This window comes from Thalia democratica, chromosome 1 (assembly GCF_965202585.1).
Source record: "Thalia democratica chromosome 1, ktThaDemo2.hap1.1, whole genome shotgun sequence".
NCBI lineage: Eukaryota > Metazoa > Chordata > Thaliacea > Salpida > Salpidae > Thalia > Thalia democratica.
In genome coordinates, this window is record NC_139165.1 from 26,093,647 (window position 1) to 26,165,735 (window position 72,089).

The 72,089-nt window shown below is 25.8% G+C and overlaps 2 protein-coding genes across 2 annotated transcripts; one reads left to right on the forward strand and one right to left on the reverse strand.

The window, feature by feature from the left end:
* Positions 1–19,273: 19,273 nt before the first annotated feature.
* Positions 19,274–22,670, reverse strand: LOC145834833 (protein adenylyltransferase FICD-like). Its single transcript, XM_082942350.1, has 6 exons — positions 22,626–22,670; positions 21,962–22,250; positions 21,056–21,217; positions 20,508–20,827; positions 19,796–20,031; positions 19,274–19,418 (listed from the first exon to the last, which is right to left on the reverse strand). The coding sequence occupies exons 1-6, from the start codon at positions 22,668–22,670 to the stop codon at positions 19,274–19,276; spliced, it is 1,197 nt and encodes a 398-aa protein (XP_082798476.1).
* A 7,834-nt stretch (positions 22,671–30,504) lies between these two features.
* LOC145833422 (proteasomal ubiquitin receptor ADRM1-like) lies at positions 30,505–42,695 on the forward strand. The gene is made up of 10 exons (XM_082940624.1): positions 30,505–30,619; positions 33,300–33,432; positions 33,743–33,840; positions 35,623–35,769; positions 36,972–37,065; positions 37,538–37,646; positions 38,595–38,680; positions 38,946–39,007; positions 41,734–41,938; positions 42,416–42,695. Exons 1-10 carry the CDS (start codon positions 30,533–30,535, stop codon positions 42,496–42,498), a joined length of 1,104 nt encoding a protein of 367 aa, XP_082796750.1. The 5' UTR covers positions 30,505–30,532; the 3' UTR covers positions 42,499–42,695.
* The last annotated feature ends 29,394 nt before the right edge of the window (positions 42,696–72,089 follow it).

Genomic DNA, 72,089 nt, shown 5'->3' on the forward strand with positions numbered 1-72,089 from the left:
TGTATCCTTGTGGTTTTTGATTCATCTAATTTTTCGTTTTGTTTTATATATTATTTATATGTTACTACACCCTATTGCCTATTGCCCATAAGCAGCCTCTCTTTATTGACATGAACTATTATAAATAATGTCGTGTCTGAGCGTACATGTGTAAATTTGTGTCTGAGCGAATACCACGAGACTCTTATTTGGCTCCTTTGTTCTTTTTTGTATGGAAGCTGATCAATTCGAACCTGCGATCATTTCTAACCCGATCACTTCTAAAACCGTATCATCTCTAATCCGATCTTTTCTAACCCAATAATTTCTAACCCGATCATTTCTAACCCAATAATTTCTAGCCCGATCACTTCTAACCCGATTACTTTTAACCCGATCAATTTTAAACGTTTATATCTAACTCCATCAGTAGAAATTTGTTATTTTAGATTTTTAATCAGGATTTACGTTTAAAATAAAGTGAAATTTGCAAAATTGTACTAATATTTACATTTAAGCTAACTTTTGCTCAGACAAAATTTTGTGTTTATATAGTTCTACTTTAATTATATTTTTAAAACTTTTTTTGTTTCAACTAATTAAATTACTCAAGTTTTTTCTCTATTTTCACTTCTTCTTATACCAATCTGCTTAAATCAAACTATTTTTTTGGTAATAAAAGATTTACGAACGACACGAAGATTGTCTGAAGAACTTTGTGAGCTTCATTTTAAGATTTCTGAACAGTTTATGAACAACAAGTAAAAAGTTTTTTTTTTATTTTTATATAAATGTAGTAAATTTGTTTTCTTATGAAAAATTGATATCTTATATTTAAAATATAATAAGCAACAAATATAGTTTTTTTTTGTTAAAACAACAATGTTTTAAAGTTATACAAAAATTAAAACCGCATTAGTTTATACTAAACTATTCTACTAAAAATAAAAACATGAAAAATCAATTTATAATTTCTATAACCACCGAGAAAATTTAACTGAAATAAAAGAGAAAGTTAATACCTTTTGAAAACTTTTTTCAATACGGCATTCTCAATTAGTTAATGACGTAACATACAAAATACGAGTTAAAAAGTTTTATATTTATGGATATATTCAATAGTCTTTTACATTGTAATTGATTAACAAATGATTTTGGTTTTAATTTTTCTAAGTTGTTGCAAACACAACTGTTTATTGTTAAGAAATTTGTCAATAACAATTACAAATTTATTTTCTCAATATTTAAATAGAGTTTTACGGATTTAAATCTTTAATAAAACTTGTAAATCTTGAAACTACAAAACCGATTTTAATTCAAACAAAAAGTAAATGGGAGCTGATCATTTTTAACTTGCGATTATTTCTAAACCGATAATTTCTACTCTGATTCTTTCTAACCTGATCATTTCTAACTTGCAATCATCTCTTAACTGATCATTTTTAAGTCAGTCATATCTGACCCGATCATTTCTAACCAAATAGTTTCTAACCAGATCATGTTTAACCTGATCATTTCTAATTCGATCATTTAACCGATCACTTCTAACCTTATTTTTTCTAACCGAATGGTTTCTTACCCGATCTTTACTAACCCGTTGATTTCTAACCTGATCATTCCTAAACCGATCTTGTCTAACTTAATCGATAGAATTTTTTAAAGACTATATTAAGTAGTATTTATTTTAAAAATTTTATAAACTTTAAAAAACTTTTTTTAAATTAAGTTTTTTTTTTCTAGTACAAATTTTGATGTTTAAACAGTATACTTAAATTATACTTTTGATATTAATTCTAAGTCAATATATTATAGTTTTAATTTTTTTCTTTATAAAAACTTTTTTCTTCATATCAATCTGCTTAAATCAAACTTTTTAAATTATACAAAATTTACCAAATTACAATCAATCAAAAAAAAGGGAACTTGGGAAATTTTCCTTCATTCAAAAATTTTCATACACTACAAATTTTTCTTTTTGTCCTCAAAGTATATTTTTATAAAATTTACTAGCTAAATGATTGAGCTCAATTAAACTCAGGTTTATTGGGTCAGTGCTAAACCCAAAGTAAAAGTGGGACATTTTGAGTTTTTTAGCTTATCGTAAACGACATAGAATATGTCTAATATTTATTATTTCTTTTGATAATTTTTTAAAGTATTTTTTTCTGAACTAACTTTAATAGTCGGTATCTTCGTTTCTGAGTAGACTAGATTTGTTTTTTTAGGTGTTGGCATTTTTGATTATATCAATTTTAGTCTTTAATAAAATTATTCTTGTTAAAGTATTTTTTTAATCTGAACTTTCATTCAAGAAAAGTAATCGTTTTTTTAAATACTAAGATATATTATAAATATTTAATTTAAAATACTACGCAATTTAAGACCCTCAAAGAGGTCTAAAAAATTTTTTAATTTTGTCTAGCATTAGAAAAAGTAGAATTTTGTTTTTTATGAAAGATAATCGAAAAAGTTATTCATTAGTGAACTTAGGTTTTCTTATAAAAAACTCTTGATTATGTAAGACTAAAGCTAAAAAAAAAATCAAAAACGAACAATATCCCAAAAATGTTAAGCTTGTTTAGAAACAAAAACAATTGAAAAAAAATTAGTAACACGGCGACATTTAGCGGTAATTTAAAACAGCAAACTTAAAATAAGTTTATTATAGTTTTCTGATAAAATACCTTAAAAATTGAAGCTTTTGGTTGACTTATCTTTCTTAATAGTAATACTTTAAACATCTCAAGTATAGTTCATCGAGAGATAACTAACTTATTAAATTAATGAAATTTAGTAAAAGTAAAAAAAAACTATGTATAGTTATATAATAATCTATTTGAAAAACTAACACTATTTAAATCATATTTTCAATCAGAGTACAAAAATTCTAAAAGCAAAAACCCACGTACAATATTGTATAAAATTTCACAAGTACAACTTTTCATCTGAAAGAAAGTCAAGTCTATGTTAACTATATACTAGTAATTAGAATTGTTAGTTTTCATTACAAAACTTAAGTTTAATTCTAAAATGTCTAATTAAACCAACTTTTGTTACTAGTTCTAAAAGATGAGAAATTTCTTTAAATGTTTGTTTTGAGAAATTTAAATCTGCTTTAATAACTTACGTCATAATGAACTTCTAACACATACACGTCAAAAAAAAAATTAATTTGTTGTTACTTTACTTTTGGTCTAAAAGTCTCTAAATTATTACCCAGGCAAAAAATAATTGTTTGACTTTTGTTAGTAGGAAACTAACAGACCTTGAAAGGTAAAGAGTCATAAGTTTCTACTTTAAATTTGACTTATAAGTTGAAAAGAAATTTCTTTTAATAAATTCAAAATGTTTTAAAATTCTTTGAATGTCATTGAATGAGTCCGACACGCATCATAAAACGTGTCTTTTTGATGTGAATTTACAATTCGTGAAACCATTTCAACATTTGCAAACAACACATCTTTTTTGAAAAATTCTTTTTTCATTATTTTTTTTTGTAATTTTTTTTATTATTTCAAAATTTTGACTCCTAAACACTAAAAAACAAGTATTTTTTGTCAAATTACACGAAGTCTATTTCTAGCATGTCAGTACATATAACTTGAAACAACGTTTCTTACTTTCAGTCTACTAAATATTACTTAACTTTAGAACTGTCGCTAATTAAATATATTTATAACAAATTTGAGTTGTTGCATAAAACTCTTTCTAAAATGCATATTTTTTAATAAATTTGTCTATAAGTGTAAGTTCCTACAACTATCTATATAATTAAACAGTAGTGTCAGAGAAAAACCTTTATAAACGATAAATATGTAAAAAAATGAATACTCATGTAAATTGATAAAACTAATAAAAATAACAACTTTAACACGATAATTTCAGGTTTAATAGTTAACAATCAAACCACATTCGGAACTAATAAAATTTAGATAAGCAAAAAAGTTATAGAAAACTAACAAGTTTTATAAAGCGGTAGTCGTTTGAAATTGAAATTTAACATACTAGTCTAGTCAAACTCGAAAAACACTGTATGTAATGTAAATTGGAAGTATATCTAAAACAATTTCATAACGACACTAAAAGTTTAATCGTAGAAACTATAAAAGTTAATATTAGATTAAGGTATACAGTTTTGTACCTATGTATACAATAAATTAAGTTCTTGCTTGTTTACATATAACGTTTAAAAAATTTAAATAACATTATTTTATATATGTTAAGGTGTTATAAATTAGTTTATGAAAGATTGATCTATTCTTTTTGGGTTTAAAACACAAACAGTAGTAAAAACTTATTTTTGTTACAATGTAGCAGGTCAAGTTTTTAATATAGCTTATAGTTATCTAAACTAGGGTCGGCAGCATATATAATAGCGGGCCAGTTTCCAATGAAAAAGTTGTCGCGTGCTGCAGTTTTTCAAAATAACTTAAGTACCTACAAAAAACACATATCAGTTAACAATGTGACAAAATAAGCAACAATAAGATACAACAATAAGTAAATTAAGATACTAACTGTAAGTTTTTGCAACAAGTTCTTTGCTTTAAAAAACATAAACCTTTAATTGTATTACTTTAATACTATCATAAAGAACTAGATAGTTTATAGAAAAGCGTATTATATTTCGTAATTTGTATGTCGTTTGTTTTATGTCTATTAAGTGTCAGAGTTTTAAAAGAATATGTTTATTTTTTACGCTTAAATCAATCACTTTAAGTATATATTGGCTAATAAACTATGTTTAAGTGTTTTGATTTTTTTTAGTTAACGAAATCAGCACTAATAAATTAAATTCACCATAAGTTTCTTAGTAAGAAACAAAAATATTTTAATGATTTTATGCTATGTATTGTGTTTATAAAGATATTGTTTATACTAATTCATATTTATTGTATATATGAAACGTAGTATTTGGTTTTTGATCAGTATATTTTAGAAAAACATTTATCTCTTTTATTTGAAAAGACAAAACAAAATATTAACAACTGTGATTTGAGAAAAACACGTTTTAATTTATTTTAATATAATGTAATTCCTACAAACTAATTTTTTAATATTAAGTAAGACTTCTAGTGTTAATAACTTACAAAGACCTTAAAAGCCTGAAAGTGTTTTAATTCACATAAATATACATATGTTATCTATTTCAAGGTATATAAAGCTCATTTAAAGTATTTGGAAATTGTTGTTAAATGTTTATGAAAGCCGACAAAATTTGTTTGTATGTTGTTTTGTAGAAATATGTCAGAAGCTGACAAGTACAAACAAGAATTAAATATTTCCGTTCTCAAAAAATTGGCTCTGACGATAACATCTGATCACATTAGTAATTGTAATATTTGTAAAAATGAAATAATAACTGTTAACAACTTTGGTATTTTTAAAGATCGTAAAAATAAACTCGTGACCCGGATCATCGAAACTATTTTAGTTAAAAGTTATACTCTAGTTTTAAACAAACAGTTAACTAAACCAGGTATTAGCCACACACTAAGAAACTTTGATTAATTATATATATTCCTATTTTTTTTAACAATTATAAATATTTATGTAACCTGTAATTTTACTGTATATTATAGGTTTAATATATCTACTTAATATTTCTTGTGTATTTAGTTGTTTAACACTAATTTTTAGTTATTTCGCTCAGACTTTTTTATTGACAATGACTGATGAAAAGTCGAAACGGCGTCTAATAAACTATAGATTTGCAATGTCTATTTCTTTAAAATATTATTTGAAAAAATATATGGTTGAATTCTTTTAAAGCCTAAAAACTGATGTGAAAATATTTCTAATGTGCGTCATAGGAAATTTAAATTCCGTTGCTTTTCTTTGAACTCGCCACCATCGAATATTTCTATTTGTTGTGAATCTACTTTTTGTCTGAACTATTGCCTAGACAAGAAAATGAGTTGACTAATTTGTTAGTTAAAATTTACTAGCTCTTGATATGTTAAGAGTAGTGAGTATCCGGCTTGTTTTTGACTAACAAACTTCAAAAGAAATTCTTTCAACAAATATAAAACTGAAAAGTTTTGGGTTGAAATTCTTTCAACACGTGCCAACTCGTGAGAAAACATTTTGACTGTCTGGTTTGACGGGAGCTTAAATATATTTAATTCTTTTTCGAGTCCCACACACATCAAAAGCCGTGTTTGAGAAAAATTTTCTTAAGTCTTTCAAAAGGAAGTTTAAATTACTTTACTTCTGGTTTGAACCCTAAACACGGCAAAAGTTTTATTTGTTGTGATTTTACACATAGACCGTTACCGTCTGAACTTTTATCAAGGCAAACAAACTTTACTAGACCTTAAAAAGCAAAAAATCACAAGTTTCCGCTTAAAAAAATGAATTTGCCAAAGAAAATTTAAGAGAAAATCTCTCAACACATACAAACTGGTGAGAAAATTCTTCGACTGTCTGGTTCGAAGAAAGTTGAAATTCCTTTGTCTTTCACTCGAATCCCACACACGCACATATAGAAACGTGTTTTATTTGTTGTCACTTCACACTTGGTCAGTCACCCTCAAAAGTGTTGACTCGGTGGAATGTCGGATCAACTTTGTGTCAACATCAAGGCAACATCACTCAAGCGTAAACAGGAAGTTCAAGCGCATATAAATAAGCGAGTTGTGGACTTTCGTTCACAATATTTTATCTAATCGTTTGTAACAACTACATGGTTGTGTTTTAGGGGAGCTAGTAAAAAGTTTAATAACAACATGACTTAAGGGGTTCAATGTTTTATATTTAGATAATTAAAATGATTCTGAAATAAAGAGTTGAATGTGTCTTTATGTGTCAACTGTTCTATATAGTCACTTTTATAAAAAGTTTCTTATAAAAAAAATATTGACCACAACTTTTTTTATCCTCAACTTTAAAGGGTTTTTTTTTTGTTTGAGGCCTCAATGCTTTAGAAAAAACAACGAGTTTAATTAAAGACTGTTTATTAGAAAAAAAGTAAATATATAATAAAGAAAAACTTCATGAGTAAATGCAGTTTTTTTTTTTTTTTGTAATCACAAAACTTTTAAATGAATAAAAAGTTATTATGTGGAAATTGTTTTTGATTTCATATAATCTATACTAATAAAGTCATGACGAAAACAACGGTAAACGATTCTTATTAATTAACCGTTTAATTAGAGCCCATTAGATCCTTTAAACTTTGAAAATTTTGTTAATATATAATTTATTAATGATAAACAACACCTAAAATCTTGTTTGAGTTATTAGTGTCAAACACAAGTTAAATATATATATATATATATATATATATATATATATATATATATATATACCTGCTCGTATGACTTTATTGAGTTGTTGTACCGCTGCTGTTACTAAAACCTACCAATTCATAGTTGTTTCAGACTATAAAAATCAATAACGCTAACAACTAATAAATATAATTGAAAATTATTTTAGACAGTAAATACAAACAATGAAGATATTTGTTGTTTTCTTGTTGGCCGCAGCAGCATCAAGTTTCAAACTTCATGCAGATTTGAACCCGATTGATTTTTGGTGCAGACAGGAGTGCACCTTTCTCATCCAGGTTTACCCAAAAGACGCTTGCACAAATGTGGCGTGCGCTATCGGTTAGTTATTATTAAAAACTGTTTTTTAGACTACGAATAGAACATAAGATGAGTTAAGTAAAAAAGATATCATTATAAAAATCTTTATGCCAAAAGACGGTCGCAAACAGTGATTTCAAGTTACCAAGTTTGTTCGCATAATGCTGAGTGAATAATGTGTAGTTTAGACAAGTGACTGTTCTAGTTAATACAAGTTTACTTGGCGAACATTTATTAGTTGCTTTTCGGAGTTGACTTTAAAAAAAAAGATTTTATAAGTATCTATCGAGGTGATAATTTGAAAAAATGTTTAAAAAAACCTTTCAGTACACAGACTTTTACATTAAGTAGATGTCAGATGAGTAATTAAAATACTTTTTTTTTTACTTTTCTATTGATACCTAACAACCGCTTGCAAAAATTCAAATGCTTGCAATTTAGTTAGTTTGCTGACTACTGGTTAAAAAACTGCTTTAAAAACAAACCAATCAATCTTTACATAAAAAAAATTTAAACATTTTTTCCAGACACTTCTGACATTAGTTTTGTAAGCGAGGAAGTTAATAAATTAAAATTGAAATTTTAAAGAAAGACAAAATCTTAAACAGATTTCAATTAAAACTTTATACATAAGTATGTTTAAATATAAAAGCTCAAAACAATGTATATTTCAACTTCGAAACTAAAATAAAAATTGTAAAAATAATAGTAGTATAGAACTTAAAAATGTATCTACTAAAATTTGAAGTACATAAACTACTATTTTAAGTTTTTTTTTTATCAAAATTTCAGAACACATAGTTAAGATAAGCAACTTTATGACTTTTTTTCTCGTAAATAACGAGGCATAAATAACTAAAATAAAGTACTTAACAACAATATACACTATTTTTAAAAGTTTTTATATGTATAAACCTCCATATAAATGAATATATAACTATTTAAAATAATGTACTTATCAATTTTTTTTTTCATATTATAACTCATTCTACAAAATTCCAGTCAGCTTTAGAACATTAAAATTATTTATTTACTTTATTTATTTACAATTACACAAATATTTTTATTTTTTATTTTTTTCAGAACACCAAGCCAAGCAGAGCGACTGCCAAAGCATGTGCGAGATATGTCAGGAGTACTGCACCGACGAACTGAAGACAAATACAAACATGAAGAACTGCATGATAGATAGAAAAGTGCAATACTGTGACGTGCAAGTACCTATTAAAACGTATGATACCTGTTATAACTGTATAAGTAAACAAGAAAAATCTTTGAGAAAATTTTTAGAAGACAATGTGTTTACCACCACAAAAATGGAGACAGTTTTTATGAGAAAGTTTAAACTCGTTAATAACAAAAATTAAACTGTTAAACTTAAAATAGAATATTTTTAAACTGTTATTTATTCTCCTTAAAAGACTCTTTTTTTAGTTGGAAGAACTTATAAAACTTTTAGAAAATCTTTGTGAACAACTTTTTAAGATTAAAAGTGGTTGATATTGTTATTTTAAAATTTATACCAAGGTAGGCAACTTTTTAGTCGGAAGTCATTTAACGGATATATTTATAAGATATCTCGTTATTTTTTTTTTTTAATTACAAAGTATAATGAGATACATTGAGTCAGCTCCAATTTGTTTTTATTAATAAAATTATGAAAAAAAATAAGTCTATTTTGAAAAATTTTTTACTTAAATAGTTTTACAAAGTTTTAACAATAAAGATTGAGCAGCGGTTCTTAATTATTTGGGTGTGCCAAAAGTTACTCAACATTTAAAGAGTTAGAGTGGTGTTTTTTACAAGTTTTAATAATGTTGTTATATAGAAAATTTGTTTTTATTTATTTCTTTAATTTGTATTTTTTCGCTTTTAAAAATTTTCTTTTAACAGTGTACTTTAGTTTTGTAACATTTTTATATGCTTTACAAAATGTTGAAACATTCGGCTGAGCAAAACATTTCAGTTAAGACGTTTGTTGATTAATTTTTCTTTTAATATTCTGTTAAAATTTTTTGCGAAATTTAGGATGATTTTTTTAAATGGCATACTTTAAAAAGTTTTAACTAAAACAAATTTAGTTAAATTTTCTAAGAAAAGTTTTAGATTACTGAATTTTATAATTTTTAAAACCCATAAGCTATTAAAATTTAAATATTTTTTTTATAAATAGTATCGTGGTTTTTTTAATAACTTGTAAACAACAAAATAAAAATAAATAAATTAATTAAAATTCTAATAATAATAATAAATAAAATTGTTTTCTACTTTATTGCTTTCTACTTTCTACGTTATTTGTTTTATCTTGTGTTTAAAAGTATTTTGACTTTGTGACTGATTTGTTTCGTTCATGTGACTACACTATTAAAATGATTAAAAAGCTTAATAAAAATTTATAAAGTTTTTACGTTTTGCCTTACTAAGATGAAAAGTTTAAACTGTTTAACGCAACAACTATTAGTTTATATAATTAACAAAAATATATCTAGTTGGTTAATAGTTTGGCTATAACTTGTTAAATGTTATATATGCATACAAAAATAGAATGTATGATTTACAACAAATAATTGTTTTTTTTTTTTAATTCAGAAAGTCTCGTACTTATTGATACATTATTTTGTAATATTATAAAGCTAAAAATAAGTTAAATTTTATTTTATCTCAATAGTTAATTATTGTATTAAATTTAGATTTGTACTTTATGTTTTTAAAAGAAAATAGTTTAAATACTTAAATTTGAAAACAAATAGTTTAGATATGGTTCAGACAATCAAAAGATGGATGTATTTAGAAGCCTATTAAATCTTTAAAAGCTTTAAACTAAATTTTTTAGTGCTTCTGTGCTTTATTTTTTTGATGTTTTTTAAACTGCTACTACAACTAAAAGGTTAAAACCATATATACTATTTAGTAGTATTCAGTTAAAAAAGTAATTATATTTCTGTTGAAAAAAGACTTACTTTATACCTTATTGTTTTACAGCACTTTATATTTAATCTCAATTAGTTATGAAGTAATCTAATGGCTTAAGAATATTAGTTTAGATTTTTACTGCACTAATTTATAAGTTATGTTTCTCAGTTATATAAATATCAGATTAAAAAGTTAAGCTATACGTTTTATTTAAAGAGTATGTACTAATATTTCCACCGCGATTAAAAATAAAATAAATAGCAAAAATTTTCAAATTTCAAAATAATCTTGTTTCCGTAGTTTTTTTTAGGAAAAACTACTTGTTAAATTAAAAATATAATATTTTTATAATTAACCATTATTTATTACGAAATTTATCAGCCGCTTGAGTTCGATTCTTAAAATGTACTAAAAACCGCTTTTAAAACTATTAAAATATAAGCATATTCTAACTTCTATAATCTTTAACTAGTTAATTTTGATTAAACATTGTTATTAATTTTGTATTAGTTATGAAACATTTCATAAATAAGAGTTTCTTTTATATTTCTAACAATAAGAATTTAAACCAGGGTTTCCCAAAGTGGGCGATATCGCCCCCCTGGGGGCGATTTTAGTAATTTGGGGGGCGATAATTAGTAAGGGGGCGAAAGGGTGGGCGATTACTAGTATGGGGGCGAAAAGGGGGCGATTTTAAAATTTTGGGCTGTCATAAGATTTTTACTTTTTTTCTTGCTATTTTACTAATTTTAGCTTGGTATTAAATTTTTGACCCTGAGGTAAAACTTAAACAATAAAGTTTATTTTATTTATATAAAAAATTAAAAAAAAAAACAAGTGCTTATGACTCCTACTTTTAAGTAAATACTATATTTTCATTCATATATTTCCTTATTTAAGAATTACATAGGTCATAGACGATTGGAATCCCTCTCACTATTTTATAACCTGACATATATGTTATTTGGGATCATAAATGGTTTGTAAAAATCTATGTTATTTATTATTAACTATGACCACATGATATTTCCAGTTGTTTTTTGAAAAGTCACTAAGTTAGACTAAGAAATAAAACTATACAGGGTTGCTAATTTATCAAGAAACCTGGAAAAACCTGGAATTTGACAATTCAGGCAAAAAAAACCTGTAAAAAATCTGGATTTTTTAACAATTTAAACATATTAAGTAATAAAATTTATATTTGACACAAAAAAGCTACCCTATAGATAAAAATATGGATTCCTTCGAGGCAGATACTTTTGAAGTAAACGACTTCCAGGAAACCTTCTCAGACTTACAAACTGACCTTGAACTTAAAGTAAATTCTTCCAAAGAACGATATGAAAGCTTTTGGACTCAACAAAAACAAAGGCAAAAATATCCAATCATTTGAGAGGAATTTAGATTTTTGTTTCTAGCTTTTCCTTCTAGCTATGTTGTTGAAAAAGCTTTCAGTTCAGTTATCAACATCTTGAGCAAAAGATCTAATCTAGATATTTATAAAGAAGGTCATTTAAGGCTCTATTTTACTGATTAAGAATCAGATTAGAAAAACTTGCAAGCAGTCATGAACCTCATCCTTCACATTATATTAGACTTCAGTCCCAGACCTTATTTTATGAAAGTTTTTTAATTTTATTTGATCTTTTGAAATATTTCTTTTTCAACCTGGTTTGTATTGTACTTGAGTAGTCTTTTTAAAATAACAACTTTATTAAGCTATTTATTCTACAAGAGGTTTGCATAATGCCTAATAAATATTAATTACGGTAGACTTCCTCTTGAGTTCGCACTTTTTACCCAAAAAATGTGCAAATTTATATTTTCCTAAATTTAACTAAAGTAAAGTCTATTACTAACTAAATATTAATAAACCAAAATATATATAATATTTAATTGCTTATATAGATCTAGTTTTCTAATGAAAGCTAGTTTTTTGTTTTAGTGGATTTCTTGTTTATTCATAACATTATTGCATATAACATATTGAAATTTGTCATTTTGTAAAAAAAATATGGTAATAATTTTTTGAGTTTGCACTTTTTGATTTTTTTCAATTCAAGCGGAAGTCTACTGTATTTATTAAATGGTTTATGTTTTAAAGTTTTTAATACTTATATTTTGACCTGATTAATTTTGTAATTCATATTCGTCGTTTTACATTAGACTAAAAAATTTTAAAGCATAGTGATTAAAATATTTGTTTGAAAGACCTTTATTTGACAGGTTTTTGTTATTACTTGTTTAATCTGTATATAACTTATATCACTATATAACTATTATTTGATTGTAAAATTTTGATAATCATTGAAGTTTTTATTTTTAAAAAGAATTTTTTGGTTTTAAAAGAGTATAAATTTGAGATCTCTATTTAAAATGACTTCTACTTTTTCATTTAAAAGTTTCTTAAACCCAATTTTATTTTCTAACTTGATTTATTATTGTTAAAAAATTTATTATTATATAAGGAGTTTAAAACTATTATACAACTGTTTTTTGTTTTATCTTAATTCAATATATATAAGCAATTAGAATACACTTAATTTATTTTAATACTTCAACACTAGCTTTTGTTTTTTCACTTTTTTCCTCTGATAAATTATTATAGGCTAATAGCTAGAAAAAAAAAACTTTTTAAACAGAATTAAGTAAGCCATCAAGAAGACTGCTACAATTATAAAACAAAATTTTAACCTAGTTAAAAGTTTTTTTTGATTGATTACTTTCTGTTCACAGAATTAACTGTAAAACATTTTTTTTTTGAATTTAAATGAAGAAAAAAAATTGTTAGAATTCAGGTTTAGTTTTCTAAAGATTATTCCAAGTCGAATACTATTTCATGGTATTCTACTACGAAACAAATAATTTAAACTGTTTAAAGTTAAATTTTTAACTTTACAACTAACTTGCTTACAATATATCTTTGCATTGAAATTAATAAATTTACTACATTTACTGAAGCTGTTGATAAAACCAATTTTCATGTGAGATAATCAACCAGTCGGTCAAACTTACTTAAACTAGATCAGAAATTTTATTTTGATTTTTATTTTATTTTTTTGTAAAATAAACTGTTCATTTTTTATAGTTTTTTAATCTCTGGTATAGTTATTTTAGAATATGCCTATTTATAAAATAATTTAAGTATTTTGTTCGGTTTAAATAAGTTAATTAGTATTAACTTCTAAATGTCCAAATTTGTTATATGAGATATTATTATTATGTCAGGTTTCAGTTAAGATTTCAGATGGGTAATGTACAGCTAAGATCAAGTCGCAGATCCAGTCGAATTTCGACCCGCTAAGTAAATCGAAAACTACTTTTGCAGAATAAATAAAATTTAGTTTTTTGATACTTAATATTTTGAAATATGCTTTCATTTCGTTTTCAGTTCACAATAGTATTTCCTACATCACAATAATACTTAGTCATTTTATTACAATTTTGTTCGAGTTTTTTTATTTTCTTATTTGTTATTTTTTTTAAATCATGCAGCCCGCAATTACATTTTTTAACGAGTTGAAACTAGAAAAGAAGTTTTAGGAAATATGAATTGCTGATTACAAAAGTTGTCCACCACCGACCTAAAAGTTTCATTAGTTTCAAAACACTTCATATTTAAACAGGATTGATACAGATTACACAAGGCTTTTTAATAATTAAGTATTTTAATACACTTTACTGGGCTTCTAAGAAAATAACTGTAAATTATTTTCTCAAGTCCTGTAAACTACTTTGATCACAAAAGTGCGTGCATAAGAAGTACCAGACTAAAATACACTTTGAACACAAGTTTTTTTAGCTCAAAAGTTTGTACTCAAAAGAAAAACTATTTTGTAAAATCGTGGGGGGGCGATTTTTTTTCAAATTACCGAAAAGGGGGCGATTTAGTAAATGAGTTTGGGAAACCCTGATTTAAACCAATAATATCTATAATGCATTTAACAAATAAACTTATGTTTGAATTGTTTCATTAACAGTTCTTTTTCCGTTTATATATTTTAAACATGGTTCTATAATGTTTATTTTAAGTTTTATATTTAACTAAAACTTTTCTATTTGTTTAAAATTTAAATTTAATATACTATAAAGTTTCTGTATAAAAATAAAACACTCAAGTGGCAGACTTCTTTACATATGTTTCCTGTATTTTCCCGTGTCTAAGGAAAAGAAAAAGAATATAGTCAATTTATTATATACATTAATTAGATTTATGTGGATAGAGAAACTTTACAATGAAATATTTTAAAACTAATTCAGTACTTATTCAGCTTTCAAAGTTATAAAAAGAGTTTTTAATGCTAGAAACAAGTTTTTTGACTTAAAATGTCTTAACTATTTTAACATTACACTAATATAGCAATAAAAGTACTGGTTTCATTGGCCCTATTTTTCAAAACATGTTCCTGTTTGTGTCCATTGTCCATTTTATGGATTCAACCTATAACATTCCGTTCAAAACCAAGTCAAGTTGAATTGAAAAGCGTAAATATATATTACCGAAATTGACGCTTATTTTGCAAGTCGATTCTAGTTGTAGGTTGGGCATTTTTCTTTTATTATTTTATGCAAATTAAGTAAAGTAATAATACAGCATCACATATAACCCCATTATTCCCGACTAATTGCCTATTTGCCAACATTTTAACCTAAACCATTACCACTTAGACACCTCACCTTAAAATAAAACAATTAAAACAAAACCACTATTTTGTTATTTAAACTTAAAAAAAGAAAAGAAAAGTTTAGCCAATCAGAAACACCTTGGTTTTTCAGCTGACAGTACCATTGTTGATAATACGAAAATAGTTCTAAAATTTATTTGTTTTAAAAAGTAAGATATTCTTTTTTAAAACAACACTAAAACATTAATCAAAAGCACTTTGAAATGAAAAGGTGTTGAATTTAAATTAAAAAACGAAATGTATTTTTAAGGACATTTATTAGTAACACGCTTAAACATCATGTCATGAAAATTACTTTTTATGAAAAATTATAGCAAACTCAAAAGACTATTTCTAAATTGTAGTCTCAAATTTTAATTTTAATACAGGTAGGCTACTAAATGATTTAAAGTAGACAGTATGTTGTCAAACTATTAAGTCCAAAGAGCTTTTTAACAAAACAAGTATAAAGTTATAACTATTTAAAACTTTTTTCTAGCTTCTGCTTTTAAATTTTATAAGTTTTATTTGATATAGCAGGCTACTAACAGCTTTTTTACAGCCAAAAATTTACCTAACGTTGTAAACCTAACGTTGTAAATAAAAAAAAAATTGTATAAATTCAATAAAATCGTGCGTAAAATCTCTAAAATAACCACAACGTTATTTTTTTTTACAATGTATACTTTATTCACGCTAAAAGCAATCCAAAAATGTAACTCAATGCGCATCATTATAACTCTTAAATGCTAAGAAATAAGTTATATGTAAACAAAATGTTATATGTAAAAGTTTTTAAATTATCATCAAGGTTATATACCAGGGGTCGGCAGGCACTTGGTGTTCGCGGGCCAAATTTCAAGTTTTCAAAACCTTCGCGGGCCACAGTTTTAGTTTTATTGATATTTGAGTAGTCTTTTGGCTTTAGTTTTGGTCACACCAGAGATAGTTTTACTTTTATTCATTATATTACTTTAAATGACTTTTAGCGACACATAGAATGCCTATCTAGTAAATAAATATCTATTGGAATAGAATTTAAATTGTTTGTTATACTTAAGTCTTAATACAGTATGTACATTTTAAACACTGAGTAAGTTAAACTTAATAAAATATTTTTATTATTTTACTTACAACCTAACTCTCTATAAAAACCGAGCTTGAAAAACATTAATGGGTCTCATTTATATGTTTTTTATATTAAGAACGACCTCTTCATAAATAAAAAAAATATTAAGTTTTGAATAAGTTTTTGCGTCTTAATTGGTTTGCACTCTTTAAGAAATTCAGTAGTAAGTTAATTGAATAAAATTATTACTTATTTATACTGTAGAAAAGCTAAATAAAATTTTTTAATGCTGGAATACTTTAAGAAAATACCTTATAACTAACTAATTAGTTATTTACACGGTTGCCACTTTAAAAGTAAAAATTTAAATTATATTTTAAGTTTATTAAAAGTTAAAATAGCTAAAAACTTTCTTTTAATCAAGATTAAATACATTAATAAAACATCATTATTTTAAAAAAGCACAATATGTAAATTAAAAAAAATACAAATAGTAATTTTCATTACAGCCATAATAACTATTTTGAAAATTCAAAGATTTATTCAAAGTTTTTGAAATAAAAATTCCAGATACACCTAAGTTTTATAAAAGTTGTTAAACAGCTTTAACCTAGTCTGAATTTAAAAATAATTAAACTGGCCTGTTTATTTGACAACCCTGTTTAAAATAAAGTTTTTACCGAAGTTCATAAACAGTGAATTAATTATATAACTAAAAAAGTTAATATAATTCAGCTTGAATGAACAATTAAGTTTTTAATCATTTTTAACAAATGTATAGAAATTTATTAAGCTATTAATGAATTAGAAAAACCTATTTTTTATTGAGCATTATAGCAATTCTTTATCTGCAATAAAAATATTGCATTTCAAAAGAGCAAATGTGAATTATAAAAGGATCTATAAGAATTATAATACGTTAGTTTGGAGTTATTGAGATAAACAAAAGCACAAACAAATCGCTTAAGTCAGTTTCAACCACGCACATGATTATTTTCAGTAACTACTGAGTGATCAGAAAAAACTGTTAAGGCAAGCAAAAGTTATTTAAAAAAAATATATACCGTTTAGAGTTGAAAACTTATTTGAATAGTTTGTGTTTATCTTAGTAAAATTTTTTTTTTGTTTCTTCAATATCAACAAGAAGTCGTGTTTAAGAAATGTCTGAAGATTATAAAGCCTACTAAATCAAATTAGGACTTAAATCAATCTGTTAAGATGTGAAAACTGATACGACAAATATTGCTCATTTAAGAATTTTTATTACAGGTGGTATTACTAGTTTTGACATTTTAGAAGAATTTCTAGGTCTAGTTCCAATACAAAGCACAATAATAGGTAAATACATATAAAAAGCACAACTTTTTGCTTCTATTTTTAGTATATAATTAAATTAAAAGTTAAAAATAACTGTCTTAAATAATATTAAAATATCAAAGATACTGTTTTGCTACTTTAAATGTGTTTTTAATTAGGAACATTTATATGGTAGATTTTTGGTGTCAAATCGAAATTTCAAATCGAAAATCAAATGTAATTACTTTACATGTAAAAATTAATTAAAATTCCAGGTTTTTTCGATAATTTTCAAATTTAAGGCTTTTACAGGTTTTTTAAGTATAAAATGTCAAATTTCAAGGTTTTCCGGAATTTTTTGGCAACACTAATTGTTCACACTTATATGTAATCATTTATTACAAATAATAATTCAAATTATACCAGCTGCAAGACTTAAAATTAAAAATTAAGTTTTAATTCAAACCAACACTGTGCATTGAACAAAACATTCATCATAAATTTAATTTACCATTTTTTAAAGCAAAATATTCAGTCCGAGTGACCGAAACTAGCCTGATATTTTAGCATACAAAAATCAATTCAATCCAAAAACTAAAAAAATGACTAAATTGGTCTGAGATTTGAAGCCTTCAAATAGTCTTAGTCTAAGTGTGATAATTTCTATTTGTTTTTTGGTCGAATTTGAACTATTTTGATTAAAAAAGTACAAACTTAATAAATTACCATTTTTCAATCTAGTTTGTATTAAAAAGGTTGTTCCAAAAAAACAGCAACTGTGTTAGTATGCAACGCATAAAAGTTAACTCATTTTTCTCAAAAACTTCGTTTGAAAAATAAAAAGTATACCTAACAGAAACCTTTTTTAATTTATGTCATATATATTGTTTTAAATGTGTCTGTACACACTTAGATATTAAATGTAGAAACAATAATGTTAGAAAACAAACTTAGTTTTATCTCATTAAGTATTAAATGAAAAGTGGTTTAAATATGAGCATCTTTGTTCATTGGTGTGCATAGTAATTAATTTAAAATGCAAAGAAAACTTCTAAAAAGTCAAAAGTGTCAAAACCAAAATAAAGTTAACCTTATTTATTCTTCTTCTATTGTTATTATTTTTGTTTTTATTATTATATTATTATTATTATGTTATTTTTAATTTTTTTGTGCACACTAGAATACAAAACTTAGTAGTAGAACATCTGTATCAAAAAGTTAGGTATAAAAAACGTGTGAAAAATAACTAAACTGTAAAGAAATGACATTTTACTTAATAACTGTGCTCTACTTTTGTACAAAATGGAAAACATTTGCATTTAGTTTTTACCAAAAAGGTGTAATATAACTATCTTACTAATTCAAAGCACTCTTTTTTCATAAATTTATTTGCTGTTGTATGAACAAAGTATATGAAATTGAGAAACAAAACCTGGTGAAATGCTAACTATTCTTTTACACATTTTAAGCTAAATCAGTAAAGTTTTTAAATTGTTTGAAAATGTTATACAGGAACTTAAAACTAAATTAATCAAACAGATTTAACTAAAAATATATTTTTGCTCAGCGGGCCACATTTACATGCTCGCGGGCCGCAAAATTTTCTTTCGCGGGCCGCATTCCATTTAAAAAAACAACGTGCTCGCGGGCCGCAGATTTAACCTTCGAGGGCCACATTTGGCCCGCGGGCCGCAGTTTGCCGACCCCTGTTATATACTTTATAAATTATGAAGATTGAATACTTTATTAACGCAAAAACACATTTAAAGTTCTTCATGCGTCATTGCAACTTGCAAATACTCATCTAAGGTTCTGCTCGCACATTTCGCAATGAACCTGACGAAAGTCCTGAAATCTCCCCTGAATGCCTCCCACAAAGCCTGATGGTACTCCGGTCTGTCTTCGTTCCTGTTGTTTAGTATAAGTTGTGTTTATTTGGTTTGAAATAAATGTAAACAAAAATAAACGGAAAGAACAGCTGTTTCATCTTAAACTTGATAGTTTTTTTTTTTTATAAAACAATTTTTTATTAATCTTAATCAAAAAAGTCCTCAGTTACAATAAGTTTCTGTGAATCAAATAAGGGCTTATGATTACCTTTAAGCTTTGCGTGGGTTTACAAAAACACACGTAAACACACAACAGTATATCTTAAAATATATTTTAGATATCACCACAATCAGAAAACCCATATGATCAACCCAATTTAACTCATCAATCAGAGTAAGGAGATCATCCGATAGAAAAACAAATAACTACAAACAAATATCAAAACACCTTATTACCTGATGATAACGGGCGGGAAACCGCTCCTCATCAACACGACATTCATCATCATCCTGGAAGTCCGTTTGTTGCCGTCTTCGAAGGGGTGAACGTGGGTGAGGCGGAAATGGGTCAATGCTGCCCGTTCCACAGGGTGCAGGTGGAGGAAGGAGTCGGAGTTGATCCAGTCTTCGAAATGTTGGAGGAGCTCGTTCATGCGCTGCGGATTAGGTGGCACGTAGTTTCCCAGGTACACCTGTTGGAGAAAATTCGTAATTTTTGTTGCTTGATATTTTAAGAAATTAAGTTTGTTTCTTTACTATTGTAAACATATGCAAAGTTTACAGGGTACACCTATAAAGGTTTGGTTTTAATAAAATATTGGGATATTGTGTGATAAAATTAATCTTAAAGTCAATATTTTTATTGTTAGGTAATAATTGTTTTTTCTTAATGTACTGTACAATAACAAAAAATTATGATATCTGCTTTGAGATCAAGTACTTAAAAGTGTTGTTTTTAAAAGGAAACTACTTAATTTTTGTTTTTTTTCTAAAAAGATTATAAATTAAAATAAACTAATACAAAACATTATCTAAACCAACTTGCACTATAACAAAGAAAATGTTTTAATACTATGTACTTATAAAAAAACTATTTTAAAATTAAAAAGTTTCAATTTTTGTTTTTATAGAATAGTTATAAATTAAAGCAACAGAACATGGTCAAAACCTGCGATGTTCTGAATTTGCCGGCAACAACCGGATCGTGTTTTCCCAGCAACCTCAAATGAACGTCCTCGACATCCCGCAGAGTAATATTTTCCTTTGACACCAAGTAATTGTTTACGTACCTCATCGCGTCAGCCAGTCCCAGCACCTCGTTCTGCTCCCTGAAGCTCCTCCCGTCCAGTGTGACGTCATAATCGATGACGCGCCTCACCTCCTCCAACGACAGCTTGTTGCCCTCCAAGGCGGCGGTGTGGTGAATGTGGTGGTACAAAGACTCCTCCATGTGTTCTTTCAACGCTTCGGGGTTGGAGTTGTGACGCGCTAAAAGTTATGTTGTTGAGTAAATGATAAAAGACTAAATAAATTTGAGAAAAATTTACATTACAAGAAAATTTACAATATTTTGTATAGTATATTTACTACTTTATAAATACTTTATCAGGCCGGATTTTTCCTGTTGAAGCTTAGTAATTTATGGAAAAGTTTATTTGTATTACTACTTTAAGCATTTAAAAAAACTACGTATAGTAAAAATTAGATAAAAGCTACCGTTAAGATCGACCAGTTTTCTGTCAATTTCGTCAAAAATTTTCTTGTTGGCCTGTTGAACCAATGTAGCTACGCGTTTTCTGTTCGATTTGGCGGTTACGTCATCGGGTTGGTGGGTCAGGGCTCGTTGGTAGAGCCTGTCCGCTTCTACCACGTCATCAGCTGAAAGTTTTTTGCTTTGTTTGAATCTTGTTATTTTTTTACTGGCTGATATAAAAGTGTTTTAAACAAATAACCGCTAATCTTAATTGTTTAGTTAAAAAGAACACGTCATGAAAATATGTATCGTTTTCACGTGAGTTTTAAACTTATTCTATTGGAACTTTATTATTGATAAATAATAAATAAATATATACTTCTAAGATAACAACTTAAATATTTCCGGAGAACACTGTATGTTTATGTGCTATAATACTTTAAATTTTTTGACATTTATCACTTTAAGTATTAAACTCTATTGCCATGTTACTTTTATTAGAAGAAAATTAGCTAAATTTTAAACCCATTTAAAGTTTTACAAAGAAACTTATTAACAGTTGTATTAAATGTTTTTTTTAACAGTTGAAATATAAGTTTTATAGAAACGTTCTTAATAGGACCTAAAATAGAAACAAAATAAAATTTTGATCCTACAATTTCGATCATCAGACCACAAGCGGTCATTAAACTGAGACCTGGGTATTTTTTTTATTGAAGCTTGTTTTCCGTAATCGTATAAAAAAATGTTAAGTAAAAAATATAAAACTAACTGAAAACAATAGTATTCTCTATAAATAAACAAAAATCTATTTATAGATTATAATATTATTATTTATAATAATTAAAAAAAAATTAATACATTGTAAAACGAATTTAATTTTAAATCAAATATTGATTGTGAAATTAAACATACAACTCATATATTACCTTCTAGAAACTCTCCGTAGCTGTTGAGTGCGAACACATAATCAGGTCTCATCGATAAAACGTGTTCAAAAAGTTTTTTAGCTTTATGACGTTTTCCTTGTGAGGCGAGTTTTGTGGCTTTCAAAATAATCATGTTAGCTTCTTTCAATGAAGTTGAGTCGTTTTCACTTTTGTTTTCCTCGTTGGTCGGTTCAGGTGTGTTTTGATCATTCAAATCAGTACTTAGATTATCTTTGAAAACAAAAACTCCAAAACTTTCACCTGGGTTCGTATTCACGTTCGGTCGGACCTTGAATCAAATTTCATTTTAATTTAAAAAGAACAGTTAACATTTCGAAATTATTTAAACATTTTCTTTTTAAGGTTAGTCATAAATTGTTACATAAATATAAAAAAAAACATAGAGCTTATTTATAGATTGATTTTTAACATGATCAAAAATATAATAAAAAAAAAACACTTTATTTAAGAGGGTAATCTTAATTTAAGATTACCTAACGTAAGCAAAGAAGTTTTAAGTTATTTTTATTAATAAATAATAAAGATACAATATCAACTAACATGAAAAATGGTTACAAAAAAACAAACAAAGTCTTTAAATTTTATAATTTAAAGTTTAGTTTTGTATGGTAAGCTTATTAAATCTAAACACAATACAACTTACCTCATTGTAAAAATAAGCATAATCGTTTTTATCCAAATTAGACATTTTTGAAAACTTTTCATCATACTTTATTTTTTCTTTAGCTAATGCTCCATTTAGCAGAAACATAAAAAGAACTAATGACAAAATTAATTTGATCTTCATTAATATATTTATTATTATACCTTTAATCTGTCAAAAAATCACTTATCATTATCATATATAAGTTTTGTTTTTTGTATTATTTTTTCCGGATACTAAAAAGTTAAAAATAATAAGTCATTTAAACTAATTATATACAAAATTTGTAGCTGAACTAATTTAAGGGAAATTTTAAGATATAGTCTATATCATTTTTTTAATCTTTATTAAAATTGTGCACAACTAACTACTTTAGATGTTTTACTTTTTTTTTAATTTACCATAATTAAACAATGACAATAAGAGTTAGTATAAAACATAAGTAACTACTAGACTTTCCAACTAGGAAAACAAGTATTTTAGTACATAAAAACTCAAAAAGAGGGTTTTATAGGTTAACATGTCAAAATTTCTAAAACCAATGTAATATTCAATTTTTAAATCTAATATTTAAACAAATTACAATAAATATAAAACTGACAATCAAAGCTTTAAAATAAATTTTCTGAAAAAATCCAACTGCCTGAATCGCTATTGTTTTGATATTGTCTAGTAAGCTAAGAAATTTTTATTTTGTTTAAAAAGGACACGTCACAAAAATCTTTAAAAATTTCACAGGTAGTTTAATTTGGTCTTTTTCGTTTAGCAGGGCCGGATGTTGAAACTGCTTATTAATAAGTATTTTTGCAATTCTTACTGTTTAGATTTTGTAGTCAAAAAAGAATAAGGCAATAAATTTAATTTTTCTTAAGTTGCAAAATTTTAAACTAAATTTTATTTAGAAAACCCTCTAACTTAACTACTATGCTTTTTTTATTTAAATGTTTTTACAGTTTTACCTAAAACATAGTCACACATTTCTTTAAAGTAAACTAATAGCTATATCTTTTCAAACATAATATTCTATGAAGAAAATATTTAAGTCTTCCATTTGATAATATTTATCAGGGTACAAAGGAAATGTTAGTTGGTTTAGTATTTGTAAATCAGTAATAACTTTTATAAGTTTACGAATTTTACAAATAAATACCGTATATGAAGTTACAGTAAAACAACTTTGATTTTAAGAAAGCAGAAATAGTATTCGTAAAAATTACGTGCCAAAGCTCTCAACTGAATTTTATTATAAATTTAAGTGGCTAGCTTCAAATTTCCACTACTGTTTTTGAATTTCTTGAAAATCATGCACCTACTTTGCATATTTGCTAAGTCAGCATATATAGTGAGCATATTTGCTATTTTAATTTTTTTAAATATTTATACCCTTAACCCTAACCCCTTTACCCAAACATAAAAAAAAAATCAAAAATTAAGACATATATAATTAGAACAACAAAAATACAAGAAAAAAAATGCTGACTACGCAAATATGCAAATTAGTTGCATGATTTTGAAGAAATTCAAAAAAAGTTGTGGAAATTTGAAGCTACCCAATTTAAGTTGCATAATTTATTTTTCACTGCATTTCATTGGACAAAACATCAAGTGAAAGTAATAAATGAATAGAAAATGACTTTTTTTACAATATTCAAGTTAAGTCAAATTAAACACATTTGAACTTACTTAAATATATATATGAAGTGCTTTTATTGATATCAATGGTAATTAACTGTTGTAAGTAACGTCCGAAGTTTATTCAAAATACTTTCTTTGAACCAAATAAGAAAAAAAAAATAATTTGTCTGAAAAGATAAGAATACTTTTAAACTAAAATTTTTTGAGATAATTAACTGAGATTTAAGTCTTTTTGTCGATTAATTATTAAAGAATTAATGTAAGACTAGAACTTTATTTTAAAAATAAAACTTTTCATTTTAGGGAATTAATTATTATGACTAGCCAAATTGAAAATAAACCATAACCTAGAATCTGTTGTAAAATATTCCATTTCTTGATCAAGTTTTTTAGAACATATTCTTAGCATTTTACCAAAAAATTGTTTAAATAATTTGGTGAATGGAAAAAAATAAGCTTCTTAGTTTAAATATAATGCAAGTTTTGGTATAAAAGTAAAAAAAAAACCTAATTACTAAAACAATGGTCACCACCTTTTTTTTTATGGTAGAAAAACATCAGAAGAAACCCACTCTCTCCTCTACAACGATAAACGTATTCTGAAGGTCATGCAAGTGAGTTTCAGCTCATCACGTGTTATTCCACCTGCCCTATCTTTTATTTTTACTAAGAAAAAAAAACCTTTTTATTAAAAATAAAACTAAATCCATCTAAAAAATAAAAAAAAAACATAAATGTTTAACTAACCAAAAATGAAAAACTAATCCTAACCCTTTAACAAAAAACAAAACCCTTGGTGACACGCCATTTGGAAAACACTCACAAGGCTAAAATCTCAACATCAAAAACCATAAAGTGTGGGAAAACGATGAAGCTCAAATCCCCAAGTAAGTATCCACTGGCGCTACAACAAATTTTAAGTTAAAATAAAATAAAAAGCTTAATAAGAGTGATGTGAACACTAATAAAAAGTAATTGTTTAATGATTTTTTAGTTTGTAATGGTTTTAAATAAGACCACAACAAATTTAAAATCTGAATTGTTATGATCTAACAAATAAAAATTTTTTGATACAAAGTTACTATAGTATAAGTTTTTTTGTCAGATTTTAAAGTACTGTTAGGGTTGCTACATTACCTGGAAAAACCTTAAATTTGTAATTTAAAAACTTATAAAATTAGATACTTTATAACTAGATTTAGACAAAAATACTTGTAATTTAAAACAATTTACATGTATTTAGAAAAATTAGTTATTGACTAAAAAATGTCTGCACTCATTTTGATGTTCATTATTTGCTAAATAAACTTTATTATCAACTGTTAAGGTTAGTGTACCTATTACAAAAGAAGATGATGTCCTTTCACCTTTCAGAAATATTTTAACTGCAAACGTTAAGATAATTAACAGTTGGAAAAAATTGAAATTAGCAGTTAAAATGTCATAAGAAATTAAAATGACATCATTTTTTATATCAAAAAGACACTAAGGTTTACAACTAGTAATAAATTTTGATTATTTAACCCTGGTATTAAGCAAACATTTATACATAAAATAACAAATATCAAAATGTGTGCATACATTTTTTACTCAATAACCAAAATATTTTGATTTGACCTAAAAAATCTACCATGTTGATAAAAAAAATTTTGTCAGCATTAAAATTTTTTTGTTTAAAAATATATTTGAAGCAGCTTTACAGTATATTTTCAATGTTTTTATGCTATTTAATACAGTTATTTACATAAAACTTAAGTTAAAATCAAAAATAGTATATAAAAAATAATATAAAAATAGTATAGTAACTATACTTGAAAAAAATTTTAAAAACCTGGAGAAAACTTGCCAAAAGTCAGTGGCAACCCTGAATATTTTTTTAATTTTCTTTTTACACTGCCACAAAATCTGGAAAAACAGGGAGTTTGACAACTTAGTCTAAAAAACCTGGAATTTGAGAACTTATGAAAAAAAACCTTGAATTTTTAACATAAATTACTAAAATACCTGAAGAACTTGCAATTTGGAAGATAAATCATTAAAAATTCTGAAAAACATGGAGTTTTGCTTAATTTTTACAGGTAGTTAAGTTATGATTTGGCACAAGAAATCTATTGTATAGATAACTTTTTTTTGTTATAATTAAAAAAATTATAAATTAAAAAACACATTTAAAACAGCTTTTCTTTTCAATGCTGTTATACTTCTTATCACAGTTTTTAGTCTTAAACTAAACTTTACAGTGCTCCTACAGTATTATCATTATACTAAACATTTTATTAAGTGTATAGGGGGGATCCAACTTGATTTTTACAAATTGATCTTATTTTATAGAGTTTTATCTGAGCCATCAGACATTTTTAACCCTTGAACAAATAAAAAGCATTTTTTGAGATATGAGAGATCTCTTTTTCTCCACTTCAAAAAATAGTTAATGTTTATCAATAATTTTAACATGTAACTAGTATTTAACCTTAAAAAATTATAATTTTCTCTTACTTCCTTGCAATAAATAATAATTTACATAAGTTTTTTTGTATCTTTGGTATTTTGAAACGTAGGTTTCTGTATATGAATTGTAGTGTAGTTGGAATTACCATATTTATATTCATACCTATTATAGAATAATTAAAACAAAGGAAAAGTTATTTTATGTCAAAATAAACTAAAAATGATGCATTACCCAAAGTAGTTATTCAACAGTATACAAATTCAAAATTTATTTCATGTTTTAGTTTTAATTGATTTCTTAAAATTTTTCATTAAATATTCTAATAAAAAAAAAAAAAATGTTACAATGATAATTGACTTCTGGAGACATGTTTATTATTATTAAAGCCTTGTATGGCTTATGTGTAAACATTTTATTTAAAATGAATCATTAGAATATCAAGTACTAAGGCCATAGAGGGAGGTAAATCAATTTTAAGATTTTCTTAATTTTTATATAAAAGGCCGCATAGAGGTCTAATCAGGGTTGTCACACACAAGTTTCTCAGGATAACCAAGGCTAGTTTGAAATTATTATTTAACTTCTTTAGTTATTGCATTGGTTTTTTAGTTATCTAAGCTTATATGATCCATACAACTTTTATTCAGTTTTTGGCTTAATATTTTTCCTTTTTAGTTTTTTTATAAACTCAGGCTGACTCAAACGTCACTTGGGCTAGTTTTTTGTCTTTAAGAGTTGTAATCATACTCAATGAAACAAAATACTTTATTATAAACTTAACTAATTGAGTGCAATAGTTTGATTAAAAACAAATCAAAATTTATTAAGTATTCAGTTTTCACTTTGCATAGCAACAATAGCATTCTGAAAACACACGTGGCAAACTTATAATTAGTAAAATAAAAACGTATTAAGTAAAATATTAAAAACTTGCTGTTAATATTTTTGAAGAAAATATTCAATGTGTAATTTGATTTTTTGATAATCCATGTTTGAAATACTTTTATTGGTAGCTAACTGCAAAACATCTAGTATTATCATTACTTAAATGTTCAAAATTATATGTCAAAAATGAATAAAAATTTACCTTCAGGAAATATTTATACGATTAAAAAATATTTTGATTATACTCGTTGTGGTTAGCTACATTTAATAATATCATTTAGTAAAAGAAAAGAACATATTATTTGTTCTACCCAGGTTTCAAAAAAAAAAAGAGTTACAACCTAGTATTATCTTTATTATAAAAGCTCAGAAAAAGTTGTGAAATAAAGATTCCAAGTAAACAAGTACTCAATAGTTATTATGGAAACAGGTCTAAATTGCACAAAGATAAAATTGCACGAGGTTACAAAATTGCACAAGGGGACTAAATTGCGCAAGTGCACAAAATTACTCAAAGCCAAAATTGCACAAAGCCAAATTTGCACAATTTACATTTTTGCATGAGAGAAAAAAATGTATAGAAAAAAGATAAAAATAAAGATAGTGATAGTAGAACTAAAAATAAAATTACAACTAATAAAAATTATTATAAAAATAAAATAATGATTAAAAAAAAAGCTCTCAACCAAGGATAAGGGTTAAGGATAATAGTGATAGTAAAAAACTTAAAATTATTAAACTCAGAATTACTTATGATATTTTGAAGTTTAAAAATCTCAAGATGACTCAGGACAGCTCATGATTTTCTAACTCAGACTGACTCAGGATACTTTTTAAAAATAAAAACTCAGGATAAAGGTTTTTTTTTTTTGATTTCTGGATACTTAAAGATTTCAAGTAAGATTTAGTTGCACTTTTTGTAATCTACAAGCAACTTTGTTAAATGATTTGTTTTTTATTAGTTTTAAAAAACTAAAATTTTTTTGATAAGATTTTGGAAAAACTCTGGATGACTCGAGACAGCTTTTGATCACTAAGGACAGTTTTTTTTTATTTAAAGAGTGGCAACCTTAAACTTTTTAAAGGTTGTGTGCTCAGTTTTAGTCTACTTTATCAGAAATTATTAAGGAAATTTGTGTCAAACTAACATATATTTTAATTGTAGAAATGGTTTGTTGAACATCAAATAGCCTAAAAAATTTGCCCTCTATACCTGTATTTTTAAAATAAATTAAGGGCATAGGGAGTGGGGGCCAATATTTTCTTTTACAAAAAAAAACTTTGGATTTTATATAAAAGCTTTAAGTACAAATTACAAGCCAGTTTTTATGGAATTCAAAAATCTTATTTAACTTTTGAGATATTGTAGCTTTTGTAAAAAGTTTCCAATACAAATGTATAAACTGCAAATTTTTCAAGGTTAATTGTCTTGAACATTTAAAAATCACTTAAAATCTATCTTCGTCTTCTTTATTACTGAGCTAAAGACCTGAAACTTTCAGAAAATATTTCTGATGTAGTTTTAATGACTTTTAATGGTGTGATTTCAAAAATTTTGAAGTATGAAAATTAAGAAAAATAAACTAATAAATTAAATAGATTTTTTTTAGTAAAATTTTTGTTTTTCAAAGCAAAAAAAATCCTGCATTAAAATCTATTTAAAATTTAGTAATGGACTTTCTGTAAAAATTTGAAGATCAGTTAAAAAAAGTAAAAGATATATTTTTAATGAAATACTTTTTTTTTTGCGTTTTTAGATAGTGCCTTCCATTAGAAACCTATTGAGCACATTAATTTTGATTGCTTATATCTCTAAAGTTACTTTAAGTTATTTAAAGCAGTTAAAAATGTCTAATAACTCAGATAAAACTCAAAATAAGATCAATATGTAAAAATCAAGGTTGACCCCCCATGCCCTTAAAATCTAATTATAATATCTGGAAAACTAAGTTCAAAGTTATAAACATTCAGATTAGAATGTACAACGTAGTGTTCATAATTAATAGACAGTTTTAGTGTATGATACAGAGGAATAAAACAAGAAAAATATTAACATTCCCTGAAGAGAATCAGAAAACCTTGAAAAAATGTGTTCAAAAATTTAGTATATTAAAAAATAATACTAGAAGTATACATACAAAATTGTAAAGAAAAACTAGGCTATTTCATAGTTTGTTTTATGCTAAAAATAATCAGCTGTCTACAAATGTAAAGTCATATCTCATCACTCTTCTTAATATCAATAATAATAAAATTTAAAAATAATAGTTTGTACAATGTATTTTTTGCATCATTTTAATTTTAAACTGTTCCTTTTTAGCTTTACTCCTTTTTTATATCTCATTACTCCATTGGTCTTAAGTTGTTTTAATGTACTAAATCATATTGTTAATCAAGTTTAATAACTTAATTCTATAAGTTAAAAAATGATAATTATTATTTTATAAGGCAATTTAGTAATAGTAAGTAATATGACATTATTTGGTAAATAAGTTTTAGAGTTTTTTGTTTAGTTTACAAAAATTAACTTATATTTTTTAATCCTTACAAATAACATGAGCTTGATATTTAAGTTACTTTTTTTGAGATTATTTAAAACTTTAGAGTATTTACAGACAAGTCAGTAATATGGCATTATTTGGTAGCTAATTTTAAGAACTTTTATTTACTTTACAAAAATAAACTTACACTTTTTAATTTTCATAAATAACAAGACTTATACTTCAGTTACATTTTATTAGATTATTTAAAACATAGTATTTATAGACAATTAATGATATGGCATTATTTGGTAACCAGTTTTAAGAACTTTTTGTTTAGTTTACAAAAATAAACTTATGTTTTTTAATTCTTATAAATAACTTGAGCTGGATATTAAAGTTACTTTTTATATTATCTAAAGCTTTAAAGTATTGACAGATAACTTAGTAATAGTAATATGGCATTATTTGGTAACTCATCAGGCGGAACCGCCACCTCAAAGAACCTGGTTGAATTTAAATGCGGAAAGTTGAATCTTGGAGAGGTAATTTAAAATACTTGTACATTTGGTATTATTTTTAGTTTTCATAACTTTTTTTGTAGTTAATTAGTAACTAATAGCTTGAAAAAGTAAATGTATTATATGTTCAATGCTTTTACAAATGGTAAAAAAATTAAAATATTTTTTTTTGCAAAACTCAATTTTTGCAAAAAATTAATGAAACAGTTGTCATGTGTTGTTATGATAATTGCTTTACTAAAGTAGACTATTTGTCTAGCTCATAACAGTGACACCTATACAGTAGCCTATACAGTGACCATGTTGTTAAAAGTTTTAAGCTGTTTTACTTCAAGACTTTTAGTTACCCTTTTTTATTTTTAATTTTTGTACACTTTTCTTTACGTTTATTGATTCACTTACACCTAATTTAGTGTTTTAAACAGGGTTACCACTTTACCTGGAAAAACCTTGAATTTAAGAATTTTAGAAAAAAAACCTGGATAAACCTGGAACTTTAATCAAAAAACCTTGAATTTTTAATAATTTTAATATTTTCAGTAATAAAATTCTGATTTGACACGAAAAATCTATCATATAAATAAGATTTTTTTGACATGATTAAATTTTTTTTATTAAAAAACACATTAAAGTAACTTTAAAAGTATCTTTTTAATGTTTTTATACTATTTAACATAGTTTCTTATGTAGAAATTATCATAAAACTAAAAATAGACCTAAAAAAGTGTTTTTTTAAAAACCTGAAAGAAATTTGGAAAACCAGGAAAAAAATTTGAAAAAACGAGTGGCAACCCTAGTTATAAAAATGTTTTAGTTAATGTTAAAACTTAAAAAGAAGTTAAAAAGTTAACATATAACTTAAAAATAAATGTCCCCCAATTTTCAATTATATTTCTTTAGTTTTTCACAATTACTTAATTGATTTCAAACTTCTATTTATTATAACAGCTTGATGAAAATTAAAATTAAGGTCCTTTAAACATAAGTAAATATTAATTAAGGGGATAGGGGAGTCCACCTTAATTTTACAAGTTGAACTTATTTTATAGAGTTTTATCTAAGCTTTTAAACCTTTTTAACCGCTTAGAAAAATTCCAAGTGATTTTTGAAATATGATCAATCAAAACCAGTGATCTCAATAGGTACTTAATGAAAGGCACAAACTAAAAACGCAAAAAAAAGACCATTTCACTAAAAGTTTATCTTATCTTATCCTACTTTTTTTTTGCAATCTTCTTTTAATTTTCATCAAAAATTAATATTAAAAATGATTGAATAGAGGATTTATTTAATTTTGACAAATTAAGTTTTTATAAAAAATTTTTTTTTTTGTTTTGTTATCTGAAAATTTAGTTATTTAATATTTTTAAGAACTAAGGGGAGTCCGACATGTTTTTTACTAAAAATAACATTTGATCTTATATGAAAGCTTGAAGTACAAAATATAAGCCAGTTTTTATAGAATTAAAAAATCTTATTTAACTTTTGAGATATTGTAGTTTTTATAAAAAGTTTCCAATACAAACGTATGGACCACAAACTTTTTGGGGTCAATTTTTTTGAAAATTTAAAAAGTCACTAAAAACCTTTCATTTTTCAGAATAAAAAAAATTGATAAATTCAATATTTAAATTATTTAATATTACACTTTCTGTGAAAATTTGAAGAAGATTGTTTAAAAAATAAAGGAGGAGATAGATTTTTAGTGAAATGGTCTTTTTTAGCGTTTTTAGTTTGCGCCTTTGATTAGAAACCTATTGAGGTCACCAACTTTGATCGCTCATATCTCAAAAACGTTTTTAATTTTTTCAAGCGGTTGAAAATGTCTGTCACCTCAGATAAAACTCTATAAAATAAGATCAAATTGTAAAAATCAATGTGGACCCCCTATGCCCTTAAAATCGCAACATTCAAAGTCTTCTAAACTATAAAAGGAACAATTCCTAAAAGTTTGAAGTTTTGAGCTCAAAAAATAAAGGAGAAGATAGTATTTTAGCTATTTTAAATTTTAAATTGAAAAAGTTAACCCCAAAAAATTTGCGATTATATGTTTGCATTGGAAACTTTTATAAAAATTGCAATATCCCCAAAGTTAAATAATATTTTTTTATTATATAAAAACTAGTCTGTAGTTTGTACTTCAAGCTTCCATATAAAATACAGTGTTATTTTTAGTATGAAAAAAAAAGTCGGATCCCTTAAGCCCTTAATTATTACACTTTAAATATAATCTATAAAAATTGTTCTGTTATTTATTGTTTTACAAAAACTAACTTTTAATAAGAATTAAGAAGATGAAATTTAATAAATGATCAGACTTTAAGGTAAATTGCAATATTACTTGTCATAACTTGTTCATGCTGAGAAATTTTAAAAACATTCTGCTTTTTCAATTTTTTTTTATGAATTAAGCTGTTCGTAAAGAGTGAGTGAAATGACTTCCAAACTTTTTCTTTTTCTGACTCATTTTATATTCTTTAAGTTAATTACTTGAATTTCAAGTTTCGATCATCAGAAACAGGAAATTGTACCAAGGAAAACCTTCTTTGTGTACAGTATTAATAAGTTGATCTATTTATGCAAGAAAAAAAAACTTGTTCTCTTAATATATTTAATACACGAGTTGTCCTTGGTCTGTGCAGAACTTAATATTTTTCAATTGTTGCAGTATTATTTGATATAAAGTTATTTTTACACATTAAAGGGCAACAAGGTGAAGGCTGATGCTAGGAAGGGTATGTTTTACATCCACCAATCACCAAGCGACCAGCTGATACATTTGTGTTGGAAAACGAGGGAGGGTTCCAACGTTGAAGACGATCTCATCATTTTCCCTGGTTTGTTGAGCATACATTTTCAATAAAGTATTAATTTTTTGATGATCCGAAATTAAAATTTTTTATAGCAAAACACGTATTTAAAAAATATTGGAAAAATACTTGATACAAATTTATTTTTTTTAACACAATGTCATAATTTGTTTCAATTAAATAATACTTTTATTTTTTATAGCAGTACTATTGTTTGCTTCCTTTTTAATTTTCACCTATATTAATAGTTTTCTGCCTTGTGTAAACAGTGAAGTTTATTTTGACTTAAACAGCCTTTGCTTGTTTAATGCACAAATAAGATTTTTTTCATTTACAGACGATTGTGAGTGGAAGCACTACAAACCGGTGACTTCATCGAGAATCTACGTTTTGAAGTTCAAGTCTTCATCAAGGAGGATGTTCTTCTGGATGCAGGTAAAAAGTGCTCTTAAAACTTAATTTCAACATTTCACAATAATCTATAGTTTTTTGTAACCTTATTGTTTAATGCTTGTTTGCAGCCCATCTAATGTTTACTCTAATTTCAATTAGGATTTAAAAAAGCAGTCATTTTGAATATTACATCTAATTCATGTCAAAAGTCAAATTCAAGTTCTTATTTGAAATCAATCACATCTTAATGCTTCCAAGTTTGAAATTTAGTTTTTTTCATGCTGAACTACTTTTCACATGATTAACATGAACATTTAAAGTCAAACAAATTGCATACAATGTCTAAATTTTTCAGTTTTATGAATCCCATTAATAAAAATTAAATAAAGCTAATTCAAATTGTACTGTCAACTACTGTATTCTTTAGAAAAATATAAAAACTAATATATACAATGTTCCTAAAAAATTTGGAATCTTGGAAAACCTTGAATTTGAGAAATTAGAATCAAAACCTGAAGTTTACAACAAAAATCTGTAAAAACCTGGAATTTTAAGTTATTTTTATATGTAAAGTAAAAAATGTCTATAAAACACAAAAAATCTATGATAAGTATAATATTATTTTTTATCAATAGAAGTTTTTTTATTAAAAAATATATCTTAGGTAAATTTATCTTATCTTTTCAATGTTGTTATATTATTTAAGAAATAAATAAATGATGGTTTAAAAATCAACCCAGTTTATTGCAACATTTTTTTCAAACTAATTTCGGACAACAGTCCTTCATCAGTGAACTTTAAAACCCGATTGGACCGATTTGCAAATTATTTATCAATCTTGTTATATTATTTAAGACAGTTTTTTTTAACTAAAGTTTAATTTTATACTAAAAATGGATTAGTAAACTTGTTTTTAAAAAATCTGGAAATAATTCAGAAAACCTGGAAAAAAATTTACAAAAAACATTGGCAACCCTGACTATATTTATTTCAAAAAAAATAATTGCATCCCAAAAAATGTTTTGACCTCAAAAACTGCTATTTTTTCGATATTCTATTTCAAAAATAATAAAGGTACTTTTGCATGGCCTAGACTTCATATAAAAAACTTAAATGAAAACTTATTCTTATGGCATGAATTTAGATACATTTCGACTCCTTTTGATGTATTATTTTGTCATAATCACACAACATATAATTTTACCTGTATAGTACTTTTTGCAATTTTAAATAGCTGATTCAACCTATAACTTGTTATTCATAGTAAATTACTTCTGTTTATTTTAAGTTCTATATATGCTGATCTGTATGTTGGAGTTTGACAATTTTGGATAAATAAACTTGGAATTTGAGAAATTTTGAAGAAAACTAAATTTGAATACCACAACATTTGAAATTTAAACAAAAATCACTAAAAAACTTTGAAAACCTGGAGTTTTAAGCAATTTTTACATGTTAAGTTGTAAAATTTCGATTTGACATAAAATCCCTATCGTTTAGATAATTTTTTTGTCATCATCAATTTTTTTTTTGTCATCATCAAATTTTTTTTTATTAATTTTCTCATTTTAAGAAGCTTTAAGATATCTTTTCAATGCTGTTATACTATTTAACACAGTTTTTTCCCTTAAACTTATTTTTAAACTTAAAATATAACCCTAAAACGTGTAATTTTGAAAACCTGGAGATAATTTGCCAGAAACATTTGTCAACCCTGTATGTGGTATACAGCTTTTTTTATTACAAAATTTATTTAGTCATAAAATATAATAAAATAATAATCTTATATATAACAAAGCTAATGACAAAAATAAACACACACAGGAGCCGAACGCTTCAAAGGACGAGGACCTTGCGAAGAAGGTGAACGATTCGATGAACAACCCGCCCAAACCTGGTTCAAGTGGAAGCAACAGGGGTGGAGGGGCCACCGATCTGTCAGAACTGCTTGGTGGTAACGGGAACTTGCAGGTATTTGTTTAGTCATTACACATGTGTATTTCTTTAAATTGGAAAATTGTGAACTCTATATTTCTATGTATTGAAATTTGTGTAAATTATTAAGGTTTCTAAGTTTTAAATTACATATTTATTCCTCAAAATAGTATTAGAGGCAGGTAATTGTTTAGTTGTACACATGTGAATTTCTTTAATTTAAAAATTATGATTTCTGTATTTCAGTGTATTAAAATTGTGTAAATTATTCAAGTTTGTAAGTTTATGAAATACTTATTTACTATTTGGAATGGTGTTGGAAATTTGCAGATTTGGTTTGTTATATTTGGAATAATTCCAGGTTTAATGTACTTTTGTAAACTTTAAACTAAACTATTGATTGATGATTTTGTGGGCTTAGAGTTAGAAAATTTTTAAATGACGCACTAACTGTGACCTTAAATAACCAGTTGGCTTGTACGTGTATGTACTGCACATTCACTTGTAAATTGTAATTTTCAAATTGCTAACAGTTAAGAAATATTTATAAATAACCAAACATTGTTGTGCAAAGTTTTCTTAACTGAATTTGTTCAACCAAGTATAAAATAACTAACCAAATACTTATGCCTAAACAAACAACTTTGTACTATCTGAAGTCTACTGAGCAGGATATGGAAAACAGCGTCGATCTGAGCCAACTTCTTCAGTTGATGGAAGGAGGACATGTTAATAATTGAATTGTTTTATAATATTTACAGGGTTGCTAAAAATCCTGGAAACCTGGAAAAACCTGAAATTTTTGAAATTTTGAAAAAAAAAACCTTGAACTTTGAACAAAAACCACTAATTAAACCTGAAAAACCTGGAATTTTTAACAATTTTTACATGTTAAGTAGTAAAATCTCGATTTGACTTAAAAAATCTATTAAATAGATAAAAAAATTTTGTCATTATCATTTTTTTTATCAAGAAACATATTTAAAGTAGCTTTACAGTATCTTTCAATGTTTTTATTCTATTCAACACAGTTTCTTATCTTATCTCTAAACTAAAACTAGACCCAAAAATTTGTACTTTTAAAACCCTGGAAGAAATTTGGAAAACCTGTAAAAAATTTGGAAAAAAAGTGGCAACCCTGAAATATAAAATAAGTAATCAAATAGTTTTTCACATGTACAGTTTTGTGAACTAACCGAAAATTTTTGTACATATGTGATGCATAGATATCTGAACAGGACTTGTTCAACAACGTGGATCAGAACCAACTTCTCCAGTTGATGGGGGGTGGAGGCGGTGGCCTTGGAAGTTTGTTGCAGGGAGGAAATAGCAGTTAGTTTAAAAAAAAAATATACAAATAACATAATTAAGCAGTAGAAAAAATAATATTATCAAAATACTTTTGTAAAACTTTTATGTATATATGGTAATAATATTAAAATAAAGAGGATTTAGTAGTTAGTTTTAATGAAAACAGAATACAAACAATATAGTATAACAGCAAATAAAATAACACTTTTATGATACTTATATGTATATATAAGTATAAGCAAATAAAGAGGATCTAGTAGTTAGTTTAAAAAAGTGTTTTATCTGGTGCAAAATATAATTTTATATTTTATAGGTTCTTATATATGAATTAACAATATAAGGCGGATATATTAGTCAGTTATAGTAAAATTTAACATATATTGTATTTAACATATAAATTTTTTATTCAAATAGTTATTATTTATAACATAAATGTAACCAATACTAGAAACAAAGTTATTTTTTGTTGTTTGTAATACATATACTTGCACAGTGATGTCTTCAAGAGAATCGAGGACTTCTTCTTCCAAGACTTCAGTTGCAGAGACTCCGGCTTCGGCTCCCGCATCCGCACCTCCCACTGCTTCCAGTGATGATAACAAGTAAGATTGTTTTGTTATAACAATTTGAAGTTGTTTAAAGAAATTATATTGTAAATATAAAACATCGCTTAATAGCACCTCGTGCTATTGGTGATGGTAAACAGTTAGAATGAATCACTTTTTTACAGCTTTATCTTGGTTTGTAGAATTTTAACTGAGCCACAAGTTGCTTTTTACAAATTTTTAATATTCAAGCTTTTAAATGTTAAACTCTTTTTCAAGCGATTAAACTTTGACTTGATAAAAATTATGTTTCTAATAATAAAAACAAATGTTTGAAATACACCTTGTCAATAGTAGGCAAGATTATATCTGAAAAGCGGTCATTGACTAATTTACTTCAAATCAACTATTAAAAAAAAATTCCAATTTTGAATTAACTTTACATGTCAAAGCAAAAATTATGGCGATTAGTTGTTTTTCTTTGATGCTTCTATACTTAGTTGCCATTTGGCTGCATTTTCATACGAAATGTGAATTTGGCTGTAAAGCAAAGTTTTCATAAACGAAGATGATCATTTTTGAATTTTGTTTGTTCTTAGATTATAAAACTTGCACTCGATGACCTAAATGTAAAAAACCGCAGTCTTACACAACATAATCATTTATGGCAATTAATTTAATTGTTATTAATTTAAGTCAAATCAAATTAGTCAGTGGTTGAGTATTTGTTAAAGCAAACATAAACATAAATAAAATTTAACTAAAAATGAAGGTCAGATGATAACTTATTAAATTTTCACTTTTAAGTTAATAGAATTATTTATGGGAAACTCATGACATTTAAGTTATTTAAAGATAATAAATTAAAATTTTAAAATGACTGAAGCATCAATAAAACTGAAACACTAAAATGAAGGTTAAACTAAAAACTGTCCACAGTAAACATTCTAGTAGTGAACTGATTGTTTCTGATACTTATAACTAAGTTAAATTTTATTCATACAGAAAGCAATCCAGTAGTGAGGGTGGTAACAAACAAATTGACGTTTCAATGCTTCAAAACATCCTTTCAAACATTCAGCCCGCACAGAGTATGTTGTATAATATTTTTAAAAAAAGTAACAAAACCATAGAAAAATGTTTTTCTAAATAAAAATTTTAAACATGAGAAATATTTATTTTAGTTTTTATGAATTTAACATTTGAAAATATTGAACAAAAGTTTGTATCAAAATAAAAAGAACTGATGTAATTTAGTTCCTTATTATTATTATTATTATTATTTTTTTTTTTCAAAAGAAAACCAAATAAATTGTAGTTGTAAATAACATAGTAAAAATTTTATGATAATCACAGAGGTGGACCTCTCAAAGGCAGTTACCGCTGAAGCAATGTTGCCAATTCTGTCTGATCCTCAGGTTTTTTTACCTTCGTTTTTGACACATACTTCAGCATCAAAAAAATATTTTTATCATTAACTTTTATTGCTGACCTGTTTCATAAAAAATTGATGACTTAAGTATTTAACCTAAGCTGAATTAATTTCATCACCACCTTCCATACATTTTGTTTTTTTCATTAAATTCATTTTAAGCTTGTTAAAATTAGTGATGTACCGGACCCACAATTTTGGGTCCGGCCGGACCCGGATCCGGACTTTTTTTTCAAATTAGAATCCGGCCGGAACCGAATCCGGACTTTTTTTTCAAATTAGAATCCGGCCGGAACCGGATCCGGATTTGTTTTTCAAATTAGAATCTGGCCGGAACCGGACCCGGACTTTTTTTTCAAATTAGAGTCCGGCCGGAACCGGACTTTTTTTTTCAAATTAGAATTTGGCCGGATCCGGATATCAGACAAAAATTGCAATATCCGGCCGGACCCGGATAGTGAGTGCGGTACATCACTAGAATAAACTAGCCTGAGTCAGAATGAAGTTTTTTAAAACTAAAAAAAAAAAAACTTTAATCTAATAATAAGTAGAAAAGCTAGCCACAAGATTTACAAATTTAGGTGTTATTTACAATTAAAAATCTGAAATCATGATCTTGAACAAAATACACTAGAAAATTACAAAATATTTAAAACTGGATCAGCTCAAACTCATTCAAAATCTAAAATAAAATTAGCCTGAGTTTTTATATAAAACTAAACTAGCCTGGGGCAGTCCAAGATTTTCTAAAATTTCCAAAAATTTTCAAACTAGCAGGGTTGCCACTGTTTAAAACAATAAAACTAGCTAGAGTGAGTATAAACAAGCCTGACTCAGAATAAGGTTTTTAAAAACTTTAAAAAATTACTTTAATCTAATAGTCAGTAGAACAGCTAGCAAAGGTTGACAATTTGGTCGTAAAGTTGTGGACTGATTGTGGTACACCTAACTTATTAGTACTATCCATCATAATTAAATCCTACCTTATTTAATTAATATCTAACAAATACTAAATTATAACTGAGACTACTTTCTATAATCAGACACGACAGTTTTGAGTGATGAATCTTTTATATAAAACACAACAAGAAATACTAGCATATACAAAATTATTAATTACTTTGGTAACACTTTGAAAACTGGAAGCTATTTAAATCTATATCAAAAGACTTAAAACAAAAAACTAAAAATTAATTTAAACTATTAGTAAACAAGAAACTGTGAAATTAAAAAAAATACTATTAAACTATAAACCTGGATTAAATATTTAAACAATTAAACACCTGTTAAAATATTCACTTTTAAAACAAAACAATACTTACAATAAGCATTCACAAAAACGTTCAAGATATTTTGTTGCTTCAAGCTACACACCAAACTAACTGCTTACATATAAACTGCCTTTCATGTTCTGATGTTTTGTTGCATCAGTATTTAGTTAAACACATTTCGTCATATGATTCTCATTGGCTCGTACATTCAACTGTATTAAATGTAAATATTCTCTGAGCTCAACTTTAAACAAAAAATAATGCAAGTATTCATTCCAAAGTTTTAAATTTTACAACATATGTAAAGAGTTGCATTTCATGAAATGCTTATTTCATAATTAAAATGTAAACAAATGTAAATTAGTCACGTGTACAAAATGAGTTAATCACGGTAGGTGTTTAATTTTAACTGACGAAAATGACTCTTATTAATTTACACAGGGTTTGTTTTTGAAAAAATACTTTTCAGTATGCTCTTGTTTACTAACTAGATCCGGGTCCGGTCGGATCTCTGTTAGGATCCGGCCGGACCCGGATCCGGACTTTTTTTTCAAATTAGAATCCGGCCGGAACCGGACCCGGACTTTTTTTTCAAATTAGAATCCGGCCGGAACCGGATCCAGACTTTTTTTTCAAATTAGAATCCGGCCGGATCCGGATATCAGACAAAAATGGCAATATCCGGCCGGACCCGGATAGTGAGTCCGGTACATCACTAGTTAAAATAAGGTAAAATTTTAAATTGAACTAATCAAAGATCACCAACTAAACTGTATTACTTAAAACCAACTGAATTAATTTAATCACCCAACTTACTAACTCATTTAGGTGTAGGATCATTGATAAAAGTAGAATGAAATAAAGTTATTAAAATTAAATAAACTTTAATCAGTTTAAAGATTCAGGAACAATTGAAACACCACAAACTAAAATAGATAACAAAATAAACCAACAATAAGAAACTAATTAAAATAAAACTAGAAAATTATGATTTTCAAAAAAAAAAAAATAAGACCACAAATCTCCGCAGGTACAAGAAAGATTGAAACCCCAATTAGTTTTTAACTTAAAACTCACATAGGTCAAGGAACGATTGAAACCGTTTCAAATGAATTAAACATTATAATTAAACCAAAAATATAAATAAATTATTCTAAATAATTTTTTATTAACTCAATTTTCAAAGGTTGAAGCGCCCTTTTTTAAAATACAAATATATAATTTTTGTTTAGAAGCCCCATGAAAAAAAGTAAATTAGACTAGTTAATTAATTATTGAAAACAACATAATTTTTTTTTAATAAAAAAAAAAGTCTAACTTCTTCAGGTCCAGGAGCGATTAAAACCCCACAAACTAAAATAGATAATAATATAAACTAAAAATAAGAAACTAATTAAAGTACAACTAGAAAATAATAATTTAAGACCACAAATCTCCACAGGTCCAGGAGCGATTGAAGCCCCACCTACCGGAGGGCAGCGAGGCGTTGTCGTCACTGACAACCGAGCTGCAGGGCACGGTCCGGTCCCCCCACTTCAAGCAGGCCATGCAGTCGTTCGCCAGCGCCATGGCAACCGGCCAGCTGGGCCCCGTCCTCGCACAGTTCGGACTTCCCCGCGAGGCGCAGGATGCAGCCAATAAGGGAGGTTGGTTTTAATTGATTATCAAATTTGTATATTTTTGTGTAGTTTATAAATATGTATAAATGTTATTAGTTTAAAAGTAATGTTTTAGTTAATTAATTAAATTAATAAAAACTTATTTTCTCAAAGATTATTTTATTTAAGCAAGGTTAGTTGTATGAATTAATATTTACTGTAAAATATTGAAAAAAGAGTAAAATATTAAAAAAAGTAAAATTAAGAGCTGTGCGCGTGGGGATTATGCTTTAAATTATTTATTTGAATTAATTTTATAAACAATTTTATTGTCTTATAGGATTTAAATTCACGTGTTAAATTGATTTTACCCAGTTCAATTGGTTATCTGTTTTATTTTATAAAATAAAGTCAGTTTAATTTTTTAAACTAGATTGCGTTGCTCCTTAAAAAACATGGAATAATTCACTAAAAGCATGTCTTTTATTCATGATTTACATCATAAAGTTGTTTATTTTTATTCAGATGTTGAGGAGTTTGCAAAAGCGATGCAAGATTCTTCAAAGAAGAACGACGACGATGAAGAAGAACAAATGAACGTTGATTAAAAACAATGCTTGTTAGTAAACTTGTAGCTATATTAAAAGTTTCAGTATATTAAAAAGTGCTACTTGTTTCAATGTTTACTTTGTGTCGTTTCGTATAACCTTTTTTTTTGTAACCCTGAATTAAATTGTAAATTTTCGGGTAACAAAGTTAGTTTGTATTTTTTTTACACGTTGTTAATAAACCACAAAATTCATTATTACCAATAAAAATTTTATTATTATTTAAATATTTAATAAACGTGTTTGATTTGGTTTACAAATATTTATAAGTAAGTCGTCTAGTCTTGAAAACGTTAATGAAGTAAGCTATAACATGTTTAAGGTTGAATTTTTACTTGTTTATCTGTAAATAATACTTCTACATCAACTTATTTATCGTCCTTAGATAAAGTCTAAGTTTAATTTATTAATTGTAGGAATTATTAAGTGTGATTACAGCCTCTTTTTGATGTTATAAAGCTATTTAAGGCAGATGTTTACCGTAAGCTTAATTCGGATGGACACGCAAACTTGTACTTTTATTAATTAAAATACATTCTGAAAATCCGGCCGGAACCGGATCCGGACTATTTTTTTCAAATTAGAATCCGGCCGGAACCGGATCCGAACTTTTTTTTCAAATTAGAATCCGGCCGGAATCGGATCCGAACTTTTTTTCAAATTAGAATCCGGCCGGAACCGGATCCGAACTTTTTTTTCAAATTAGAATCCGGCCGGAACCGGATCCGAACTTTTTTTCAAATTAGAATCCGGCCGGAACCGGATCCGAACTTTTTTTCAAATTAGAATCCGGCCGGATCCGGATATCAGACAAAAACGGCAATATCCGGCCGGACCCGGATAGTGAGTCCGGTACATCACTAGTTTTCACATAAAAAGTAAAGCTTACATTTGTAGTTTCAAAATTTCATTTCTATAAAATCTAAAAAAAAACTATGAATAACTTTAAATTTAGTATAAGGAAAATTGATAGAAAGATAAAGTTTATCACAGAAACAATATCTGGTAGCTAAGATTAAAATCTATTAAATAAGATCAACTTGTAAAAATCAAGAAGGACCCCCCTCCCTCCTAAAGCCTTACCAATCTAAAATCAAGTTCTTGAACAAAATTAACTAAAAAATCACAAAATATTGAAAACTGGATCAGCTTAAACTCAATCAAAATCTAAAAGAAAACTAGCCTGAATTTTTCAAAAAATCTTTAAACTAGCCTAACAATTTGGTAGTAAAGTTTTTAATTTTACAACATAAGTAAAGATTTGCATTTTTAAAATGTTTATTTCACAGTGTAAATGTAAACAAATGTAAATTAGTCACGAGTTCAAAATGAGCCAATCACGGTAGGTGTTTAATTTTAACTGACGAAGATGACTCTTTTTAATTTACAAAGGGTTGGTTTTTGAACAAATACTTTTCTGTATGCTCTTTTTTTTACTAACTAGATCCGAATCGGCTGGATCTCTGTTAGGATCCGGACTTTTTTTAAAATTAGAATCCGGCCGGGTCCGGACTTTTTTTTATCAAGATCCTGCCGGATCCGGATAATGAGTCCGGTACATCACTACTCAAAAGTTAAGGCGTTTAGATTTATATAAATTCAGAAAAAAACTATTAAAATAAGTCCTCTAAAACATATCTATTTCTTTTACCGCTCATTTGAACTGTTCGATAGTATTAAAGTATTGTAACTAGTGTGCATAATTTTTTTTTACTGTGCACAGAACAAACTTTAATAATTTTTTCCCTCAGTTAAAAATATGTTATTCTGCGTTGTTTTAGTATAATTTCAACAGTTTTCATGTAACTAAAACTTGTTTACAGTTCCCTACATATGTTATTTTTTTGTTTGTTCCAGGACTATTTTTAACTATTTCTTCTTGACTGCATTTTAAAGAGATAGTTTTATTTAAATTCAGCAAAAAGTTAAAATGTTGTCGGAAGGCAATTTTTATTATTTAGTCGTAATTTTTGAAAACTCTGATGTAGCAAAAGATATTAATTACATAAGAAGCCTGTAAACTAATTAGGCATTATTTCAAAGCTGTTATCAAAAATAAATAACATTTTTTTTGTTAACTAATGTTAAACGTTGTTAACTTATCTTTAATAAAGTTGCAAAAGAGGATAAAGCATAGATCTTAAAGTCATTTGAAATGTGCACAAGATGAATATTTTAAATAAATTGAAATAAGTTTTAAGAAAAAGAAATGGCTGTAGAAAAAAATTAAATAAAACTTGAGGTTTTCAAAAAGTATTTAAACTTCTAAATCATGGATTTATGAAAACCATGGATTTTTTACATGTAAAATACAGTATTAAAAACTTAAAGGTAGTTTTAGAGCAATGTCGGTCAAAATTATTTTTCTTGGCAAACATAAATACTAGCCGGGAGAAGTATAAACTTACTTAATACAAAGACTTTCTTGATCAAGCCAAAATTAACTTGATACCTCTTCTTAACTGTTACAGTCAAAATGTACAGAGTTAATCCTTTGAAAAATATACTTACAAGGTTGCCGAAAAACCTGGTCAATTTAGGTAAAACACCTGGAATTTGAGAAATAAAAAAACTGGAATTTTGAACAATAATTCCTAAAAGAGTTGTAATGATCCTGTAAAGAGTAAAATCCCGAGTATATATGTAATTCCGTAATGAGTAAAATGAAATATAACTTGTAAGTAATAAAATTTCGATTAGATATGAAACATCTATCACATGAACAAAAAATTTATTAGTTTTTTGTATAAAATAAAATTAAAAGTAGCTTTACAGTATTTTTTAAATGTTGTCGTACTAATTTGAATTTTTTTTTACCTTAAACATAATTTTATACTTGAAATGGGTTCGTCTTCTAAAAAATCACAAAACTTTGTGAAACCCTTTATTTAGACTTCATAATCTACTTTTTATTTAATGATACATATAACAAAAAATAATAATACTTTAAAGAATTTATTTATAATTACTTTTCGCTCTTTAGAACAATTCTGTTTGAAAATGAAGTTAGTCGGTATGTAAATAAATAAATTATTTAAAAGACTGAATTTAAATTTATCATCTTAAAACCAAAGTAAGAATTTTAGTTGGTGTTCTTAAAATAAACCAACAGTTTGAATAAATATTTTTTAATAGGCAAGTAAAATTTTACGACAGTAAACATATTATGTAAGAGAATTCAAAATTGATACTATATAAATAATTAACTCTATAAATTGCTGTCTAACTTTTAAATTTTGGACTTAGTAAAAGTTTTAAACAATCAAGTTTAGAAAACATTGAAAGTGTGTGACAATTTAATATTTTAAAACTTCGTCAAATTTTAAAATATAGTTTAATGGCAAGTTTGACATAAATGTTTCGAAAACAAAACCTATGTATAAAAAGAAAAAAGGTGTACTATGATCAGGTTAATATAAAAAAAAAGGTAAAACAGAGCTACTGTTGATCTTTGTTTTTAATTATCAACTAAACTAAGGTAGTTCGTTTTAAATTACATTTAATACCATGTTTATCTTTTGAATTTAAAAATAACTTTGCCGTTCACTGCATTAAAATATTTATCAATGCATATGTGACAACTGTTAACCAAATTGTACACAATCTAGCTACAATGACAGTTTGTTTATAACTCCAACTTGCTAATCCAATTGACAAGATAACCAACCAGTTATATTTGCCACCACAAATGAGTAGTTTTAAATCCCGCCGTGGTAAACTTTATGCTTTCATACTATATAATGTCATGCATTCATCAAAAATAATAAAGCAATAAATTTATAGTTTTACAACCGCTATACAAACTAGCTTTGATTTTGATATTTGTGATATAGGAAATTTAAGACAATGTTAGTGGGATTGAGCAGCCTAGTAATACTTGTATGACCGTTAGACTTGTTATACTTCACCTTAAATACGCCAACCTTTTAACTTCAGCTAACTTACTCTCTAGCAATAGTTACATAACAGTTTTTAGATTTTAGTCAAGATACAGAAGAAATATTATTGCTTCATGAAACACTAAATTACTATTTTTGTTTGATGTAAGCTGAGAAAAAACCAGTAAAATGTAAATATTTAACTTAAGTTTAAACATTTCAAATTATGTTTAAAAATTAGACAATTTTTAAAACGTAGATAAATAAATAAATTAAAGTACTACTTTTATAATCATATAGCGAAGAGACCTAACAGATATATTTATACAATTTTAGACGACCGCTAGAACGTATCTCTAAAGAAACTTTGATATTTAGTCGAGAGAAATAGTTTTCAAAAATATAAAGTACTTTAAGATTCAAGGATATATTTATCCAAAACTAGGTTTATCTATTCCAGTCTAAACGCAAAAGTAAGTTTAAATATTATTACACTTATTAATTATTGAAAACATTAAGAATTGTTGCTACAAAAGCTACATTTCAGTTGTTCAGCCTGATTTTTTATTGCAAGAGTACCAAAGTTGTGTTCACTAACAACTTTAATTCCATACAGTATACGTCTGCTACTATTGTTTATTGAACGAAAAAAAAACGCTCAAATATTTGGTCCTAGGACCTGGTGTACTAAACATTGTTTTTAGTTTTATTCATATTAGTCATGTTTATTAATCAGCAGAGTTTATTGTTTAAGAACAAACAATATTTATATATGACGCAAACATAACAATGATTTAACAAAAATAGGTAACTAATTAAATACTATATGAGCACGAATGCTGCTATTCTGCAACTGAAAAAATACAAAGTGCATGTGTTAATCAAATAACTGCTAAAGTTCGTACCAATAATATTTGATAAGGTAAGTGGTACAAAGATATTAAACTAAGCCAAAGAGCGATAAGCAACTGAAAGAGATGAGAATTTTGAAATTGGCTACCTCACAACAAAGTAAAAACTTTCACAACTACGTAGTGATGGATACTACATATTGTACTTCAATAATTCATTCACCTTCTTTGCCAGTTCGTCATCTTTACTTGCGTCCGGTTCCTACGGAGAATTTTGAAATTTTTTCTTATGAAAGTTTATTAAACTGTTTTAATAAACACTAAACAGTTACTTTGGAAACTTAATGAGCTTGTTTTAGCAGCAAAACTAAGTATCTAAATAACACCACAGTTGGTAAGTTTTAGAGATGAATCAAGTTAATTTCAATTTTTATTCTTTTACCTTCATCCAAAAAAAAACATCCTTTTTGATAAAGACTTGAACTTCGAAACATAGATTCTTTATGTTGTCACTGGCGCGTAACGCTTCCACTTACATTCTTCTGTTAAAATTTAATTCTATTGATGTATGATTATTTAACAGTTGTTAAGAGCACAAACATTTAGGAGCTGAAAACAGTAGAACTGTTTTCTATTTGTCAATCTTAGAATTAGTAAGTTGTTTAATAACTAAAAGCATATTTTTATTTTACTGCTTATTTTTCTTTTTTCTGTATTTTTTTACTCTCGTGAATAAATGTAACTCAAGCAAAATTAACCCTTGGTGCAAAATCGTCTTTGTGCAATTTTGTGCCTTCGTGAAAATTTGGCTTTGTGCAAATTTGGCTTTGTGCAATTTTGTTCTTTTGTGAAATTTTGTTCTCGTGCATTTTATTAACCTCGTGCAATTTTGTCTGTGTGCAATTAAGACCTGTTTCCCAAAAAAACAGTAAGTTAATTTCTGTCAAAATTACTAAAATTTTCTGCAATCTATAACACTTTATTGTATAAATGAGTTGAGAAAAGTTCTAATGTTCATATCTTTCTTAGTTTTTTTTCATTGTATAATACTTGTTTACAGATTTACTTTATAGAACTAACAAAGGGCAAAAAATGTAAGTTAGTTGTTATATATTTCTAAACTGTATAATATTTATTCTTATTATGTTAGATTAAAATTGAATAAGATATACAAATGTTTTTAAAATAATAAATTTTCCAGAAGAAGGTTCTTGATATTTGATATTTTTTATGTAAAATATTATTTAATATCTTAACTGTAATCAATGATCCTAATGTGAAAAAAATTTATTTGACTAGCTTCACACCATTCATCAATTTAACTTACATTTGCCATATTAAAAGGTTTAACAGTATTTCATCAAAAAAGCTTAATTTTTAACAAAAAATCTTTTAAAATCTTATTGATACTTATATCAACTGTGATAGTCATAATTCTTCAACAAGCACACCATTTTATTATATCCTAAACTATAGTTTACTTAGATAATCTGTTTTTCTTTTGTCCTTTTTATATGACCTGACACAAAAAAGCCAACATCAGTAGTAGTTTAACAAAATAAAAAAGATTATAGATCAGCTACTAACATTTTAAATATAAACTCAAGTATTTTTTTCTATTTTAAAAGTATTAAAACACCTGGAATATTTTTGAATATTTTACAAGGCATAAAAATATTAGTCTAGTTTAGATTTTTTTAACCCCAAATCTCAGGCGAGGACTAATGCATACAACTGTTTAAATCAGAGTGACTAAAAAACTAAGGGTAGTCAATCTATTTTTTATAATTTTGGATTTTTTACATCCATTTTAAAATCTAAGGTTTATTTAATTATGTTCTTTTAATTTAAGTCAATTTTGGAGAGTTGTATAACCTTAGGCTACCTTTTATAATCTCAATTTTTTTTTCACAAATTATCTTCATTGCTAATTATGTCTAACTCAAACGTCTTCAACCCCAACTTGGGGTTGAATTGTTATGATCAACAGAGTTGAATTGTTATGATTGTATCTGAACTATCCTAAGTGTGTGGCAAGAAACATGTTAAAAAGCTCTGCTTTGTGTACTCGAGCGTGAAATTACTAACTTAAAACAAACCAAAGTTTATACGCTTCATTGTTAAATAACCATAGTAACTCTTAGCATTTTAACATGGCCAAGGTACAATTTTCTCATAATGTCTACTGCAAGAATTTTTTTTGTTTTTTGCTTTTCACCTGCTACTCAAGATTATTTAATTTATTGTAAGTTTCAAGCTTTATTTCATTCACACCAAAACAAATTTCGTGCACACTAAAACAATTTTCATGCACAGTAGTGGGCACCAGCGTATAGCTTGAAGACCACTGGTCTAAATGATTATTAGAATTCTTAACTCTGATTAAGAGTTTTTTTTTAATGATATTAATATTACTAATATTTAATAGTTAATTAAAACAACTCAGAAGAGCTTTAATTAAGTCTGGCTAGATTTGTTTTGTATTCCAATTAAACAGTTGTGGTTTCTAGGTATTATATTTTATTGTTACTTTTATGATTTATTTGTATCATAAAGCTTGATTAATGGTAAACATTTTTTACAATAAAAAAAACCAAGACTGTCTTTAAAAATTATGATGTAGTTCAGGCTTGTTTTTTCAATGGTGTATACTTGGCTAAATTGTTATAAGTTTTGGGGTTATAAAAAGTATATTAATCCATGTACTTTAGAAAAAAAAAAGAAATATTAAACACTTTTTAAAAACCATGGTGATTTCTTTTACAAAAACTTAGAATAGTTTATATTAAAGTAAATGACATTTTAACTAAAATCTTAATTGACAGAATTTTTAAAAATGAACTTAAAAAAAAGAGAAAATATAAGCATACCTCACCTATTCTATACATGTGTAGTTCAATGGATGCAGTTTAGTAAAATGTACTGCAGCTGTGTTTTCCTTAGTAAATAAAAATAAAAAATATTACTAACCAAGTTTTTGCTTCATTCCATTATTAAGAACCCGTAGTTTTTACCACTTATAAGATAGGTACTTAATACAGGGTTCCACTTTACCTGGAAACCTTGAAAAACCTGGAATTTTAGAAATTTTGAAAAAGACCTGGAAAAAACCTGGAAATTTGATCAAAAATCCTGGAAAATACTGGATTTTTTAATAGCTTTAACATTTTCAGTTGTAAAATTTTGATTTGACACAAAAAATCTATCATATAATTAAGATTTTTTGTAGTAATAAAAAAATTTTATTATTAAAAAACACATTTAAAGTAACTTTACTGTATCTTTTTAATGCTTTTATTCTATTTAACACAGTTTCTTTAATAGAAATTAACTTAAAACTAGTGATGTACCGGACTCACTATCCGGGTCCGGATCCGGCCAGATATTGCCATTTTTGTCTGATATCGGGATCCGGCCGGATCTTGATATAAAAAAAAAGATCCGGATCCGGTTCCGGCCGGATTTCGATTTAAAAAAAAATCTGGATTCGGGTCCGGCCGGATCCTAATTTGAAAAAAAATACCGTATCCGGTTCCGGCCGGACCCGAAATTGTGGGTCCGGTACATCACTAATTTTCTTTAAACGTATCAAGAATATGTATTGTATCTGTTGTTTTAAAATAAGTTACAAATATTTTAGACTGGTTTACTAATATTATAAGATGTATAAGTTTCATTCTTAAATCTATGTTTGATAAATGATAAAAGGTTTAACTTAAAATTAAATACCTACCGTGATTGGCTCATTTTGTACACGTGACTAATTAACATTTGTTTACATTTAAACTATGAAATAAACATTTCAGAAATTCAACTATTTACCTATGTTGTAAAATTAAAAACTTTACTACCAAATTGTCAACCTTATCGCTAGCTGTTCTACTAACTAATAGATTAAAGTAAATTTTTCAGTTTTTGGAAGCCTCATTCTGACTCAGGCTAGTTTATACTTACTCAAGCTAGTTTTTTTTTTTGACTTAAACAGTGGCAACCCTGCTAGTTTGAATTTTTTGGGAATATTTGTAAATCTCAGGCTGCCTCAGGCTAGTTGAGTTTTTTATAAAAACCCTAGTTTTAAGATTTTTTGAAAAACTCAGGCTAATTTTCTTTTAGATTTTGAATGAGTTTGAGCTGATCCAGTTTTCAGTATTTTGTGATTTTCTAGTTTATTTTGTCCAAGAACTTGATTACAGATTGTTAATTGTAAATATTACCTAAAATTGTCAACCTTGTGGCTAGCTGTTCTACTTAATATTAGATAAAGTATTTTTTTAGTTTTAAAAACCTTATTCTGACTCAGGCTATTTTAAACTCACTTTACAGGGTTCCCATATCCCTAGATTTCTCTAGATATTTCTAGATTTTTGCAATTATCCAAAATAAAAACCTTAAATTTCCCTAAACAAAATTGAAAAAATCATGAGTTTCCCTACATTTTTCTAGATTTTACTTTCTTTTTAGTGCTGGACCAATTTTTATGATATATATATAATATAATATAACATAATTGACATAATAAGACTCATCATCCGGATCCGGCCGGTTATTGTCATTTCTGTCTGATATCCGGATCCGGCCGGATCTTGATATGAAAAAAATATCAGAGTCCGGTTCCGGCCGGATTCTAATTTGAAAACAAAATCCGGATCCTGTTTCCGACCAGATTCTAATTTGAAAAAAAAGTCCGGATCCGGGTCCGGCCGGACCCGAAATAGTGGGTCCGGTACATCACTACTTAAAACTATAAATAGACCCAAAAATGTGTACTTTTATAAACCTGGAAAACATTTTGAAAACCTGGAAAAAAATTTGAAAAAATTAGTGGCAACCCTGTTAATACTATAAAAACTACAAAATTCAAGTAAAAGTATTTGTTTTGAAAAGATGTTTAAAAGCGGGCATGTTTTTTTTTAGTTTAAAAATAAAATAAAGGTGTTATGAATTTAACTTATGGTTGAAAAAGTTAAATCATGGTAAAAAAACTTTCAAAAAAAAAAGATTTTATTAGGTATGCATTTAGCTGCTATAAAATTATAAAATAAAACTTTTGGTTTCGATTAATAATAATCAATATAAATTTTAATTACATTTTATAATAACTTTTTACCTAATTATAATTTTAAAATCATAAAAGTGAAGATAAATAATACATGTTATAAAGGTTTTAAACAAATTAAAGTTAAAGTTTACTTAGACATAAATGATTCTAAATAAGCATATCTTTAGTGTACAGTGATCAGTTTTAATAACAATTATAGATAGCAAGTAGATACTTCAAAACTAATAAAATTTTACCCTTAAACTTACTCAGAATATCCTAGTTAAAAGATTCCGAATAATATATAATAAAAATGAAAGTTTTTATTTGTTTTTGGAAATAAGAAAAAAATACTATTAACTGAATTTAATTTTCAAATAAACTTACTCAGAGTCAACAAAAGCCTGCTAGAAGGATTAATTTTTGAATTTGATGGCTATAAAGTTATGTATTGTTAATAGTATAAAGGTAAATACAGTAGTTTATTCAATATAATTTGATTATATTCTAAGTTATTCATTTTATCAACAAATAATGAGTTAATAGTACATAACAAGCAAAAAAGGTTGTAAATAAATTTTGTTACAAAAATTTATTCAGCTATGTTTCTAAGAAATAATTGTACACTTTAGTGGAAGAACAAACTCAAAAAATCTAGTCTATTTAAATATTGTAACAGTTTTATATATTGTTTAAATTTAATAACTGAATTAAACTTTTTATTAATTTCCACATAGTCTTTCGAATAAATTAGTCATAAAAAGTTAGAATTGATATTTTTTAATGTATTAGTAACAAGACACTAATTTAAACTATTTTAAATGGAAAAAAATTGTTAAATGGATTGAAATTTTTTTGTTAAGCAACATGGTTATTTTGTATGAGTATTAATATTTTTATATGACTGGAGCTCAATTGAAACATGAAACGTCTTAGTTTTCCATTAAAACATTTATTTCAGTTGCTAAAATAAAAGGCTTAGAGAACAATTATTTTTATTATTTTCACTTTCTTCTTAAGACGTCGCCCAAAACATGAATTTATTAAACAGCGCTACACACCTGAATGAAGCAAAAACTTCGGAAAAAAAATTCAACATTTGAATTTTAGTTATATATTTAGTATTTCACTATACAAATATGCTGTGAAATCGCTATATTTATTTATTCTGTTTTTTTTTTTCATTCATTTTCAACTTTTTTTTTGACTTGTTTTTATAAAAGTTGCTTTTATCTTATAGACTGCTTTATAAAGTTGTCTCAAAATTATTTTAACCTTAAGATGAAATGCATATAAAAATAGTTTGTCTTTTTTGATTGACATAATACAAATAAATAATTATTTCTTGAACAATAAAAGGTAATCAGGTCAGTCAAACATAATTTACAGAATAAGTTATTAAAAAAAATTTATTAAATATTTTTTGCTACTTAAAAAAACATTTCTAGCATTTGATTTCAAACACTTTTTTTTCCATTAATTAAAATAATGTCTTCGTGCAGCTGATTCAAAAGTAGAGTAAATTTTTTCAAATAGACCCATTTTATAATACATGCTTAATTTCAAACTTTAAGTCTATTTAAAATTAGCAAAATGTAAGAAAAAACTATTGTTTACACACAATTGCGCTTGTTTTCTACTTAAGAAAGTATTAAAATGAAAAGTTTTGTGGCTTGCTTGCCGTCGCCACGTTTGTGAGGTAGTATCGACTCATGTTTGGAGATCTCTTAATATTAAAACATCCAATGTTTCCACCTTAACATGTTTAAAAGCTTACATGACAAATGGAGTGAAAGTAATGATGTTGAAATGCCATCTCTCTTTTAACAAGCATATTACGCACCAAAGGAACTTGATAATTTTCACAACACAAAACATAAGTAAATACTGTAGAAATGAATAAAAATTTAAACCGTAGCTGGCAGAATGATAGTTATAATTCATATAATATGTTTGTTGGTTTTCCGCCTTATTCTTTTATAACAGTTAAAAACTTAGCAAAATAAAACATGGTATCAACCAACTATAAAATCAAGATTAAGACTGTAAAAAATTTGCCGTAAAAAAAATAGACATAAGCACAAATCGTTTTATAAATAAGCCTTATTGTTTAAAAAGCTGAAATGACTCGCTTAAAAAACCCTTCTTTGTAGATGAAAAAAAAAGTGTGTTGTTTCATGAAGACCAAAGCACGTTTTTTAAAAATTTAGTAAAAGCTAATACAATAAAAGAATACTTAATGATAAAGTTTGGTAGTTTTCTAATTAATCTAATGCAACTTCTGTTGTTATCAGTCTGTTGAACAAAATTCAAGTTATTTTGTTGTAAACTGCCACAGTATTAAACTTCTTTAAAAGTTTTAAAAACAGTATATTTAATTTCAGTATGTAGTAATATGAAGTAATAAAAATTGGTAGCTATTATTTCAATGTTTTTCTTAAGTATAATATAGTTCCATCTAAGAACTGGTAGTTAATAAGTTTAATAAAATCGACAAAAGTTTTGTTTTAATTGTAATGAATAATTTAAAAATTATACTTCTTAAATTTGTCAATAGTACAATTTTTTTAGTAGTTTGCTTTCTAAGTAGATCATAACATAAAAACAACATTTCTACATAGTTTTTTAGACTAAATAAATAAATAAAATGGATCATGGGAATCATTATAATAATCTACTAATTTGGTTTCGTCGATTAGCAATAGAACAACAGCAACAACAAGAACAACTACAACAACAAATACAGCAACATCGACACCAACTACTACAACAACGACAACAAGTACAACAACAATTTCAACTACACCAACAACTACAACAGTTACAAGTACAACAGCCACAACAGCGACAACTATTACTACTACAACTTCAATTACAACAACAATTAATACAACAACAACTACAACTATTACGAGAAGAACAACTACATCAATATTTACATCAACAGTTACAACAACAACTACAACGACAACAACAGTTATATCAACAACAACAGCAACTTCAACAAATGCAACGACAACAACAACAACAAATGCAACGAACAGGTCTGACAGCTGAAAGAATTGAAATGTTTGAACATTTCACTGCCGACGAATCACTAGTAGGCAAACAATGTATCGTTTGTCTAGACGATTTGCAAGTTGATATGGAAATGGTTCGTCTAGACTGTCATGTCAGCCATTATTTTTGCAAAAAGTGTACATACACTTGGTTTAAGGACCACAACAAATGTCCTTTGTGCAATCAAGTCTTCAACTAAAAGTAGTTAAATATGATTTAGTGGTTTAATAGTTTGTTTATTCGTGTTACGTGTAATAAAAACTAATTGTATTAGTTTAAAGTTGTTTTTTTTCTTATTTATAAGTCTTACCTAGAATTCTAAAAACCTCCAACATTTTTATTTCTACCCTCAAAATTTAAATTTCTACTCTTGTTAAATTAGTGTATATTAACTAGATAAGACTGCTCAAAAAATTTATTAATTAAAATATAACACTTAAGCTTCTATATAAATGTACAGCAATACAAGACTCTGTCTATCTTTAACTGATGTTGTAGAAGTAGAAGGAACTTGTAATAAATTTGTTAAGACTTTTTCTGAGCACAAACTTAAAGTAAAAAAAGATTTTTTATAGGATCAAATTTTTTCTCCTTGCAACACAGAATTTTTTAATATACAGTTATATTTAAAAACAAGCAAACATAAATTTTTGTAATTTAAGTACTGGAACTTTTAATGCCCTAATGAAAAAAATATATTGTTAATTCAATATTAAAATACTGTTACAGTTTGTTAAAAACTTTCACTTATAATTTTATATTATAAATTTAACAAAAAAGGACTTGTTTTTTTATAAGTGATCTAAATTAATTAATAAATAATATTTTTCAAAATGTTTTAGTGATATATGAAAATTAAATTATGGTTTTGGTGGTGTAGTAAGTGAAACAAAAACTTAAATAATTTCTAGATAATAATCTAACCAACTAACATTCCCTAAATGTTTTGAAGATTTTGCGTGAGTTTTAAGCAATGTGCTCTTTTGCTTTAAGGCATTTCTTGCAAAACTTACATTTTGCAAAATAAATGTTTGTGGGATCAGGTAAGGTCCAACCTAGGATAAAAAATATGTAGAAGATGTAAATACAATTTTAATAGAATCAATAATTAAAACTATTTTTAAGCTCCGGATTACTTTTTCAGATACTGATTTTTTTTTTGTTTTTTGGTCCAGCTAGGTTTACTTATTTGTACAGTTATCATTTTACAACAAAAATGAGCTATAAAAAGGTGAAACTGTAAAAAGTACAAAAATCTTTAAGTTTATGTTTAATCTAATTATGATTACTACGTATTTTAAATTTGCAACCCTATCAATCTTTATTTATTTAACTGAAATCTTTAGTGAAACTTTAATTTTTAAATTCTCTTTAAAGTGTTTTTAAACTCCATTAGCTGCTAACTTTCTGATTCTTTTTTTCATATGCTTATTTTTGATAAAACTAAGCTACTATAAAAAAATAAACTTTAATCAAAAATTCGACTATCTTTAGGCACAATTCAGTATATATTTTTTCTTTGTAAAATACAACCATCTAGTTTAGAGTTTTCAACTGAAATGGGTACTATATATATTAAATACACTATTTTAAAATATTTTTTTTACTTCTTGTTGTAGAAATATTAGCTTCAAATAAAGTTGTTTAAAATAACCAGACAAATACTGTATTGTAACTTAAAATGTAATTTATTCTATTGCAATAATTTTTTTTAGTTTTGTTCAACTGTGTACATGATTTATAACTTGTTTTATTTTCTGTTTAGACACTTTAACTTGAGAATTTCCTCTAAATGAGTGTCACCAAGGTATTTCTAAATTTGTTAAAAATTAAGTTTTTTTCAGTTTATAAGTTTGACAATAAAGGGACAAGTTAAAAAATTTTACTTTCGATTAAAACTTATCAGTGTCTTTCACCACATTTGTTTATATCTACATTGGAGTGGCAAAAAATTTTTAACAACTTTGAAAATTTAACGGTGTTTTAATTTCATAGAGTTTTAAATACTTATAGAGTTAACTAACTAATTAAAGTCATTTCATAAACCTATTATACTAATAAGTAATCTTCATATTTAAATAATAAATAGTTTGTATGTTAACCTTAAAAAACTCTGAGATACTTACAAAAACTGTTTAATAAATTACTTTAAACTTTCGCTACTTTGTAAGTGAAGATATTTGCATGATTTTTTCTATATTATTTTTTTAGTCTTTTTACAAACATCAAGGAAAAAACTGTAACTACATTAACATTACTTAATAATCAAAATGTCAGGTTAATTTTAAGTTTAAGATTATAAGACTAAATAAACTACTCGTTTTTGTTTTAAATTTTAAAATAACTTGGATAGTTTACTCATTTCACATTTGAAAAATTATTTCTTCAAACTTTAAAATTGTTACCAATTTAGGTTTTACGCTGCTTCGTAATTAAAAGAAAAATAATATTTTAACTTTTAATTAATAGAATCAAGCATTCATGCCTATATAACCTAAATAAAAAATAACTAGTTTTTTATTTTTTTTTTTTATATTTTACCCCGAGCCAGCCTTAGAAGTAGTTATAATACAAATAAAAAACGTTGTTTCCTATTAGTCCTAAAAAACCGAAAGATCCTTCGTCCACCAGGTCTTAGGACCAAATATTTTTTAGCGTCTTTTTTAATACACTATAACTAGTAAGAATAAAAAATTCAGAGTACAAAAATGACTTGTTTTTAATTTGCTACGCTTCAAAACGCAAACAACCAGGTAGATGTTTTTATTTTTTTAAACTTTAAAAAAAGATACTTTATAATTATTACCAGCCAAGAGTTCAAAGTATAAACAACTCGAGTAGCAAGAAAGCAGTTAAAATTTCAATAGTTTTAAAGTTAAAACTTTTTAATACCAGCGACATTTAAAGGTAAGAGCTATTCATAGTGTAACTCTTAAGTTATCTGTTTTATTTTCTTAAATTTGCGGGTCTCAATTAAAAATTTAAGCTTGGCCGGATAAGTCATGCTACGACGTTTGCAAATTGCTAAAAAAAATAATAGTTAGATAAAAGCAACTAAATTTTATATATTTGTTAAATTTGTTCTTTTTCTGTTTTGTAAAACAAAGAGCTTAAAATTGTTTTAAGTTGTGAGTTTCGATCATTATTTTTGAAGTTATTTTGCTTTAAATCTACATATAATTACTATTATGTTTAGTACTAACCTTATAAAATTTATAAACTATGTATACAAAATGTTTTTTTTATAAAAGTTAAAATTAAGCAACTCACACATACTTTCATTTTTAATCAGTATTAAAATGATTCAAAGAATTAATCTTTTAGCTATGTAGAGTACTTGACTTCATGTTTTAAAATCAGATTTTAAAGTTTTATACCATTTAATACCTTAAGTAAGTTTAGCATTTTAATTTTAGAAGACTATTGGTTTCAAATGGTAGAGCTAAATTTAATTTAGTTATTTATACTTTTTCATTATTCAAACAGTTACTAAACTAACTGAATTGTTATAAATACGTTTATGTTTTTGTAAAACAAAATTCTAAACTTATCTATTGATTGAAACAGTTTTTAATTGATTTTATATAAAAAGGTTGTTATTCTTTAAACAAGTAAATCATTAATAACTTAGTTTTAAAAAAGTTTGATCAATTTATTGAAGTTAATAAAGGAATATTTTTGTGCTAATAAACAATTTTCAATTAAAATTTGGTTTGTTTATTTAAAAATAATAATAAATACATAGGTCTTAGACTTAAAAACTTTTAAAAATAAGTACTACAAAATAAAAATTAAAAACTAAGTAGAACAAAATTCTTTAGAATGCTAAATTGTAAACTAGTTATATGTGAATTTAAGTACAACTAAAGTACTAAAACGTTTCAAATTTAACTTAATACTTAAGTTGTTGCAGAAAAATTAGTGGCATGGCTCTATTTAAAAAAGTAAAACCTCCTTTAAAGCTCTTGGTTGAATTCAAATGTGGCAAGCTTACAATGGGAAAAGTAAATTTGTTATTAATGTATAATTTTTGTCTCAGCAAAAGTTGCTTTTGCACGCTAAACAACTACTGCCTCTTAGTATTAAAAAGCTGATATAATTTTTTAATAGTAATTACTACAAATAACTTTTAAAATACTTCTGTACTGGAATTAAAACTTTCAAATAAAAGTTTTTTTAGTATGTAAGAAAATTTAAATAAAAATAATATAACAGACATGACTTTATTCAAAATTTCACTGCAGGACTTTAAAAATAAATTATAAAAAGTTTTTAAAGCATTTTTGCTTTTAGATTAATCAGTTAACTTATTTTTGTGTGTTTATTATTATCATTTGTTAGCTGAGTTTACATATTTGTTTCGTTGTTTAGGTAAATCTAAATTTGAGTATTTCACTTGACTCTGAAAAGTTTTAAGGACTTTATTTTTATTGAATTAAATTGATAACAATTTAATAACTACAAAGGGAGTTAGTAAAGTTAAAAAGTTATTACATTGTCTTACAACTACAACATTTAAATACTAATTTCATTTGTTAAACAACAAAATATATTTTGTTTTGAAATAAATTATGCTAACTATTTAAAAAACTATTTGCACTTTTATGTTGCAGTTAATAGAAAAATTAAATCAAGTTTTAAAGCTTACTATAACTGTTGAATTGGGTTCTTTTTGTTAAATACTTTTAACTCAAATTACTTGTTAAAACAGGGCAACTTAGTAACAGCGGATCCTAGGAAGGGGTTGTTTTACATGTTTAAGTCGCGAAAAGACCATTCGTTACACTTGTGTTGGAAAACAAGAGAGGGTTCCGAAGCTGAAGACGATCTCACTATCATCCCTGGTTTGTTTAACATTTGCCTTCATCTAAGCTTTCTAAAGCGTGTTGATGTGTTTTTGATTTTACATTAATTGTTTTTTAAACCTTTTATGCTTTTAGTAATTAAACAACTTACTAATTCTAAGATGGACAAAATGAAAACAGTTCCACTGTTTTCAGCTCCTAAATGTTTGTGCTCTTAACAACCGTTAAATAGTCATACATCAATAGAATTTAATTTTATCAGAGGAATGTGAGTGGAAGCGTTACGAACCAGTGACGTCATCAAGGATCTACGTTTTGAAGTTCAATTCTTCATCAAAAAGGATGTTTTTTTGGATGCAGGTAAAAGAGTAAAAATTGAAATTAACTTGATTTATCTGTAAAACTTATTAAGTTTTTGTTTTAAATATATATATACTTATGCTAGTTTTGCTGCCAAAACAAATTCTGTTTCCAAAGTAACTGCTAAATATTTATGTAAACAGTTTTAACAAACTTCCATAATGATAATCTTCATTATTCTTTATAGGAACCGGACGCAAACAAAGATGAAGAATTGGCAAGGAAGGTGAACGAATTATTGAGATACAGATTGTAACATCAAGCACTACGTAGCTGTGAAAATTTTTACTTCGTTACGAGTTGGCCGATTTTCAACTCATCTCTTTCAGTTGCTTGCCGCTCTTAGGCTTCGTTTAATGTAAGCAACTTATCTAGTACTTATTGTATAACAATGGTTATAACTTTAGCAGTTATTTATACTTGCACTTTATAATTGATTTCAGTTTTATTTAATAGCGTTTTACGTACTCAACTGGTATTAAATTAGATAGATATTTTTTTTTAATCATTGTTGTGTTTGCGTCATGTATAAATTTTGTTTGTTCTTTAAAAAATAAACTCTGCTGACTGACGAACATGACTAGTATGAATTAGACTAATATACATGCTACTAAACATATTTGCTACTAAACACAACTTTGGTGCCTTTGCAATAACGAAATCAGGCTGAACAACTAAAATGTAGCATTTCTAGCAAAAACTCTTAAAGTTTTCAATAATTAAAAAGCGTAATAATTTTTTAACTAATTTTTGCGCTTAGACTAGAATAGATAAACCTAGTTTTGGATAAATATATCCTTGAATCTTAAAATTTGGTTTTTTAAAACTATTTCTCTCGATTAAATATCAAATTGCTTAAAGGATACTTTCTAGCTTTAGTCTAAAAACTGTAAAAAATATCTATAGTTTTCTTTGCTATATAATTAAATAAGTAGAACTTTAATTAAATAGTGTCTTTAATTTTTCAAGATTTGTTTTATTTTCAACTATATCTAATTTAAAAGCCTTTTTTGAATAAAAGGACGTCTGTTGTATCATCTTTATTTAAAGTTTTTACATATTACAAAAATTTATTTAGAAAATATCTGTTTTAGTCATTGTAGAACAGTCTTCAAAAAAAATATTTGTTCTTTTCATTTAAACTATTGTAAAGTAATATCATTTCTATCCTAAATTAAACAAAAAAAATTGTTTATTAGTCTCATAGTTTTAAGCTTAAAATTAATCTGAAACTTTGATTACTTAAGTAATGCTAATGTAGTTACAGTTTCTTTCTTTATGTTTGCAAAAAGACTAAAAAAATAATAATAATATAAAAACATTCGTGCAAATATCTTTATTTATAAAGTAGCGAGATTTTAAAGTAAATTATTAAACAGTTTATGTAGGTATACCAGAGTCTGCCGAAGCTAATGTATAAACTAATTGATATTTATGATGAAGATTAGTTATAAGTATAATAGGTTTAAAAAATAACTTTATTTAGTTAGTTAAGTCTAAGTATTTAGAACTCAAACAAATTAAAACACCGTTAAAGCCTTTAGTTTATAAATCATTAATTTTAATTACAGCTGTTAATGTTTATGTCTTGTGAAATTTAATATAAACCACTCAATGCTTGATTGAAACTTAATTAAATTATCAAAGTTTCTTTTTACAATCAAGAATTTGAATGAAAGTGTTAAGTTCCAGTTTAGTTTGAATTTTAACTATTGTAAGTAAAATAATGGAAACATTTATAACTAACAAGTATAACTAAGAAGTCGTTGTTCTGCTTTTGTATAGCTAATAGGGTTTTTAAAAATCCAACTTAAATATTTTCTATAATTTTATTTTAAACAAGTTCAATAAAAAAATTCCTAAATTTTTAGGACTTACATAGATTTTTAAAAGTTTTTACAAGTAAATTGATTTTTTAAAGGTTTGTACAAACATAATTCTTGTTTATTTACGAATTATCACTTTTGTTACTTTTATAGTTATACATTATTCTATCTATACACGATAAAGTTGCTTGTTTTGAGTATGTAATCTTATAGATTTAATATTTAGTGTGAGCTTGTAAAATGCGAACAACCGCATTTTTATTTTAAAGTTCTTCGTGATACTTAAAGATTCTACCGACAGTTGGTTAATCGTTTTAACACTTTTACTTAAAGTTAAGTATTTTTTGTTGCTGTTGTTTTGTTAGCAAATATTATAGTAGTTTTTGGGTGAAATAAATAAAAAATGCTGTTTTTTTTCTATTATGTTTTTTTTTTTCAATAAGATAAATTCTATTTAATTTAAGTTTAGTTTTAATACACTAATCCAACTATTGATTCTAAAGTGAAATTTTACGGTAAATGCATATCAATTCTCATTAATACTTGAAACTTAATTTACAGTCTAAAATTATTGATAATCTAGATTAATGCTGTAAAACAATAGTATTGAGAAAACAAATACAACCTTTTTTTGTCCTCTTTTTTATTTACTATAAAAGCAAGCGCTGTAACTTGTTTTGTTTTTAAGTTGTTTAGTAACATGTTTCGTTTTAAACATTTTTCTTTGAAATTTAAATATAAATATTTTTTAACTAAATTAAACTTTGTTGAGATAAGTTAGTTAGCACCTAACTAATTAAAGTAGTTAGAATAGTATTAGTAGTATTTAAAATTATCACAGGTGCTTAAAAAAATGTCTATAAACTCTTAAGTAATTATATTCAAGTTAATATTTCAAATTAAAAGTACTTTAAAAACAATAGTCATGGTATCATATTAATTATTAATTTTATTTTGATATAATACTGTTTTAAACATATTCGTTGAAGCATCAAGTAACAAATTTAAGTATTAAATAATTTTAACATAGAGCGTTTGTTTTATGCTTAACATTTTTTAGTAGTAGCTTTTATAAATTTAGTAATAAGCTGTTTTTTGAGCTATAGGTTTAAGTTTAAACTATTATTATATTTTTTGACAACCAGACCAGAAGTTAAAAGGTTCCAAACTTAGTAATTTAACTTAAAAAACTTAATAATTTAATTTTATTTTTATAGTAGTTTTATTAAATAACTAACATACAATTAGACTGAAGTAAGTTATAGTTTAAAGGAAAAATAAAAAAGCTGTTTTTAAACTTAAGGATTGTTATAAATTTCAAGCGAAAAAAAACACAATGAATAAAATGTTGATCTTCAGTATATTCTTCATGACAATGTCTCAACTAATAGTTGGAAAACCTTTAGAAAAACATGTTGAAGGTTATTTATTTTTTAATTCTAATTTTTATAAAGATTCTCTGTAAACTTTGTACTTTGCTATGTAAATTATGAAATAAAAGAGTACATAGTTTTATAAGAACAATTTTTGTTCTGCTGATTGTAAAAACGACGTTTGTAAGTTGAAAGGTGACAAACCGACTTGTGTTTGTGAAAATGGGTTGGAAGCAACTGTAGCTTGAGTTTGTTTGTTTTAAGCTAGGTTAAAGGCAATATGGTATTATTTTATCATTTGTTATATAGATAATTTAGTGCTTAAAGAGCAGGTTGAATAAATATATATACACTACAAATAGTAGTTTAAAAACTTAATTTTTTTAGTATTATTATTAAAATTATAAGTCTGCAACAAAAAGCTATTTAAGTTTTTAACTTGAAATTTTTAAAAACTTTCACTAAAATTTCTTTCAAAAAATTGAACATTAAAGTTATATTAAGTGAAATGCGTTCTTTTTTGTATTCAAACTTACATTGTCTTGTTTTAAACCAAAATAAATCTAACTTTGAACCAAAGTTAAATTATTAACAGATAAATGTCCAGTCAATAGCTGCTATTTTGGCACATGCTATATGGACAAAGGAATAGAAAATTGTCTCTGTCCAGATAACTACAGTGGTCAAAACTGTACTAATTGTGAGTTTACTTTTTATTTTATCCTTGGTAAAATACAAATAGTATTTAAAAAGCTTATCAATGACACTTTTAATAAAAGTTGTATAAAAATAGTTATAATTTTTTTTTGTAAAATGTTATTATTTTTAAAAAACTAGCTGTAATGGTTGCAATTAACGATTCATAAAACTTAAAAGGCTGTAGAAAGTTAAAAAACAAGTATTATTGTTTTAAACTATTTATTAATGATTATTCAAAGATTGTTGGTAACTAATTTTTTATAAAAAGTTTTCGATGTTTGATATAATTTAATTATTTTTTACTGATATTTTTCTAATCTTTTTATTTTTTCCTTTAGTATCAATAAAGTTTATAAAAAACTTTTTTTTTTCACCCCTTATTTTTTAACTTAAGCTATTAATGTTAGTTTTTTTAAGAATTCTACGCACTTAGTTGAAAGAATTTCTATGTTTTCAATAAAATTAACAGAACGGTTTAATAGAAATTTTACTTAGTTAAAAAAGAGAATGTTTCAACAATTAAATTAAAATTATATATTTTTTTATGAGTATACTCTTCTACTAAAAACTAATGCTCAAAATAATTCTTTTAGTTAATTAAGAAAGTATCTAAAGTCATTTATATCTAAAATATATTTCTGTTTCAACGATTGTAGCTTAACATGAATAAGATTTATTTTTTGTTGAGACTTGTGACATGTTTAAACTAAGTGTGACTTTTGTTTATCATAAGTTTTAAAAGTTTACATGCTGAAATTAATGAGTAATAAAGTTTTATCTTAAAATTGCGGTTAATAATCATGAAAAACAAATTAAAACGAAATGAATAAACTAACTTGACCTTAGAAATTATAAACTTTAGTAGACCTTAGTTCATTAGTGTTATATTTAAAGTTTTAAAGTTCTTAAAGAAATTTACATTAGATGAAAAATGTAGTTTTGACTAAATTTAAGACATTACTATAATATAAATTTATATAATAGTTTATATTGCTTTACAAAAACAAAATATAAGTATAAACCATCTGCTAATTAGTGCTCCTTTTATAAAAAATATGAAGTAAAGTATGTATTACTATAACATATGTAGTTTACTTGGTTATTGAAAAACTATTTGTAGTTTTCCCTTTAAGAAGGAACATTTGTAATACATGAACACTTTTATTTGAACAACTAAAATTTTTCTTATGTTCACTTAGACTTACTTAGAAAAATAAAACAATATCAAAAATACTGTTAAATTATCGAATTTAAATGTTTTTATAACTTAGCCAGACATTAAGATATATTTTTAACATCACATGTCATATTTTTACAGATGAATATCAATTACCACGTAGATCTTGTGAACATTGTGATAATTTAAACCAGCATTGCATTTCACAAAATGGTTCGGCAGTTTGTATCAGTTTTACAACTGTTAAAAATGGTAAGCAGTTTTACAAAATGTTTTTGTATTTGTTCTCTTGGAATGCGATATTTTCAATACCGATTAGTACTTAACAAATTATTTTTAAGTTGTCAAAACTTTTTTTAAGTAGAAATGATTTTAAATTTGTTTTAGCTTACCGTTGTCATTTAGTTATTTTAAGATAAACACTTTTTAATCTAGAGTGTTTTATTCATTAACAGAAAGATGCGAGTCAAATTGTACAGCCGAAAGTATATGTACGTACACGCATTTCTTGGACAAGGAACAAAATCAACACTCGAAATATCATTGCTCTTCAGTAGAAAAAGACTTGGCTCCAAGTAAATTTCTTTGTACTTATTACTTGTGTTTATCTTACAGATTGCAATTTTTATGTCTAACTGAAGTTTTAATTGTTTCTATAACTTAGCAATTGTTGAACATACTAACCTTTCTTTGAGAAAATTTTTATCTATAATGTTATTAATTTAATATTTACTAAAGTAAAATGTAAAAAGTATATTAATTTTTTATATGATATGTATTTAACATGTATATAATTTAAGTTAACATTAAAAAATCTTATGAAGATAAGAAGGATTAAAAAGTGTTGTTTTTGAAAAATAAAAGCTTTACAATTACATGGTAAACTTTTAGTTGTTTTATGTTTAACTATTCACAAGTTAAAACGAGAAAACAAACTTTTCATTAATAAGACAATTAAAAAAATACTTTTTGTGTTTTATAGACGGCTTCTGCAAGAACTGCAGAAAAGATGAAAACTTTTGTTTTCGTTCAACTTATTCAGTGATGAACAAGTTATTTCAAAATGAATACACATGTGAACTAAAATCAACCGCTATACATCAAAGTTTGTTATATTATATTTAAAAGTACTTTTATTTTTAAATATATATTATTTTGCTTAATTTTAGTCGTCTTACTTTTTAATTTTATTAACTAATTGAATTATAGTTTTCAAAAATTTGTTGTTTTTGAACTTCAAGAAGAAGTTTTTGCTAAACAATTGTGCAATTAAGCACACTACAAATTTTATCAGAAAATATCTATAGTATTTTGAAATTACAGCTTTTACAATATAAAAACTACTTTTCTTTATATTTTTAGTAAATTTTATGATAAAGGTTTTTATTAAAACAATTAAAGTTGTAGCAGTTCTTTCATAGCAGCAAAATGATCTCGCAAGTAAAGTATAAAAACCTGTTAATGTTATAATAATTCCTTAATATAAATCTTAAGGTAAATTAATACTTAACAGCTACTAATCCAAACCTTGATACTACCAAAGCCAGTTTTCCTTATTGGATTGTCATAGTAGCTACTGTGTGCGGTATTATTGTTCTTGCTGGATGCGTATTATGCAAACTTCGAAAGTAGGTTCTTTTTTTGTACTTCGATATATTGCTATACCTAAATCATTGTATATAAAAACATAATATAAATAAATTTAATTGACTTTAGTGTTGTGATAGAAACATTTTATAAATATTAAGCCTTAACAAATCGTGCAACAATCATCAAAATGTTAAAAAAAGTATTAAAAGTTACAAAATATAAAATTAAATCGGTATTCGATATACTTAAAAAAAAATTGAATCAGGAGTGAGAATCTGGAGACTACCGATGCATCAAACGAGTTTGAGATGGTTGTCGAATCAGGATCAGGTTTCAATGATTCCAAAAATTCAACTTTGAAAGTGTCAGATGTTTTAGATGAAAATGACCAGGAGGAATCTACGACTAACAAGTTTGGCTTTAGATATTAGTATAAATTTTAATAACAATTAACTATTTCGGTTGTTATATTAATTATTTACTTTAATAAAACGATTAATGTGTTTATTTTAAAGCTACAGTTTTGTAGTAGTCTAAATTATTACTGCTAAACCTTGATTTAAAAAATTTATATATTATAAAACCAAAAAGTTTTACTTCATACTCTTCAAAACGTAGGTAGTGAAAGCAAAGGTATCATTTATACAACTACAATTTCAAGTTCTATAAACTTACTTACTTACTTTGGCTTAAAAAAATATAAATATACTGTTAACTTAATGTAAAAAAAATAGTTGTTTGGTTATATAGAGTTGGTAAACTTGATATTTATTTTAAAGACAAGCAAAATATAATGAAAGGTTGGGTTTTAGATAATAGTAATTGTTATAAATAATAATTATTAAATATTTTATTTGTTGTAGTTACTAATTGTTTTCTTAAAATGAGTAAAATGCCTAATTTAAAGCTACAATTTTTTAGTATTTATAATCATTGCTGTTGATTTTTTTTTATAAAAATTTATAATAAAACTAAAAGTTTAGCTAAAAGTAGTAAACACTTCTTCAAAACTATACCATAGATTAGTTTTTGTGTTCTTTATAGTTCAAAATTTATAAAATACTTAGTTGTTTTTTTAGTAAAAAGTATAAGGTCAACTTTACGAAGATATATAGTTTATTGACTAATTTATATTGGCTCACTTAATGTTTTATAATGTTTTATATTTTAGACGAAAGAAACTGAAATAACTTTAACATAGTACTAGTTTTAAAATTTCACGTACATTTGTAATTAAGTTTTAAACTATTTTAAAATGCTACTACATTAAGTTAAAAAATGATTTAGTAAAAAATTAAGTACTGTTATGTACTTCCTTGTTAAATACAAAAATAAATCTTGTTGAGCATTCAATGTTAAAGAGTATAATTAGCTGTGTTATTTTATAAACTGTTTCTTTTATGTAAAACATTTTTTAGTATAATTATGTGTTAAGCATCACACTTCAAATCTACTCAAACTTTTATACGACGATACATTTTTATGATTATAAATTAAAACAACTGTAAAAAAAACTTCAAATTTAGTTTATTTAGATCAAGGTTTCCCAAAGTAGGCGATATCGCTCTCTGTGGCGATTTTAGTAAATTTGGGGGCCATAACGAGTAGAGGGGCGAAATGGGGGAGCCAATTTTAAAACTTGCACTAGACATTCATGATGAACAAAAACAAAATGATAAAATATTTTATTAATAGTTTTTAGTTTTACATTAGATATTCTTGAGAAGCAGATGAAGAGCCAAAAAAAAAGTCTTAGGTGTTTCAAATAGTAGTTTCTTAAATTTATTGGAGGGGGCAATAGTTTTTCAACTTTGTTAATGGGGGCAATTTGTAAAAAAAAAGTTTGGGAAACCCTGATTTAGATTTGATAAACGTTCTATTTAAGTTCAAAAAAAAAGCTACAATAACAACTTTTTTTAATTATTTTTGGTTAAGAAGTTACAATAAGAACTCAATTTATATAGATAAAGCCTAAAGTTTTATTTTATTTGTCTATTTGTATAAAATAAAAGTCATTATCGATAAAAAAATACTTTATTTTCGTTTTTAGAGAAACGGAGACTGACTAGAAACCAATTTCATAGAAAAAACGCATAAAAGAAATTATTTGTTTTGCTATGAATTGAAAGTTATTGTGAATTATTTATTTTTGACGAACTTATATTCATAAATCATGACGTTAATAAAATAACTTGAGTTAAGAAAACTTTTTGTATATAATAACATTAGACAAAGCTTAAATTGTTTGAAATTAGTTGTGGTCACTGTACATTTTACTCAGTTTGCAATAACTATTTTATTAGTTGATAGATTTTTTAAATTTCAATAGTTTAATGCTAATAAAAAATTGATAAAAAGTATTTTTTATTTTTTAGTCTTTGAAATTAAGGGTTGATTATTATGTAACAAAATAAAATTTACTTGAAACCATTTTTTTTTATGAATGTTGCTAGTTATGTAAAAGGTTTTACAAGTGAACAAAAATAAAGTTACTATACTTTCTTGTCATATCAGATATTCTACAATAGGGAAGGAAAACGTACGGCTTGCTGGCCAAATATGGACCAACGACAAAAATTTCTAGCCCGATGTTTAGTAACACAATTAACAAAAAATTACTACGTTGTGATTGTGGTAATTAACCAAAATAACTTTAATTATGACTAAGTAATTGTCTTTTTATTTCAAGTTAAAGTTTTTGATATTAAAAAATCGAAAGACTTGTGACACAATTTAAGTAGACTATACTGTCAGGATAATTTTTATTTTATAAAATTTTATGTCATAACATTTAGGTTTTTCAAGTTAAAAGTTTTATAAAATACAGTTGACTGCATGGACTTTTTTACAATAATTTTGCCCATGAATAAGTGTTTGAGTAAATACCCGTAAAGTATTAAGGGCTGTCTGCAGACCTTTGGCCTGGTCGATGAATAGAGTTTGAAAATGATTTTTTTAATGAAAATAGATGTACAGTTCCAATATTTTGCACCCTCTTTTTTTGTGTCAGTAGTCGTAGCTCATATTTAACACCAGTGATTTCCAACGTTTTAAAAGCTGTGAATAGTAAGAAGATGAATTATAAAAAGATGCAAACTATTTTATTCAAATATTTGTTCAGTTCTACTTCAAATATCATAAAACACCTTTAATCGAAAGAGCATACTTAGTTGAAATATTTTTCATTACTTTAATGTAGAGTCTATAAAAAAAACCGACAACTGCGCATACACTCTGAATATTGTGAGAAGCCCTGAATTAAACCCATAGTGATTAATAACTTCTCTTACTATTGTTTTTTTTTACCAATCTGCAAACGTCGGCTTATCCGGCCAAATTTAAATTGTTTAATTTCTGACCCAGTTCTGAAATTTTTGTTTAATTACAACAGGGGTCGGCAAACTGCGGCCCGCGGGCCAAATGCGGCCCGCGAAGGGTTAACCTGTGGCCCAAGAGAACTTTTTTTATTTAAATGGAATGCGGCATGCAAAATAAAATTTTGCGGCCCGTGAGCATGTAAATTCGGCCCTCTGAGCAAATATGTATTTTAACTTAAATTTATATTTATAATTTATATAACATTTGAAAACAATTATAAGGATTAACTGCTTTAGCTAAAAAATATGAAACTTTAGGTAAGCATTCCACCAGATTTTTTTTTCTTAAATTCAGAATAAATTTCTTCTTACAACAGCAAGTTATTATCTAAAAAAAGAGTGTTAAAAGTTATTAGATTTAGTAAGATAATTATATAATATCACTTTTTAATTAACTAAATGCAAGTGTTTTCTATTTTGTACTAACGTAATGCACAATAATTAAATACAATGTTATTTCTTTGCGGTTGAGTTTTTTTTTGCATTTCAAATATTTTTTATTGCAAAACTGCTTAAATACTTAAAGTTGCTTGGTTTGATGTTGAATGATAAGTCAACTAAGAAAACGTAAAACGCTTTTATTACTTAAGTTTTAAATAGATTAAAAAGGTCTTTTGTTCCGAACTAAAATATTTTATAAAACAAAAACTTTGTTTTAGTTCAGTTAACAAATAATCCAATATAAATTTACTTTTACAAACAAAAATAATGACACACCTTCAATGCAGCCTTAATATTTTACCAATGGTTACAAAACTTCTAAAAATATTTAAGGATAAGTTTTTGTGGTTTCAGAACTATTTATATCTATTGCAGTTAAACCAAAAACCCAAACTGGAAAAATGAATTTTAAAATTATAAACGTTTATGAAACATTGAACACGGTAAGAATTAGTAATATTGTTGCTTTTGAAGCTACACTTTAGTAATGAATTCTGACTTTAACATTGCAAGAGCACCAAAAGTGTGTCCTGAGCACCAAAATAAGTTCTGAATTATGTTGTTTACTATACTATTTCAATTAAATTTAGTCATACTCATTTATCAACAGAATTTATTGTTTAAGAACAAACAAAAATTATATATGACACAAACACAAGAACGATTCGGCAAAATATCTAACTCATTAAATACTATTTAAGCACGTAAAACGGTATTCGAATAAAACAGCAACTGAAATCAATTATAAAGCGTAAGTTTAAAGAAATAACTGCTAAAGTTCAAATTATACAACAAGGTAACAAATGGTACACCATTAAACTGAGCCAAAGAGTGGCAAACAAGAGAAAGATTTTTTGACTTGAAAATCGGCTAACTAGTAACGAAGTAAAAACTTTCACAGCTACGTAATGCTTGATGCTACATAATGTATCTCAATAAATCATTCATCTTTCTAGCCAATTCTTCATCTTTGCTTGCGTCCGGTTCCTATAAAGAATAAAGAATAATAAAACTTTTTGGACGAGTTTAAAAAATTACTATGAAGCTTTAATGAATTTGTTTTAGCAGCAATACTAGCACGAGTATCTACATTAAATGGAACTTTATAAGTGTTAA

Excerpts from the sequence above, each read along its gene's own strand:
- LOC145834833 (XM_082942350.1), bottom strand. The coding sequence starts at position 22,670 with ATGTCTAATTTGGATAAAAACGATTATGCTTATTTTTACAATGAG. Across the intron at positions 21,218-21,961 it reads CTACGGAGAGTTTCTAGAAG|CTGATGACGTGGTAGAAGCG; the intron begins GTAATATATGAG and ends AAAAACTTTCAG. Across the intron at positions 20,032-20,507 it reads GCAAATTCAGAACATCGCAG|GTGTACCTGGGAAACTACGT; the intron begins GTTTTGACCATG and ends TTTCTCCAACAG.
- LOC145833422 (XM_082940624.1), top strand. The coding sequence starts at position 30,533 with ATGGCATTATTTGGTAACTCATCAGGCGGAACCGCCACCTCAAAGAAC. Across the intron at positions 37,647-38,594 it reads GCTTCCAGTGATGATAACAA|AAAGCAATCCAGTAGTGAGG; the intron begins GTAAGATTGTTT and ends TTATTCATACAG. Across the intron at positions 38,681-38,945 it reads AAACATTCAGCCCGCACAGA|AGGTGGACCTCTCAAAGGCA; the intron begins GTATGTTGTATA and ends TGATAATCACAG.